We start from the raw sequence: 72,089 nt of genomic DNA on the forward strand, positions 1-72,089 counted from the left end.
CAGATCTGATATGATGCAGGTGTTAGTTTTGGGGATGAGAATTGAGTGATTCCATATTTTTTTTAGCCTGAGACATGTTGAACATGACCTCCAGGTCAAAGAGAAAGATTACACTAATACCATCCCAATCCTGGCCCGCCTCCGTAAACCGGAGTCTCATGGACTCGGCAGCTCTTTAACCCACATTCAGCTTTTCCAGGCATATAAATAAATAAATACACATCTGAACATTTCAACACAGCTCACGGTGCAAAGCATTACTGTCCAGTGGCAGTAAGTTCTTATTTTCTTGGGGGAAACATGATTTGGAGCAAATGTTGCAAATATGCATTTTAAAATAATTTAAAGTTCGTTGTTCATCCACACATACAATAAACAAATTGCATAATACTAATTGTGACTGATTAGATTTGTCATTTTAAGATTTGGTAAAAATTAAAATAATAAAAAATCACAGCCAAACCAACCAAAAAAAAAAAAAAAAAAAAAAGGAACTACACAGCAAACCACCACCACATTTAGGATGGAGGCTGCTCCCCTCTAGGTGGGGCTATTTCACTTCACACTTTTATTATTTATCCACATGTGGCTGATATGTTCTGTAAATCTTTAATAGTTATGAAGATAATACAGTAGTTACTTTAAGTGTCTTCACTCTGAGACACTGACGCTTCCTCCTGGTTTGGTCCTGTTGATTTATTCTGGTCATCAGACGGTTTTCTGCTGGTTTTTGTGGTGAGTTTGTTAAAGTTTGATCTGGCCCACAACCCTAACACTCCTCCTCCCTCTTGTTCCTCCCCCCCCCCCCCCCCCCCCCCCAGTGTGCCTTAACTGACAGAGTGACGTCAGAACACGGCGCCATTTTGGTTCCAACTGCGCTGAAATACTGACAAAATCATTTAACCACATACAGAAACACATCCAGGTACAGGTTCTGTCAAAATAAATATAAAAATAGTTAAGCTATCACATTTACATAAATTTACAATTTATGATGATTTATTTCATTAATTTAAAGCCTGATTTATGCAGCTGCAGCTCTGTAACTCTGTGTCATACAATGACGTATGTGACAGTTTTAAAGTTCTCCATCTCTGGATTTTGCTCTATTCTGGATTAATTTGACCCTCAACAAGCTTTTCTTTCTATCATCATCACCTCCAAATCAAAGGTAAGCTGAACAGTTTCCTCTTTTATCGACTTTGTGCTGTAAATGTGGACTTTTCTGATCCATTTTTTAATCAGCGTGCACACTGTAAAAACTATGATAATATGATGGCAGACGAAGGAGTTAAAGAAGAAAAGTGTCAAATCACAGCCTTTTGTGTTTGATTTACCAGGTGCACGTCAGGCTTCAGGTTAGAGTCTGAACACGGTGTGAAAAAAAATAAACGGTCAGTCTTTTAATCACGGAAATGACTCTGGTCCCACTTTACTCAAATCAGCAAGTGTCAGAGCTGAACTTTAATTTGTACCTCTGTTACTGTGCACATCCAGACTGTTCAGGATTTTTAATGGAAATACATTGTGATCGGACGGGACATTTTATCCGATGTGAGTGAAAAATCCACTGTATAAAAACCGTTACATACGGTGTTTATTACATGGAAAACAATACAAAAACACTTGGTTTAAATCATGACTGCTCAGGAGAGTTTAAAAACAGTTAAGCTATCAAATTTACAATTTATGATGATTTATTTAGTTGCACTTTAATCAGTTCTTTCAGTGTACAAATTAGGTAAATTTTTTTCAATATTACTTTTGGTAACAGAGTTCTTGTCAGGCTTCATGTTTCAACATTGCATTTTATTATTTCTTGTTCAGCAATAAATGCAATTACTAAATGCAATACAGCAAATCTATAATATACAATGCAAAGAACTTCACACATGTAGGTTGAGCCAACATATTAATTGATTAGGCAAATAATAATAAGAATAATAAAGAAGAGGCAAAAATGATAACTCAGGTAGGTCAAAATTTCCTCTGAAATATTTTTTCTGCCAAATGTATTTGATCCATTACCCAAATGTAATCTGCATGCGCACTGCAAAAAAACTATTAAAATATGATGGGAGATGAAGGATTAAAAGCAGCAAAGTGTCAAATCACAGCCTTTTGTGTTTGATTTAACAGGTGCACGTCAGGCTGCAGGTCCGAGTCTGAACACAGTGTGGAAAAAAGTAAGAGTCAGACTTTTAATCACAGAAATGACTCCGGCCCCACATGCAAGGAGTTTTAATGGAAGTACATTGCAATCAGACAGGACATTTTATTCGACCTTTAACAAGATTCCTGACAGCGAGGAGCTGCTCAGCCATCACATGACGTTCAGATTATTTAGACAAAATTCAGATTGACGATTGACGATCTTTAAACATCTTCAAGTCTTTGTTAAAAACCCATTTGTTTGCTCTGGCTTTCGACTCAAGCCAGCTGATTCCTGATTTGGTTATGATTATCATCTTAGCCATTTTGTTCATGTTGTGTTTTTCATTATTGCTATTTTTTTGGGGTGTGTGCAGTACTTTAGGCAGTTTTTCTGTATTAAATGTGCTATACAAATAAATTTGACATTGATATTGACATTGACGTGAATGAAAAATCTGCTGTACAAAATCAGTTGTATACAGTGTTTATGACATGGAAAACAATACAAAAACTTTGGGACTTTTTTTGTCCAGTGACTGTGAATATCTTACTGAACATGGGACTGAACAATAAATTGACCTCTCAAAGCTTTGATGTCGCTTCCATCCCACACGCTGACTTTATTTTCCCAAATGTTTCTTCCTTTTGGATCTGAAGGGAATCTGTACATCTTGAAGCCCTTGTTGTGTCTATTTGTGCCTCCAAACGCACAACAACCCGTCATTTTCAGCCAATAAATAAATTAAATAGCTGGATTTACATAGACACATTAACAGGAAACGCTATTTTGAACCCAAGATGGCACCAGGAGTCATGTGACCAATTTTTTTTGATTGGTCATGTTGCCACTCTCTCAAATAGGCACACTGCTATTCTCCTCCCCCTCCTCCCCTCTCTCTCTCCTCCTCCCTCCCTGTTGTTCCTCTCTCTCCTCCTCCCCTCTCTCTCTCTCCTCCTCCCCTCCCTGTTGTTCCTCTCTCTCCTCCTCCCCTCTCTCTCTCTCCTCCTCCCCTCCCTGTTGTTCCTCTCTCTCCTCCTCCCCTCTCTCTCTCTCCTCCTCCCCTCCCTGTTGTTCCTCTCTCTCCTCCTCCCCTCTCTCTCCTCCTCTCCTCCTCCCCTCCCTCTTGTTTTCCTTCCTCTGGTCTCTTTCCATCACACCAGGTTTGTGGTTCCGTCCCGTCCAGTGTCCACCTGCCTCCGGCTGGATGCTGTCGTCCTGCTCACAGACAGAGGAGTGGCTCTGGTGAGACAAACTCTCTTTACAGCACAAACATTTTTTTTCAGTAAACAGGTTTTATAATCTGATACGAACGATGGTTGTCTGAATTTTGTCTGAATAATCTGAATGTGTTTGAATAATCTGAATTTTGCTATAATAATCTGAACGTCCTGTGATGCCTGAGCAGCTCCTCGCTGTCAGGAATCTTGTTCAATTGTCGGCTGGTTTGAAACAAAATCTGTGTTAAAATTCCAGAGTCAAATATTTCAGAGATGATTTTAACTTCACTTGTCATTTTAACACTGATCTGAACTTTACCAATGTTGAAGTTAGTCAGATTTGATGACATCAGTGCAGTTTAACTCTCAGAAGGTGTTGTTTTAACTCTGCCTATGCACTATGAGTTGTCAGTGGTGTTGATATTGTTGCGTCATAACCAGAAGGTTGTGGGTTCAAACTGAAGCCTTTGTTCCTCTCTGGTATTTGCATATCAACACACAAACCTTTTTAAATCAGTGTTAAAATATTCTTTGTGGCTTGTAAAATTACACTGCAGAGAGTTAAAATCTGAACTCTGGCAAAGTGTTGGATTTTTTCCACTACTGGAAGAGTGTTAATTCATCTCTGAAATGTTTGGAGGTATATAAACTTTGACAAAAGTGTTCAATCACCTCTGGACTTTCTCTTTGGTTTATTCAAAAGCTAAAACACTCTGAACAAACACTAAAAAAATGAGGTGTTACATATAGTGTCCGATAATCCAGTTCTGTCAACTGGTTCCACGAAACCTTCTGTAAATGGGAAAAGCCAAATGTTACAAATTGTTGCAGCAGACTTTTCCCACAACTAGACTGACTAAATATAACGTTTCATTTTTTAGGGTTTATGCATCAAAATGACATGATCTTCTGTTAAGTCAACATGATCTCTGATTCTGAGGACAAAGGTTTTACAAAGTACAGTTCCTGTTCCATGGTACTAGTAGTAGTAGTTGTACTGGGTTAGAGGTGTGGACTGACCACCTGGTAAATGTGTCAGTCATCATTCAGCGGCTGAAGTTAGCACAGAGCTCAGTGTTGTGGTGAGATGGAACAGAACCCTCTGTGGGCTTTGTGAAGATGATCTTCTTGCCGTCTTTAACAGTCACGTCTTCCCTCTGTTGGTTCCAGAGTGCTGCAGAGTGATGAAGGAGTCGGTGCTTCTCCTCATCCTGTTGGTGGAGGTGTCTTCCAGATCCCACAGCAGCCGGTGTGAGTCCGGCTGCGAGTGCCGAGGTGGTCTGAAGATCACCATCTGCTCAAAGGCTCTCCTCGCCCAGCTGCCAGTCCGAATCCCCACCACCACCGAGCTCCTAGACCTGTCCGACAACCGCATCAGTGCCATCCCACAGCGCTCATTCAGGAAGAACTTCAAGCTGAGGGTTCTACTGCTGCAAAACAACAACATCACCTTGTTGGAGTCTGGTTGCTTCTCACAGCTGGAGGTCCTACAGAGGCTGGACCTGAGCTCGAACCAGATCTCTACCCTGAGTGAGGGCTTTTCTATCGGCCTGGCAGTCCTGAGGGAGCTGCAGCTGGCCCACAATCACCTGATGATGCTGGACAGTCAAAGCTTCCAGCACCTGGATGGTCTCCAGAGGCTCAACCTGAGCAGTAACTCCATCCACACCATCCAGATCAGGACATTTGCTTCAATGAGCACTCTGCGGCAGCTCCATCTGAAGGACAATCAGCTGACATCACTGAAAAGCGGGATCTTCTCCATGCTACGATCCCTGGAAGTCCTCAACCTGGGGAACAACCAGATCAGGGAGACTGAGCCGGGTGTCTTCAAGCCCCTTGCCAGCTTGACGTTGCTCAATCTGGCCAACAACAGGTTCTCCTCCCTCTACTTCAAGACATTCCTCAGCATCCACAGTTACAGCGCCCACATCCTGCTGGAGGGGAACCCCTGGAACTGCGACTGCGACCTGCAGAGAGTTTTCTGGAAGCTGCGGACCATCCAGAGGCTCTTTCTCGACGACTACTACAACTTGACCTGCAAGGCACCAGCCGACCTGAAGGACTACCCACTGATAGAAGTGGACGCAGAGCTGTGCGTCGCAGAGACCGTCACCGTGCTCATCATCACCATCACCGTGGTGATAACCGTGGTGGCCGCCATGCTGATGGGAGAGAGGAAGAGGAAGAAGAGGAAGAAACATAAACACTGGACGCAGTACGGGGAACTGTCTGACGACTCGGACTACTGAGCATGCCAACCGCCACCACTGTCTGTTCACATTCATCTTCATGCACACTTGAACCCACAATGGTCCAAAAGACAAAACAACAAACAAAAAACCCAAACACCCCCCCAACACACACACACCCACACACACACATACAACCACACACACACACACACTGGACTTTCTCATAATTCTGAGAGGCAACTGTCACACCACCTGTTGAGGATTAAATCCCACAAGAAAATCTGGATCCCGCATGTACTTAAAGAGCTTTTGGATTTTCTGGATGATGTCAGATTTATATTTTTTGTTTTGAGAGAAAGAGAGAGAGATTTCCCATCTGCTTCTCAAAGACTCTAAAATCAGTTTGAATTATGCTGATGTACGACAACATAAAAATTATTTCTATTTTTTAAATGTAATGGAACAAACACATTTTTTTTTTTCCCTGTGCTTTGGTCTGCATTTGCTCCAGATCACAACTGACCGCAAAACACAATCCAGAGGGATTTAGAAAAATTTAAAATATTTCACACTGATGATCCAATTTGAGAATTTGTCACATTTGTAATAAAATTAAACCAGTGTTTTAATTTCCCTGCATGAAGTCAAGTGTGTAAAATAATTAATCAGTTTGTGTCCTGTTAAGACAACCTGTTTTTGATATTATTTTTCAAAGTAAAAAAAAAAAAATATATATATAAAGAGGTTAATAATGAGTTCTCATTTATTTACCTCTTTAATGACGACACAGTCTAACACTGCCCCCTGCAGGCAATTATGATCATTATGATGTTCCGCATTATTTGGTCTTTAATTAAATTGAAGCGTCAGATTTCTGATAGTTTATGTTTACAGTTTTTGCTGCTTTTTTTTTTACACACATTTTGCAAAATTTGGCTCACTGTGTCAAAACTCTACACATAAGCAAGAAAACACTTGTCAAACTCACAGCTCTGATGAAACCTGACAATCAAAACCTAACAATCTCTTCTAAAAAGGTCATTCTGTCAACAAAATGATTCACACATGCACCATTTTGAAACACTTTTAAATCAACAGCAACACACTTATGTGTTTTACACAAAACACTGAAGTCAATATATTTTTAGTTACTTTTCGTCAAACAAGAGCTGAAAGTTACAGTAGTTAACAACAAAAGTGTCATTTCCCTGTTTTTATTTATTTTACAAAGAAATAGAAATGTCTTACAAATACCTAAAGAAAGACAGAGTACTGTACAGTTCAAATTCAAAACACAAATCAAGACAATGAAAACAAGTGTTTCCAGTACTGTAGTTTATATACATAGTACCAGTAACATCAGAGTGATACTGCACTCGACAGTACTATCCACTGTGTGGGGGGCTGAGGTTTGAGTGGACAGTTTGTCCACACGCTAAAAAAAATGAACCGCTGTCTCAGAAGAAATGATATCGCAATTTGCATAGATTTTCTTAAGTTATTTTACTGTAACTTCACCATGTAAAGTTATTTCAACTTAAATAACTAGAGAAGTCTTGTGGCATTATGAATGAACTTAAATAAAAGAAAAAATATATGCAAATTGTTCCATCAATGTTTCTCATTGAGACAGCACCTTTTTTTAGAGTGCAGCTTCCCTCAGTGTGAGGCCGAGGTTGATCACATGGTCCACCAAAGTTGCTTGAATTTCATTTGAACCATTTCTCCTTCTTGCTCTTCTGTGTCCTTGTCCACATATCTCTTTGTCTTCTTCCTCTGTCTCTGGGTCTTACCGCCTCTGTGACTGCAGATTTGACTAAATGTCTTACCTGAGCTCTATTTGTAGAGTCAAAGGTCAGACTGATTGGTGGTGAGTTTTCTGTGCGAGTGTTTCTGTGCGAGTGTTTTCAGATATAATTTCCAATTACCAGATGTGTTTTGCATTTTTATTAGTGTTTTCCAGTGATAACAAGATATTTTATCTTTGAGTTTAGTGTTTACTGTAGGAAACTGTAATGTTTTGCAAGAACTGTGTTGAAGAATTGCAAGTAAAGTGCAAAGCAGAAAATGTGTTTAAGGTTTTGTCACATTGTGTTTTACCTGTTGTTACAAGAACAGTTGGATTTGAAGTTTTAGTCTAAGCATTCGCTTTTTGTGTGTAAGCAGTTGGCAAAAACTGTAATAACACATCACATACCAAATGTATGTATGGAAGCCCGTTTGTGCCACTTGAAGAAAATTGCGAGATAGTATCTCGCAATTCTGACTTATTATCTCACAATTCTGAGATACTATCTTGCAATTCTGACTTATTATCTCACAATTCTGACTTATCTCACAATTCTGAGATACTATCTCGCAATTCTGAGTTACTATCTTGCAATTCTGAGTTACTATCTTGCAATTCTGACTTATTATCTCACAATTCTGAGATACTATCTTGCAATTCTGAGTTACTATCTTGCAATTCTGAGTTACTATCTTGCAATTCTGAGTTACTATCTTGCAATTCTGACTTATTATCTCACAATTCTGAGATACTATCTCGCAATTCTGACTTACTATCTCGCAATTCTGAGTTACTATCTTGCAATTCTGACTTATCTCACAACTCTGACTTATTATCTCACAATTCTGAGTTACTATCTTGCAATTCTGACTTATTATCTCACAATTCTGAGATACTATCTCGCAATTCTGACTTATTATCTTGCAATTCTGAGTTACTATCTTGCAATTCTGAGATACTTTACGTTACAAAATGCATTGCCCCCTACCCCACATGGTCATTCCATGGAGTTGATCATTGAAAGCTATTTTCGGCGTGGTTTCACAAACAGTGAGATTCGGACGCTATTACATGAGGAGCATGACATTGAAATAAGCCTCCAAACTTTACAAAGAACTTTGGCAAGGAACCATCTCTGGCGCAGGCGAAATAATACTATCTTAGACTTGTGACATACTATCTCGCAATTAATCAAAAAAAACTTTTTTTTTCAAGTGCCACAAATGGGCTTCCATAATCATGTGGGGTAGGGGGCAATGCATTTCATAACATAAAGTATCTCAGAATTGCAAAATAGTAACTCAGAATTGTGAGATAATAAGTCAGAATTGCGAAATAGTATCTCAGAATTGCAAGATAAGTCAGAATTGTGAGATAGTAACTCAGAATTGTGAGATAATAAGTCAGAATTGTGAGATAACTCAGAATAGAAGGAGAGAGCATATTTCACCCATATTGGCCTCTCTTCATTGGCTTCCTGTTAATTCTAGAATAGAATTTAAAATTGTTCTTCTTACTTATAAGGTTTTGAATAATCAGGTCCCATCTTATCTTAGGGACCTCATAGTACCATATCACCCCAATAGAGTGCTTCGCTCTCAGACTGCAGGCTTACTTGTAGTTCCTAGGGTTTGTAAGAGTAGAATGGGAGGCAGAGCCTTCAGCTTTCAGGCTCCTCTCCTGTGGAACCAGCTCCCAATTCAGATCAGGGAGACAGACACCCTCTCTACTTTTAAGATTAGGCTTAAAACTTTCCTTTTTGCTAAAGCTTATAGTTAGGGCTGGATCAGGTGACCCTGAACCATCCCTTAGTTATGCTGCTATAGACTTAGACTGCTGGGGGGTTCCCATGATGCACTGAGTGTTTCTTTCTCTTTTTGCTCTGTATGCACCACTCTGCATTTAATCATTAGTGATTGATCTCTGCTCCCCTCCTCAGCATGTCTTTTTCCTGGTTCTCTCCCTCAGCCCCAACCAGTCCCAGCAGAAGACTGCCCCTCCCTGAGCCTGGTTCTGCTGGAGGTTTCTTCCTGTTAAAAGGGAGTTTTTCCTTCCCACTGTCGCCAAGTGCTTGCTTACAGGGGGTCGTTTTGACCGTTGGGGTTTTTACATAATTATTGTATGGCCTTGTCTTACAATATAAAGCGCCTTGGGGCAACTGTTTGTTGTGATTTGGCGCTATATAAATAAAATTGTTTGATTGATTGATTGATAATCAGCATCTTGATATGGCACACCTGTGAGGTGGGATGGATTATCTCAGCAAAGGAGAAGTGCTCACTATCACAGATTTAGACTGGTTTGTGAACAATATTTGAGGGAAATGGTGATATTGTGTATGTGGAAAAAGTTTTAGATCTTTGAGTTCATCATACAAAATGGGAGCAAAACCAAAAGTGTTGCGTTTATATTTTTGTTGAGTGTAAATAAAATTGATTTGATTTGAATTGTGAGATAAGTCAGAATTGCGAGATAGTAACTCAAAATTGTGAGATAAGTCAGAATTGCGACATAGTAACTCAGAATTGCGAGATAGTAACTCAGAATTGTGAGATAATAAGTCAGAATTGCGAGATAGTAACTCAGAATTGTGAGATAATGTCAGATTTGTGAGATAAGTCAGAATTGTGAGATAATGTCAGATTTGTGAGATAAGTCAGAATTGTGAGATAGTAACTCAGAATTGTGAGATAATAAGTCAGAATTGCGAGATAGTAACTCAGAATTGTGAGATAATAAGTCAGGAATGCGAGATAGTAACTCAGAATTGTGAGATAAGGCAGAATTGCGAGATAGTAACTCAGAATTGTGAGATAAGGCAGAATTGTGAGATAAGTCTGAATTGCGAGATAGTAACTCAGAATTGTGAGATAATAAGTCAGAATTGCGAGATAGTAACTCAGAATTGTGAGATAAGAAGTCAGAATTGCGAGATAGTAACTCAGAATTGTGAGATAAGAAGTCAGAATTGTGAGATAATAAGTCAGAATTGCGAGATAGTAACTCAGAATTGCGAGATAATAAGTCAGAATTGCGAGATAGTAACTCAGAATTGCGAGATAAGTCAGAATTGCGAGATAGTAACTCAGAATTGTGAGATAAGTCAGAATTGCGAGATAGTAACTCGGAATTGTGAGATAAGTCTGAACTGTGAGATAAGAAGTCAGAATTGCGAGATAGTAACTCGGAATTGTAAGATAATAAGTCAGAATTGCGAGATAGTAACTTGGAATTGTAAGATAATAAGTCAGAATTGCGAGATACTATTTCGCAATTAATCAAAAAACCTTTTTTTCAAGTGGCACAAACGGGCTTCCATCAAAAAACCTTTTTTCAAGTGGCACAAAGTGGCACAAACGGGCTTCCATAGTCGACAACTCATTCGGACATAAAAATAAACAGCGGACCACGGTACCGTGTTTTACAAAATAAAACCAGGACGCGCTGTAAGAATAAGGGCTTTTATTTTGAAACGAACGTCCGGGTGGAGCTTTTTTTGGGTGACTTGATGCTGGTGGCGTGTGGGTCTTGCGCACAGGTGGAGCGTCGGTCTGTCGACTTCCTGTTTTCCTTCATATTATGACTTTATTTTAAATATATTCTGTAACATATTAAGCTATAAACGGGGATTTTAAACACTTTCCAATTGTCAGAAGTTACAATTCTGAGAGTTTGATGAGAGAAATGCGCGCGCGCGGAGAGAACATAAAGTGTGTTTTTGTACTTTAATGGGAGCTGTGACCTGAAAAGGTGAGAAAATCCGTTCATTTAAAATATTCTTATTTTGTTCCGCTTTTAATGTCTTTATTTGGTTTAATAGAGTTATAAAAATTAAGCTAAACGTTTTCATTCAATTCTTCCGGCTGGAAGCGGATTTCACGTATCTTTGGAAAGAAACACAATTTAACATGAACATATTCTGTTTTTATTATTAAACTCCGTGAATTAGCACATTTTTTTGGATAAAACTGTCTTCACTATTGTTCAGAATGACGGCCGATTTCCGCGTTGACAGCAGGTGACTGATAAAGTTAACAGGCTAGTTAACAGGTTACCGTCAGTGATCAACCTATAGTCAATAACAGGTTAGTACCATCAGTGATCAACCTATAGTTAACAACAGGTTACCGTCAGTGATCAACCTATAGTTAACAACAGGTTACCATCAATGACTGACCTTACTGTCAGTAACAGTTAACAACAGGTTACCATCAGTGATCAACCTATAGTCAACAACAGGTTACCGTCAGTGATCAACCTATAGTTAACAACAGGTTACCGTCAGTGATCAACCTATAGTTAACAACAGGTTACCATCAATGACTGACCTTACTGTCAGTAACAGTTAACAACAGGTTACCATCAGTGATCAACCTATAGTCAACAACAGGTTACCGTCAGTGATCAACCTATAGTTAACAACAGGTTACCGTCAGTGATCAACCTATAGTCAACAACAGGTTACCGTCAGTGATCAACCTATAGTTAACAACAGGTTACCATCAATGACTGACCTTACTGTCAGTAACAGATAGTTAACAACAGGTTACCATCAATGACTGACCTTACTGTCAGTAACAGATAGTTAACAACAGGTTACCATCAGTGATCAACCTATAGTCAACAACAGGTTACCGTCAGTGATCAACCTATAGTTAACAACAGGTTACCATCAATGACTGACCTTACTGTCAGTAACAGATAGTTAACAACAGGTTACTGTCAGTGATAGTTACATTGGGTTACCATTAGTGGTCAACCTATAGTCAACAACCAGTTATTGTCAGTGATCAACCTATAGTTAACAACAGGTTACCGTCAGTGATCAACCTATAGTTAACAACAGGTTACCATCAATGACTGACCTTACTGTCAGTAACAGATAGTTAACAACAGGTTACCATCAGTGATCAACCTATAGTCAACAACAGGTTACCGTCAGTGATCAACCTATAGTTAACAACAGGTTACCATCAATGACTGACCTTACTGTCAGTAACAGATAGTTAACAACAGGTTACTGTCAGTGATAGTTACATTGGGTTACCATTAGTGGTCAACCTATAGTCAACAACCAGTTATTGTCAGTGATCAACCTATAGTTAACAACAGGTTACCATCAGTGATCAACCTATAGTCAACAACAGGTTACCGTCAGTGATCAACCTATAGTTAACAACAGGTTACCATCAATGACTGACCTTACTGTCAGTAACAGATAGTTAACAACAGGTTACTGTCAGTGATAGTTACATTGGGTTACCATTAGTGGTCAACCTATAGTCAACAACCAGTTATTGTCAGTGATCAACCTATAGTTAACAACAGGTTACCATCAATGACTGACCTCACTGTCAGTAACAGATAATTAACAACAGGTTACTGTCAGTGATAGTTACATTGGGTTACCATTAGTGGTCAACCTATAGTCAACAACCAGTTATTGTCAGTGGCTGACTGACAGTTAACAACACGTTACTGTAGTAACCGAGTGACGATTAACAGGTTACGGTCAACAGGTTACATTGACTGATCATGAATAACAGGTAAACTGTCAGTGACTGACTGATAGTTAATAACAGGTTGCTGTCAGTGGCTGATAGTTAACAAGTTATCCTCAGTAACTGATAGTTCACAACAGGTTACTGTCAATAACACAGTTAATAACAGGTTGCTGTCAGTGACAGACTGATAGTTAACAGGTTAATGTCAGTGACGGACTGGTAGTTAATAACAGGTTACGGTCAGTGACAGACTGATAGTTAACAGGTTAATGTCAGTGACGGACTGGTAGTTAATAACAGGCTACTGTTAGTGACCAACTGGATGTTAGTAACAGGTTACGGTCAGTGACAGGCTGATAGTTAACAGGCTAATGTCAGTGGCGGACTGGTAGTTAATAACAGGCTACTGTTAGTGACCAACTGGTAGTTAATAACAGGTTACAGTCAGTGACAGACTGATAGTTACCAACAGGTTACCATCAGTGATCGGCCTATAGTCAACAACAGGTTAGTACCCTCAGTGATCAACCTATAGTCAACAACAGGTTACCATCAGTGATCAACCTATAGTTAACAACAGGTTACCATCAATGACTGACCTTACTGTCAGTAACAGATAGTTAACAACAGGTTACTGTCAGTGATAGTTACATTGGGGTACCGTTAGTGGTCAACCTGTAGTCAACAACCAGTTATTGTCAGTGATCAACCTATAGTTAACAACAGGTTACCATCAATGACTGACCTCACTGTCAGTAACAGATAGTTAACAACAGGTTACTGTCAGTGATAGTTACATTGGGTTACCATTAGTGGTCAACCTATAGTCAACAACCAGTTATTGTCAGTGGCTGACTGACAGTTAACAACATGTTACTGTAGTAACCGAGTAACGGTTAACAGGTTACGGTCAATGGCCATCTGATAGTTAACAACAGGTTACCATCAGTGACCAGCCTATAGTTAACAGGTTACTGTCAATGACTGACCTTACTGTCAGTGACAGATAGTTAACAACAGGTTACTGTCAGTGATAGTTAACATTGAGTTACCATTAGTGGTCAACCTATAGTCAAACCAGTTATTGTCAGTGGCTGACTGACAGTTAACAACACATTACTGTCAGCAACCGAGTGACGATTAACAGGTTACGGTCAATGGCCGAGTGACAGTTAACAACAGGTTACATTGAGTGACTGATCATGAATAACAGGTAAACTGTCAGTGACTGACTGATAGTTAATAACAGGTTGCTGTCAGTGGCTGATAGTTAACAAGTTATCCTCAGTAACTGATAGTTCACAACAGGTTACTGTCAATAACACAGTTAATAACAGGTTGCTGTCAGTGACAGACTGATAGTTAACAGGTTAATGTCAGTGTCGGACTGGTAGTTAATAACAGGTTACGGTCAGTGACAGACTGATAGTTAACAGGTTAATGTCAGTGACGGACTGGTAGTTAATAACAGGCTACTGTTAGTGACCAACTGGACGTTAGTAACAGGTTACGGTCAGTGACAGGTTGATAGTTAACAACATGTTATCATCAGTGACTGACCTATAGTTAACAACAGGTTACTGTCAATGACTGACTTATAGTTAACAGGTTATTATCAGTGAATGATAGTTAGCAAAAGGTTACCATCAGTGACATAGTTAACAACAGATTACTGTCATTGACCAATCTACAGTTAACAACAGGTGAGAATTAAAACAGGTTACCATCAGTGATCGATCTATAGTCAACAACAGGTTATTGTCAGTTGCTGACTGATAGTTAGCAACAGGTTACTGTCAGTTACCCACGATAGCTAGCAACAGATTACCGTCAGTGACCGACTGATGGTTAACAACACGTTACTGTCAGTACCCGAGTGACGGTTAACAGGTTACAGTCAGTGGCCGACTGATAGTTAAAAACAGGTTACTTTGAGTGACTGATCATGAATAACAGGTAAACTGTCAGTGACTAGCTGATAGTTAATAACAGGCTGCTGTCAGTGACAGACTGATAGTTAACAAGTTAATGTCAACTACCCAGCAATAGTTGACAACAGGTTACAGTTTTTTTTCGCTTGTACCGTTGCTCCCGTTATGCCTGACCTTCTCATTCTGGTCTTCCAGATATGGCAGCTGACGACAAGGTTGCCATCCTGACAGACGATGAGGAGGAGCAGAAAAAGAAGTATGTATTGGCTGAGTCATTCAACAGTCTGTCGTTGGAGGTGTGTGACCATCGGGGGGTCATGCCTACCTTGGCCACACCCCCTGAACAGCCTCCCGTCACACAGTCTGACACCGTCAACTGCTGTGCGCGGATGTGCCTTCACATCAACCAACACCTCCTGGTCTCTAAAATCTTCTACTTCTTCTTCTACGCGGCCTACGGCTCGCTGCACCCTCTGCTGGCGGTTTACTACAAGCAGCTTGGCATGTCAGCCAGCCGCAGCGGGTTGCTTGTCGGCATCCGCTACTTCATAGAGTTTTGCAGCGCCCCCTTCTGGGGTGTGGTAGCTGACCGCTTCAAGAAGGGGAAGGCTGTGCTGCTGTTTTCTGTGCTTTGCTGGCTGGTCTTTAACTTCGGGATTGGGTTCGTCCCACCGGCTGAGATGACGTGCCAGCATACTGGGGTTGGAGGTGCAACTCCGCTGCCACCGCTGACGGCACTTCCACCTGATAACCAAACCTTTTTGAGCAACTTGACCGAACGCAGAAGAAGTCGCCGGAGCTTCTCATATTTCCCCGTTCATCTTAATGTTGATAAAGTTCACTACAGGCACAAACGAAGTACCAACGCCACCATGACTTTGGGTCCCCACAAGCTGAACAATGCCTCTGCAACACTGGCTACCTATAAGCTGAAGAACGCCACCGCCAACCATACCACCCTACCACCCACGACTCGTACCACCACCTCAACTACTCCAGGTAAACCCACAGGAGACCAGATCATCTACAACCAGGACCAGGTGGAGAACATCTTCCTGATGATCCTGCTGGTCATCATCGTGGGCGAGTTCTTCAGTGCTCCTGCAGTGACTATCGTGGACACGGCCACGCTGCAGTACCTGGGTCAAGCCCGAGATCGTTACGGCCTGCAGAGGATGTGGGGATCGCTGGGCTGGGGCCTGGCCATGCTTCTCGTGGGCATCTGGATTGACCATACTCGAATCAATGTGGTGATTGACAGCCTGGGCTGCATCCTGCCTGACTACCACAACTACCAGATTGCCTTTATCGTCTTTGGCGTGCTGATGGGCATCGCCTTCATCGTGGCTACTCAGTTCTACTTTGAAAAACCAGAAGACCGGCAGCAGGACCTTCCAGAGGGGGTGGAGGAAGTGACTAACAGTTCTGCAGCAGTGCCGAAGATGGACTCCTCTGATCAGACGTCCGCCGGCCCAGAGGTTGTTCTGGATTTCCACTACAGTGACCTCCTGAAGCTGCTGTGCAGTGTGCGGTACAGCTCGGTTCTGTTCGTGGCCTGGTTCATGGGCTTTGGCTACGGCTTTGTGTTCAGCTTCCTGTACTGGCACTTGGAGGACCTGAACGGGACCACCACCCTGTTTGGGGTCTGTTCTGTTCTCAGCCACATCTCTGAGCTGGTCGCCTACTTCACCAGCCACAAGTTCATTGAGCTGGTCGGACACGTCAGGTAATCTGGACTCAGTCTTTCTGGGCTTAACAGTTCTGCAGATTCTGGACCATAAATCCAAGCAGTTGGTTATCTGGTTGTTGGATTGATACAGACTATAGATATTTTTCATCAATTCATCAATTCATCATCAATTTTATTTATATAGCGCCAAATCACAGCAACAGTTGCCCCAAGGCGCTTTATATTGTAAGGCAAAAGCCATACAATAATCACAGAAAAACCCCAATGGTCAAACGACCCCCTATGAGCAAGCACTTGGCGACAGTGGGAAGGGAAAAACTCCCTTTTAACAGAAGAAACCTCCAGCAGAACCAGGCTCAGGGAGGGGCAGTCTTCTGCTGGGACTGGTTGGGGCTGAGGGAGAGAACCAGGAAAAAGACATGCTGTGGAGGGGAGCAGAGATCAATCACTAATGATTAAATGCAGAGTGGTGCATACAGAGCAAAAAGAGAAAGAAACACTCAGTGCATCATGGGAACCCCCCAGCAGTCTAAGTCTATAGCAGCATAACCAAGGGATGGTTCAGGGTCACCTGATCCAGCCCTAACTATAAGCTTTAGCAAAAAGGAAAGTTTTAAGCCTAATCTTAAAAGTAGAGAGGGTGTCTGTCTCCCTGATCTGAATTGGGAGCTGGTTCCACAGGAGAGGAGCCTGAAAGCTGAAGTGACAATCCTTCAAAATTATGACAGATTTTACTTCAGTCTCCACTAATTTGTGTGCAGGACACAATTATTAAAAAAAACAAAAAAACACTTTTGTTGGATGAAATAAAACTGCAGTATATAACATAAATCTAATGCACAAGAAAATAAACCAGTAGAGATAATTTTGTCTAAATAAGCAGCCATGTGTCAGATTCCTGAAAAGTGGGCATGTTGTTTTCTCGTAGGGTGGCAGACCTTACCACCCAGAATTTACTAGGTATTTATCCCTAGAGTTATGTATGGTGGCCATCCCAGGTGGCAGCTGTAGCCTGGTAGGCATCAGTGAAGAGTAACACACAGGTTAACATTAAAAATATCTTCAGTCATATTGAAAAGTAAAACCAGATTATTTATCTGATCATAAAGATCCCAAAAAGGTATAGTTTGGACTATCTGTGACTGAATGTTCTGGAGTTATCAGGGTATGTAATGTCATAACAGATCCAACTCATCCTGGACACTTGCTGTTTGAACGATTGCCCTTGAACAAAACCCCAACAAATAGATTAAAAATAGTTTTTATCCCAAAGCAATAATCACACTCAGTGCCTTAGAAACTCGGCTTCTGTGTGTAATATCCAGTGTGGTCGTGTGGGACTGGCTGAATGTAAAACATTGAGTACACACATACACCAGTACTGCAATACTGACATTTTATTCTATGCTTTTATACAGTACATTTACACTGTTTTTTTTTATTCATTTTGTAGCAACAAGGGATGTGTGTAATTTCACTATATTAAGTGTACAATGACAATAAAGACACATAAATGAATTGAACTGAAAAACAGCAAAAATAGGGACAAAGTTCTGTTTCAGTTTGCACATTGGTCAAAAGTTAAAGTTGCTTCAATTTTGGTAAAAAGCGATGCAACTTATTGAGTTAATATGGTTATAAAAAGGAGTAGTTTGCACTATCTGTTATGGTTAGTTATCATAATTGTGTAGCATATGTGTTGACCTTGTTTGACCACCAAACAGTCGACTCTGTCACAAGTATTCCATTTATTAATCTCATGAAGTCAACCGATAATATCCACAAACTCCAGAACATTCAGTCACAGACGGTCCAAAGTCTACAATTTTGGACCATTTCAAGTCAGATCAGTTACATCAAAGATACTTTATTGTCTCTGCAGAGACATTTTGATGTGCAAAAGTACAAAAATAACAAAGACAAAAAACCCCACAAAAACCAGCCCTAGGCACTCGTGTGAGTGGAGTCATCTGCACCGCTTCAAAACGCCACGTTTCACAACATTAAAGAAAAGAAAGTGTAATAACTTCCCAAATCCTCAACAAAATGTAGTCGTTTTTATGTAAAAATGTTTCTTGCTCCAAAACACATTTTTCAGGGCTTCTGCAGAATCGGTTCTGGAAAAAAACAAAAACAAAAAAACAACCATTTCCTGCTGTCCAGCCTTTTTTTAATTTAAAAGTTTCTCTTCTATGTGAGACTTAACCATCTGATCGCACATCATCCTGCACACGCAGGTTTGATTGATGTTCATTTCACCTCCTCTCTGGAGTTTCATCAGTTGTGAAAATTTCAAAGGAAAATGTGTTTTACGGATGTACTTTTGATGACCTTGACCTTTGACCAATCAGCTCCAGGAGGGAATATTCTGACCAAGTTTTTAAAGATCTGTTGACCTGTTTCAGAGTTATTTTGTGAACAGCCGCTCGAGCAACAGCGTTAACCTGCAGCACGCCAACGTGCACGTTAACGCAAACCAGTTCTTAATGTTTTGTGTAATGCTGCAAACAAATCGACAACAATAACACAAAACATCTGGAGACTCACTGCAGCCCCTGCTGAGTGTGTGTGTGTGTGTGTGTGTGTGTGTGTGCGTGTGTGACAGCTGAGCAGTGAGCTGGTCTCTCTGGAACAGTGACGTCACTGATGCTTAGTGACATCTGAGAGGCCGGTGTTGGATTTCAGCCACGGCGTCCTCGAGCTGCACACAGACACACGACACAAGATAATGATTAATCAATACTAATAAAAGCCCGTCTGTCTGAGCGCTTCTGAGATGCAGGAAACTGATCTGACAAATCCTTCAGGAAAACAAACGGCTGCAGAATCTCATCTGAAAGTTATTTTATTGTTAATGTCAAAGAGGTTTTATTTTGTTTTGTCTGGTTTCACTTCCAGCGTTTGTTGATGGGAAAGCACTCGAACCCGTTACATTCTGGGTCAGATACAGGCAAATAGTTTGGTTTTCATTCCTGAACTCATTTTTTCTTTATCCAGATTCCATTTTGACTCTATAATCTTTCTCAGTTCTGTAATATTTCTAATAATATAAAATTGGTGACATAGAAATAGTATTTCTACATAGCTGTGTCTGTAAGTAAATACCACAAAAAAACAACAGACAGCAAACTTTTGAGTCCTTATGTCTATCAAGGTCCAAAAAACTGTGTTTGCAAAAAAAGTCTTTTTTTAAAACTTGGTTGATAGTTAAAAATGTGCAGAATCTGTTTTATCATTTTATTTTACTTTTTGAAACTGTTTTTGTTACAAATATTACTGCATAATAAAAATAATGTGATATTTCAGGATCCCTATCTGTGGTTTGGTTTATAATTCAGAGATACAATGATCCTGATGATCTAAAATAAAACAGTAATTAAACTTTAGCAAAGCAGATAAATGTCATCTGTTTCAGCAGATATTAACTCCTGTGTGTTGTTACAGTGCTGCCAAAAACACTTGTGTACCCTCGAGTGTGATTAAAAATGATAATTCAGGCTGCTTTATATTAAAATGATGCCCTTTAAACTCACAGTGAAAACTAAACAGAAAACTTCACAACAGAATCACCATATCTTGTGGTGTCAGTACTGCAACCCGTTCAAGCCTTCTTGGTTGAACTCAGATAAAACTGAAGTTATTGTACTTGGCCCCACAAATCTTAGAAACATGGTGTCTAACCAGATCCTTACTCTGGATGGCATTTCCCTGACCTCTAGTAATACTGTGAGAAATCTTGGAGTCATTTTTGATCAGGATATGTCATTCAATGCACATATTAAACAAATATGTAGGACTGCTTTTTTGCATTTGCACAATATCTCTAAAATTAGAAAGGTCTTGTCTCAGAGTGATGCTGAAAAACTAATTCATGCATTTATTTCCTCTAGGCTGGACTATTGTAATTCATTATTATCAGGTTGTCCTAAAAGTTCCCTGAAAAGCCTTCAGTTAATTCAAAATGCTGCAGCTAGAGTACTGACAGAGACTAGAAGGAGAGAGCATATCTCACCCATATTGGCCTCTCGTCATTGGCTTCCTGTTAATTCTAGAATAGAATTTAAAATTCTTCTTCTTACTTGTAAGGTTTTGAATAATCAGGTCCCATCTTATCTTAGGGACCTCATAGTACCATATCACCCCAATAGAGCGCTTCGCTCTCAGACTGCAGGCTTACTTGTAGTTCCTAGGATTTGTAAGAGTAGAATGGGAGGCAGAGCCTTCAGCTTTCAGGCTCCTCTCCTGTGGAACCAGCTCCCAATTCAGATCAGGGAGACAGACACCCTCTGTACTTTTAAGATTAGGCTTAAAACTTTCCTTTTTGCTAAAGCTTATAGTTAGGGCTGGATCAGATGACCCTGAACCATCCCTTAGTTATGCTGCTATAGACTTAGACTGCTGGGGGGTTCCCATGATGCACTGAGTGTTTCTTTCTCTTTTTGCTCTGTATGCACCACTCTGCATTTAATCATTAGTGATTGATCTCTGCTCCCCTCCACAGCATGTCTTTTTCCTGGTTCTCTCCCTCAGCCCCAACCAGTCCCAGCAGAAGACTGCCCCTCCCTGAGCCTGGTTCTGCTGGAGGTTTCTTCCTGTTAAAAGGGAGTTTTTCCTTCCCACTGTCGCCAAGTGCTTGCTCACAGGGGGTCGTTTTGACCGTTGGGGTTTTTCCGTAATTATTGTATGGCCTTGTCTTACAATATAAAGCGCCTTGGGGCAACTGTTTGTTGTGATTTGGTGCTATATAAATAAAGTTGATTTGATTTGATTTGATTTGATTTGGTTGGCTTCATGTAGGTCTTGCTGGGTGACATTTGGGCCCAGTTGGCATTAAAGCCCGACTGATATGGATTTTTTGAGGCCAATGCCGATAACGATATTTGGATGAAAAAAAATGCAGATAATCGATAAATCGGCTAATTCGGCGATAGTTGATAAATCAGCGGGTATTATTATTATTTTTTTAAATGAATAAAATGTTCTTTTTTGGACCCTTAATAAAAAAGGTGTGAGCTAAAAGCTGAAATACGATTGACAAGTTATTTACAATTTAGTAAAGCTTGGTCCCAGCCGTCGTATACGACGGCGTCGGCCCCAGAGGTTTAATGGCGAATGGCAGTAATTCCCAGAACCCTTCCGGATGACCAGTGAATCTGAATGTTTCGACCTCTTCGCAGTAGACGAACGTTTTTCATGCTAGAAATAAGGTCTACACAACGTGGGCTTAATAAAAAGTGTGACCGACGCAATGAAGCACATTTGACACATTACTACATAAACTGGGTTAATCAAACTGAGTTGAACTGAAACGGGAGAAATGTGGGGTGAATGTAATCGCAAAGTTATTACAAACAAGATCCTTATAAACTTACTTGTATGCTTTTGTCAGCCGATCAGTGCAGTGTGACGGCGAACTACGGGGGGCCAGTGATGAACACATTTAAGCAGGGTGTAAGCAGCTCTCAGTTGAATGGAGTCAGAGCTCCATCTACTGGACAAATGGTGCAAGGACATTTTACATTGCCGACACAAACATTATTTCAGTAACTGTTCTGTTTATGAAAAATTATCGGCGTTCTATGGGCAAAATTTCGGCTGATAGTGAGTACTTTGAAAAGGGCTTATATCGGCCGATAATATTGGCCGGCTGATAATATCGGCCGGCCGATATATCGGTCGGGCTCTAGTTGGCATTCATGGAGAATTTGTTGCATGGTTTGGTTCGGGTGGCCACACGTTTCCTTCTGGGCAAGTGAGTACCATGAGGTAGGGACAGAGTGTCCAGAGTTTACAACAATCTGGACAACATGACATAAATAAAATAAAAATCTAAAAGTCAAAACGATGTAACGTGTCCACAAACAGCACTTACATTGATTATTAAGAAACGTGGTCAGTACAGCAGGGTAAATCTGTCTGCAGGAGCCGGGTCTCAACAACTCAGTGACTCGTGAGGGAAGCTGCCGAGATGCCCGGACAGCTCTGTGGGAGTTACAGGCTTCTGTGGCTGTGACTGGAGGAACTTTGCACAGTGAAACTTTTGTCTGTTGTGTTCACCAGTTAAACAGCTTTAGGGTGGAACAGAGAAGGATTTTCTTTAAAAGATGTAAAAGTCCAGCTCTAGTTTGCCAGAAGGCACATGGGTGATGCGAGCCTAGATTTGATCTGTTTTGTGTGAAAATCCTTCTCTGTGTAGCTCTGCCATGAAGCTGTGGCTTTAACAGCAGCTGCAGAAGCTCGTCGTTGCGGCTGTTTGTTTGTTTTGGTTGAGTTGTACTTAATGATGTCTTTAATTATGCACAGCATCGTTTAGACTTTTATGTATTTATTTTGTTTATGTCGTATTGGAGAGATTCATTTTCACTGTGAATTTAAAGGGCGGCAGTCTGAGTTTATTTTATTTCATTCAGTTTGGTGTAAGTGTCTGTAAATGTTTTGGCAGCACTTTATTCTAAAGATATTTTCCTGCATGATTGTCATTGATTTGTGCTGTTAAAATGGCAGATATTCTAAAATGTTTGAAAGTAACGATTTATGATTTTTATTCTTTATTTTTGTGATTTGTTCTCATAATAACTGATGTTTCCGTGAAGTTTTGTTTAAATAAAAAAAAAAAAAAATCATAGTAATGGAACAGAAGTGGCGCTAAAGTTGATCAGAACCGTCTCTGGTAATCATGTGACTAAACAAAATGTGTTTATGTTTAAAGAAATGAAGAACTTTGCTGTGACCTGTGATTGTTTTTTTTTCTTCTTCTCCTCTCAGGGTGCTGTACATCGGCTTAGCTTGCAACACGGCGCGTTACCTGTACATCTCGTACCTGCAGAACGCCTGGACCGTCCTGCCCATGGAAATCCTGCAAGGTAACCTCTGAGCCTGTGTGTCTGCAGGGAACCGAGGGGAAGCTAGGACCCAGAGAACTGCGCAGGAACCCGCATTGTTTGTCCAACAGGCCGTTTATCAGTCCATCGGTTTCCTGACAGATGGCGACCGTGAAGCAGGATCTGCTGGTTTGAGGGCGGGGCAGCACTCCTGAAGGCTCAGAATGTAGCACCATTGTGTTTGTACTGGATGGACGTTATCACACCCATCAACGCATCAGGAAGTGTTTTGATTTAATGATGTCTTTGTTCCCTTTAAGCCCGTCAGCCAATCACAGCCGGGTGTAAGCGGTTACTGCTGTGTTTTTCCTTCTTATCGATCACATGACGCATGTTCCTCCTACAGAACTTCAGTACTGAAGCAGAAAAGCACTGGGATGAAATGTTTCCACCAAGGACGAGCACGCTGACGTTAATGACATCATCATTGCACCTGTCGATTGTCCTCTTTCTAATAACGCAGAATGTAGATTTGATTGAATCTGGTTCTGATCCCGATCCAGAAACAGATTTCCGTATATTGACATCTGTTGTGTGATGTGTCCAAGTTTAATCCAGATCAGTGAATTATTTAAGAAATTGACTGAAGCAGGTAAACGGCACCCGCGAGCATGGAGATGGTAGCAGCTACAGCTCGAGCACCGTGCACATAGAGCACAAACCTCCACCAAGACGAGTTACCAATTCTACAAAATCTTACCTTTGAAAAAATTTTCAAGGTCAAAGTCCTGTTCGAAGTGACTTTTCATAAGATACATTAGATGTGATCAAATGACAGGAGGATGTGGTTTAGTTCATGTACTTGAATCAAAGTTTTTTGTGGTGTTGTCACATTTTTGCTTTTTTTTTTTCAACTTTTTCAGTTTCTGAATTCTTTTTCAGATAATTTTCACAAAACACTGGTTTTCTCCGCTGTGCACAGTTTGTTGTTGTTTTTTGGCACTTGGTTTCCGACTGATAACTGGAAGACAAACAGGCATAAAACTGGAACTTCAATCCAATTTTGGTGGTCTCGGTAAATCCAGAACAGAAAAATGAGAGTGACTGAGGCACTTTTGATTGAGAAATAATGTAAAATATACATTAAATGGACTTTTCAGTATTAAATTTAAATGTCTACAAAATCCACAATCTGGATCAGATCCTGATCAAATTTTTTCAGTCAATAAAGGATACCATCCTACAAAACACTTGCAGATATGAAAGAAATTTGTTCTTAATTGACAGAGTTATGAATTAATGAAAATTCGTTCAGTGTTAAAAGACAGATTTTTCTCATTTTTATCCGAGGCCATAATATGGCCATTGTATGTTGTGAAGACTTTGCGTCCATCTGTCCGTGCTCAGCATAAGTCCAGTCCTGTTACTGCCATGGTCTTCAAATTGACAGGGAACATTCTTGGGACACAGACCTTGGACAAGTTCAAAGATGGCTAACCTGAACCTATTCTAAGAGGTCAAAAGGTCACATTCTTTCTACACACTCTTTCATTGACTGCATGCTCATATGTCACAGGGTATTTCAGCATTGCATTATATTCCAAGATTTTTCCTGACTTTGACCTTTGACCTTGAAAATTGAGTCACTTCTTGCCTATCAGGATATGAATCTTGAGTAAAAATTTCATAACAATATATGAAGAAGTGTGGGTTGTTCACAAACAAACAGGGATGAAAACATAACTTCTGTCCAACTTCTTTATGGAGCTAAAAATCAGACATTTGGCCCCAGTGACCTTGACCTTCACCTAATTAATTAACCTCACCTGGATAATTCCACAACCCGCCTCCATATTTGTGCTGTTGGAGTTTGGGCCCAATAGGGCAGCGCCGTCTCATTTGGGGGCGGGTGCTAAAGGGTTAAAATATGACGCATATGAGGTAATTTCTCTACTTCCGGGTTACAAACCACGGCATTTTCAATGGGTTTTTGGGCAAATTACATGCAAACAAAGTGAAAATGCAAAGAAAAAGTGACGATGCGGTGGGAAAGTGGACATCTGTTGCGGTTTGTTTCTGATCCAGAGCTCAAACGTGTCAAATCGGTTTTGCAGGCGAGAGAACGGAGGTACTCTGGTTAGCTGTGTAGGCTAACACTTACCGACACAATGTCTCCCACTCGCTTCATCTTTTCTTCTCCACTGGAAACCCCCAAAAAACTTTTTGCGTTTGCTTCGGTGATTGCAGTGGAAAACAAAACAGTACACCATTTATCTGTGTGAAGTTATGCTGTGTCTGTATTAAATGGAGGCCCCCGTAAGTGGTCAAGTCCCGTGATATCACGGAGGGTTCAAAGGAGACTGTGGCCTCCTAGTGCTTTTGGCAATTTAGCTGCACATTTGGATGTATGGACGCCGCTCGTGACTGTGTTTCCCGCTGATGTCAGTGGAGCAGCAGATAATTAAAAGTAAACACAGTAGCAGTTTGTGCGTCCGCCTTGAGGAAACGGTGACACCCTGTAAGATAAACAAGTGAAAACCCGTTTAGCGCCTGATTCTATGGTGACAGTGGAACACACCTGAATTTCCAGACTGACTGTGCCAATGACATCACCGTGTGTGAGACACTGCCGCAGCCTGGGGCGCTGCCTGGGCATGGCCTCATGCTGTCTGTTATTCTGTATGATGTTCATCCGTGTGAGCTCCAGGTGTGACCGTAGTCTGTCCCTGTGTCTCTTTTAGGTGTTACCCATGCCTCAGTTTGGGCAGCCTGCATTTCCTTTCTGAGCGCCGCCGTCCCTCCCGCTCTGAGGACTTCAGCACAGGGGATCCTCCAGGGTCTGCACCTTGGTCTGGGGCGTGGCTGTGGGGCCATGGTGGGAGGAGTCTTTGTCAACTTCTTTGGTACAGCTTTTTTTGTCTAATTGTCAACAAGACAACTAAAAAAATATGGAGCTGATTGTTTTTTAAAAATTGTAAACAAACAGCAGTAGCTTCAATGTCCAGCAGACCTAGGCTTTGGTGTCCACCACACTTACAGTGCATCCAGAAAGTACTCACAGCATTTTACTCTATCCACATTTTGTTATGTTACAACCTTATTCCAAAACAGATGAAATAATTCTAAATTATTAAATAATATTAATAATTCAAAATTCTACTCACAACACCCCATAATAACAACATGAGAAAAGTTTTTTTTTCTCCATCTCTGTTTGGTTTCTTTCTGCCTCCATACATGACAGGCTTCAACCAAGTGTCAGGTCTGCATAAAAACTCACTGGAGCCAGTCCATCCAGGACTTATGTGTGTCCAGGAACAAGAAGTGAGCTGGTAACATCTCTGCAGACCCCTCCCACCCTGGACACACCCTGTTTAAACTCCTCCCCTCTGGTTGATGTTACAGAGCTCTGTATGTCAGAACAACCAGACACAGGAACAGTTTCTTTCCACAGACCATCACACTGATGAACAACTTAACCTGCCAAAAACCTCACTCATTCATATACTTCATGTACAGTTTAACTTCAATCTCTGTCTGTTTCTCCTTTGCACATATTCTTTTTATTGCACATTTTCACTGTGAATTATTCAGTGTTTAGTGTATATTCATACATGCCGTACAGAGAGAGTGCAGCTCAAACCGAAGCCAGATTCCTTGTATTCTGTGGATACATGGCAAATAAAAGCTTTTCTGATTCTGAAAAAAAAAATGAATTTCATGCATTTTGGAATAAGGTTGTAACATAACAAAATGTGGAAAAAGTGAAGCACTGTGAAGACTTTCTTGATGCTCTGTGGGCTTTGATATCCAGCAGACATAAGGCTGATTTATGCATTTCTGTCTCTGCAGTTCCGTAGAAACACAGAGCAATCAGAAAATAATATGGCATACGGTGGTGGTTTTATATTTTCTGCCCCTTACTGTCCAATACACAGTTAAGAACTTAAGGCCAAAACGTAATATGAACATTTCAGTCAAAAAGAATAATAATTTTACTGACATATTTTGCCCCCTGGTGGTGGCTGCTTACAGGTGCAGCAGAGACGTTCAGAGGGATCGGAATGGCGTCACTCGTCATTCTGCTCGTCTTCGCCTTCATTCAGTGTCTCTCTGAGGGAAACGGTGAGAAAACAGTTGAGCTCCTGTTCAAGTCAGTGTTCAAACACAGCGACATCTAATGGTTAAAGTGAGTCACTGCAACAGTGTGGGCTGGAAACACGAAGGAACACTTTATAAATGTAACAAAATCAACTGAAGAAAAAGCATTAAAATGACCAAAATATAATGAAAGCACATTGTTCCCATTAACTGATTACTGTTTGTACCATTTTTTAGATTATTTTTTATATGCCCCTCTTGTCATTTTCAAACAGATTATTATGCTAATAGTTATTATTTTTATGTCAGAAAAAAAAATGTCCTTCAAACTTTCTTAAACATTATGAAAAAAACTTTAAATGACCTTTTTTGACCAAACAGCTGCTCGAAATCTATAAAGATATTCACTTTGTTTTTAATAACGTTCAAAACAATGTATCTCAAATTTAGTCTGTTTCTGTTATTTCTAATATGCATATGTCGAGAGAAGCTCTTCAGCATCTCACCATGTCACTGAGGTCATTCAGACTGTTTATTGAGCAAATGCTTCAGGGGAGCATTAGCATGGCTAAAACCTTTCAGTTTCTGCCCCCCCCCCCCCATACCCCCCTAATTACAGCCCTCTTAACCCCCTGCTGCTTTAAGCATTTTTTAATGTAGATGTAAATTAATATTTAAACTTTTTGGATATTTGACAGTAGTGCTGTACAATATGGCCAAATTATTGTATCTCAATATTGTCATATCAATATGATATATGATATGACTATGATTTGACACAAAGTGCAGCAACAGTGAAAATTAAACATTCTTAAACAAAACAGTAATAATACCACACTCATTTTGCACTCATCATAAGGTTAGGATACTGTGCCCTCCAAAAGTATAGGAACACTTGGAATTTCACACATTTTAATTTGTTTATGCCACTTCAAATACAAGAAATACAAAAAATATAAAGAATAAAAAATTCTACAATTATTTACCTCCCTGGGAACCATCACCTTATTGTGGTGGAGAGTTTTGTGTGCCGCTATGAACCTGAGAGCTGTGTTGTCCGGAGCCTTTGTGCTCCAGGTAGGGTCTCCCATGGCAAATTGATCTCAGGTGAGGGGCCAGACTAAGAATGGTTCATAAGACACCATGACAAAATGAGGCAGAGGAAATGTGCCCCCATCTGGAGCCAGGTCTGGATGTAGGGCACGTCAGCGAGCACCTGGTGGCTGGGCTTGCCACAGAACCCAGTCAGGCACAGCCCAAAAAGGCAATGTGGACCTTCCATCTCCACCCTGTGGGCTCACCACCCGCAGGGAGAACCGCTGGTGTTGGGTACGCTGTCCCACGGGTGGCAGTGAAAGTTGAGGGCCTCAGGGGACCAGACCTGGGTGGCAGGGGCTAGCTCTGGGGGTGTGGAACGTCACCTCGCTGTGGGGGAAGGAGCCGGAGCTTGTGCGGGAGGTGGAGCGATACCAGTTAGATCTGATGGGCCTCGTCTCCACGCACAGCCTCGGTTCCGGAACCACTCTCCTTGATAGGGGTTGGACCTTATTCTTCTCTGGAGTTGCCCAGGGTGTGAGGCGCTGGGCGGGTGTGGGGATACTCACAAGTCCCCGGCTGAGCGCTGCTATGTTGGAGTTTACCCCGGTAGAGGAGAGGGTCGCCTTCCTGCGCCTTCGGGTGGGACTCTGACTGTTGTTTGTGCGTATGCACCGACAGCAGTTTGGAGTATTAGGCCTTCTTGGTGTCCCTGAATGGAGTCCTGTATGGGGCTATGGTGGGGGACTCCATTGTTCTGCTGGGGGACTTCAGTGCACACGTGGGCAGTGACAGAGACACCTGAAGAGGAGTGATTGGGAGGAACGGCCTCCCTGGTCTAAACTCAAATGGTCGTTTGTTATTGGACTTCTGTGCTAGTCACGGACTGTCCATAATGAACACCATGTTCGAAACATAAGGATGCTCAAAGTGTACATGGTACCAGAGTACCCTAAGCTGAAGATCGATGATCAATTTTGTGATTGTATCATCTGATCTGTTCTGGACACTTGGGTAAAGACAGGGGCAGAGCTGTCACCTGATCACCATCTGGTGGTGAGTTGGATCAGAGGGTGGGGGAGGACTTTGGACAGACCTGATAAGCCCAAACAGGTAGTGCAGGTGAACTGGGAATGTCTGGAGGATCCCACTGTCTGACACATCTTCAACTCACACCTCCGGCACAGCTTTTCTAGCATCCCTGTGGAGGTTGGGGGCATTGAACCAGAATGAGCAATGTTCAAAGCTTCCATTGCTGAAGCTGCAGCGGGGAGCTGTGGCCTGAAGGTCTTACATGCCTCAAGGGGTGGCAACGCTCGAACACCGTGGTGGACACCAGTGGTCAGGGAAGCCAAACAAGGCGTCCTTCCGGGATATGTTGTCTCGGAGGACTCCGGAGGGAGTTGCAAGGTACCAACAGGCCCGAACTGCAGCAGCCTCTGCTGTAGGGTCTGCAGCAGGTGTGGGAGGAGATCACAGCAACCATAGAGAAGGACTTTCGGTCGGCACCAAGGTGCTTCTGGCGGACCGTGAGGCACCTCAGGAGGGGAAAATGGGGAACCATCCAAGCTGTCTACAGTAAGGATGGGAGTCTGTTGACCTCAACTGAAGATGTAATCCGGCGCTGGAAGGAACACTTTGTGGAACTCCTGCATCAGACTGGAGCACCCTCTATAGTAGGGGCAGAGCTGGAAGCTGATGGAGGATTTTCATCAATTTCCCTGGTGGAAGTCACTGAGGTAGTCAAACAACTCTGCAGTGGCAAGGCCCCAGGGGTTGATGAGATCCGTCCAGAAATACTGAATGCTCTGGGTGCGGAGGGATTGTCTTGGATGAGACAACATTGCGTTGAGGTCTGGGACAATGCCTAAGGAGTGGCAAACTGGGGTGGTGGTCCCCATATTTAAAAAGGGGGACCAGAGAGTGTGTGCCAACTGCAGGGGCATCACACTACTCAGCCTCCCTGGTAAAGTCTACTCCAGGGTGCTGGAAAGGAGGGTCGGCTGATAGTCGAACCTCTGATTGAAGAGGAACAATGCGGGTTCTGTCCTGATCATGGAACAACTGATCAGCTCTTCACTCTCACAGGGATCCTGGAGGGTGTCTGGGAGTATGCCCATCCAGTCTACATGTGTTTTGTGGACTTGGAGAAGGCGTATGATCGGGTACCCCGGGAGATACTGTGGGAGTATGGATTGAGAGGGTCCCTTCTCAGGGCCATCCAATCGCTGTACTCACAAAGCGAGAGCTGTGTTCGGGTGCTCGGCAGTAAGTCGGACTCATTTCCAGTGGAGTTGGCCTCTGCCAGGGCTGCACCTGGTCACCAATCCTATTTGTGATATATTCATGGACAGGATATCGAGGCTTAGTCGGGGGGAGGAGGGCTTCCAGTTTCGTGGGCTCAGGGTTTCATCACTGCTTTTTGCAGATGATGTAGTCCTGTTGGCTTCATTTGCTGGTGACCTCCAACACTCACTGGATCAGTTCGCAACCGAATGTAAAGCAGCTGGGATGAGGATCAGCACCTCTAAATCTGAGGCTATAGTTCTCAGCAGGAAACCGATGGATTGCCTCCTCCGGGTAGGAAATACGGTCTTGCCCCATGTGAAGTAGTTCAAGTACCTCGGGGTCTTGCTCATGGGTGAGGGGACAATAGACCGTGAGATTGGCCGGAGAATCGGCGCAGCAGGGACAGTGTTGCATTTGCTCTACTGTACTGTTGTGACGAAAAGGGAGCTGGGCCAAAAGTTGAAGCTCTCGATCTACTGGTCAGTCTTCGTTCCTACTCTCACCTATGGTCATGAGAGTTGGGTCATGAACGAAAGAACTAGATCGCGGGTACAAGCCGCTGTAATGGGCTTCCTTAGGAGGGTGGCTGGTGTCTCCCTTAGAGATAGGTTGAGAAGTTCGGTCATCCTTGGGAAGCTCAGAGTAGAGCCACTGTTCCTTCGTGTTGAAAGGAGCCAGCTGAGGTTGTTCGGGCATCTGGTAAGGATGCCTCCTGAGTGCCTTCCTATGCAGGTGTTCCAGGTACATCCACCTGGGAGGAGACCCCGAGGAAGACCCAGGACTAGGTGGAGAGATTATATCTCCACACTGGCCTGGGAACACCTCGGGATCCCCCAGTCAGAGGTGGTCAATGTGGCCCTGGAAAGGGAAGTGTGGGGTCCCCTGCTAGAACTTTGCCCCCGCAACCCGATCTCAGATAAGTGGTTGAAGATGAGTGATGAGTGAGTCAAAATTATCTTACTCAAACTGAAAGCAAATCTCTAAAACTTGATAAAACCTGTAAATAATAATCAGTTTTATTGCCAGTTTTCTTCAGACAAGTCAGGGGATGGAAACATGAACATTTCCAAGCCACTGAATATATCTTGGACTTTATTTCCATCAATTATGAAGAAATGCAAAAATTTCTTTCATCTCAAATGTACTTTCTGGTAAATTATAGCTGAACTTTCAGGTCTTCTTTTTAAGAAAATCCTCCTCCACACCACTTCATCAGGAAGCTGAATTTTATATTTTTAATTAATTTATATTAAGTTGTAGACATTTTCTTTCAGTTTGAGTTTAAGGAAGATAACTTTAGATTTATTATTTTTTTTATAATTGAAATGGCATAAACAAATTCAAATATGTGAAATGCCAAGTGTTCCAATACTTTTGAGTACAGTTGAGAAACACTCCGTGACATGTGTATTTTTAAGTGAAATGTATCATTCTGGTGTCACTCAGAGAGCAAAATTAAGAGGTTAAGGTGGACTAGAATTTTTTGTGGTGCACAGCACCAACTACTGGACAGGAGGAACCTAGCAGTCAGTGTGACTCACTAATATGAAAATGCAGCTCTTTTCAACCAGACGTGTGGTGCCGTGACATGTCAATTATCTGTGTCCAATCAGATTTCAGGGGAGTCCAGTGCAACCCCGGCCTCCGCTCTAGCTCCACCCATGTCAGCAAGTGTTCAACACTTGACATTTCCTGTTTCATGGTGGACTCAAAATTTGGCACTTCCTGTTTCACTGTGAACTTGCCACTGAGTTCCCACAAGATTCCATGGGATCTCATCTGTCAGTCCAGGAAGTGGTTGACATTTGTCATTTCCTGTTTCACTGTGGACTCACAATTTGGCACTTCCTGTTTGGTACCCCCTGTACCATGAGCGAGCTCGTATTATAAATAAATTTGCTGTTTAAAACCATTAAAACTAATTTGAAGTCACTCAAAAGCAACTTAAACTAGTTTTAAACTAGTATTTTACCATCAGTTTAGAGCTGTTTAAATCCAGTAGAAAATGAATATGGGATTCATCAGGTTTAATTTTTCTATTTTTTTGGGGGGGGGCTCAGTTTAAAACTACTTTATCTCAAACTATAAAACACATTTGAGAATCTGACAAATGTCAATTTTTTTTCTTTAGTATATAAATCTTTTTTTTTTAATAAAATATTTGATGTTAGATATTCTGTTGATAAATTGTTTAATTGTCTCCAATCTCCAAATTTTATCTTCACCATTTTGTCAGTGTTATCTGATATTCCTGTCAAACTGATCTGTCTCAGAGGATAAAATGCTGGCAGAGAACATTCCGGTACCGTCCAGCCTGGTTCCCATTGCCACCATCGAACTGGTGGACAGCCACCCAGCCGCCGGCAGCCCAGTGCTGACCCGCCAGGCCGCCGACAAACCCATCAGGAAGACGAAGCACCAGCAGGAGCAGGAGGATATTTCTCGACCCGCCTGGGTGCTCTCTGGTGCCCCCTGGGTTACGATAGCCTTTGCCATTGTTCAGGTCTGGGAACTGCTGCAGATGAGGAAGGGCGGTGGCCCCCCAACAGAGACCCAACCCCTGCAGGTAATCGTGTGTGTTCACAGCTTAAAACTGCACAGCAACATTCATTCAAGCGCGATCCTTCAGTCACACCAACTATACTGCTTATTTATCTCCAAATTTTAACAACGTGCATTTGTGTAGGGTTCAAATCCCTGTCAGAGTCCTTAAAGTAATAACATGGAAACCTGATGAAAAGTCAGTGACGGGAACAAAATATTAACAATCTTCAGGTACCAGGTCAAATGAGAAGAGGTACCAGACGATACCCTCAGAAGGTCTGCTTGTGGATTTTATCTCTGTCCTGCCTGCCCGGTGAGCTCATATGTCATCCTGGAGATGCCTGGATACAGGACTAATCAGGCCAAAGACCTGGATCCCGCATGGAGAACATCGCTGGAATCCACAATCAGGGAGTCTGGAAGAGAAGTTCAACAACTTGCAGAGGTGCCAGAAAGTAGAAGAACAGAGAGATTTCTGTCTGTTACGCTGTGGGACAAAGTGTCCACGATGGACGCAGAAGCTCCACCAGGATTTGTATGTAGAAGAGAGAAACTCTGAGTTCAAAGAAAGCTGAACGTCTCCTGCAGTGAGGTGAAACATTAGACGGACGTTCTTTAGCTTTTGAAGTAGTGAACTCACTTTTTTGTGTGTGATGGTCGGCACCGCAGTGTCAACACGCCAGCTGCAGCGCCGCCCACAGGAAGTCACAGCATCACCAGACTTCCTGTGCGCTCTCTTGGTAAGATGCCAGTGAAACCCGTGTTCTTGTTAGAGCTGCACTTTTTCCAGATACAGCTGACATCATGCTAGCGTCAGTATGCTAATTATGTTAGCATGCTTTAGCTTTAACAGCCTCATGTCTGACTTGATGAATTGGTGTTCGTGAAAGTCGAGGACGAAGATGAAATATCTTTCTGTGTCTGTGTGAAAAGTTTGACTAATGAGAACTTTTTCCTCTGACGGCCGCCACCGCACGCTGCAGAAACATGAGACAGTTAAAGGTGAGTGGAATAAAGGCTTGCTGCATTTTGTCTGTATGCTGGTGCATGTGGTGGAACCGGTGTCCCATGTCTTAACCGCCCATGCGTGTGCTGTGACAAACATGCATGTCTGCCTTAAATACTCTCAGTGATAGCACCCTGACCCCGCCCCCTGACACTGCCTCATGGAAACAACATCGCAAACCATGACACAGGCTTCATGGAACGATGAGTGTCTAATAATTAGTTTCAAACTCAATTTGTCTAAAGGTCACATTTGTTGTATTCATGTTTATTATTCAACATGTCAGTATAGATCATTCCTGTATTTAAGGCTTGCAACACATAAAAAAAGTCTGGCCGGGGCAATTAATGACAAAAAAAGAACATATTTCAAACAGGCGATTGTGATCATAATTTGGTACAAAGGCTAAGTCTTTGAGGAGCAAAGATGGACAGAGGATCTCCAAGAAAATTAAATTTCAGTTTCAATTAATTTTCATTTATATAGCGCCAAATCACAACAGAGTTGCCTCAAAGTGCTTCACACAGGTAAGGTCTAACCTTACCAACCCTCAGAGCAACAGTGGTAAGGAAAAACTCCCTCTGAGGAAGAAACCTCAAGCAGACCAGACTCAAAGGGGTGACCCTCTGCTTGGGCCATGATACAAACACAAATTACAGAACAATTCACAGAACAATTCACGGACGAATATACAAGAAATGCTATTGGCGCACAGAACAGGAGGATCGCCAACATGAATACAACTCCCATCTCTGGATGGAGCTGCACCTTAAACAGAGAGAAAAAAAACAGAATCAGGCATCAGAAAGACAAAAAATACTGTATAATTTGTCAGCATTAAACAACAAGAAAAACAGAAATACTAAGGTGATCGCCAGCCACTAGCCCTAAACTTCACTAAAAGACCCAGAATTTAGGTAAAGTTGAGGCCGCGGGCCACTCCAATTACTAATAAAATGATTTAAAAGAGTAAAAAGCATAAAACAAAACTGTACCAGTATGCTAGACATATATAAGAAAAAATAAGTGCGTCTTAAGTCTGGACTTGAAAATCTCCACAGAATCTGACTGTTTTATTGACGCAGGGAGATCATTCCACAGAACAGGGGTGATAAGAGAAAGCTCTGTGACCCGCAGACTTCTTATTCACCTTAGGGACACAAAGTAGTCCTGCACCCTGAGAACATAAAGCCCGGGCCGGTACGTAAGGTTTAATTAGGTTAGCTAGGTAGGGAGGTGCCAGTCCATGAATAATTTTATAGGTTAGTAGCAGAACCTTAAAATCTGATCTCACTGGGACAGAAGCCAGTGAAGAGACGCCAAAATGGGTGTAATGTGGTCAAACTTTCTGCTTCGTTTCAAAAGTCTGGCTGCAGCATTTTGAACCAATTGGAGAGCCCTAATGCTAGACTGCGGTAAACCAGAAAATAGAACACTGCAGTAGTCCAATCTAGAAGAGATAAATGCATGGATCAGGGTCTCGGCATCAGCCATAGACAGGATGGGACGAATCTTCGCTATATTTTGCAGGTGGAAGAAAGCAGTCCTTGTAATATCTCTAATGTGGAGGTCAAAGGACAACGAAGGATTCAAAATTACCCCAAGGTTCCTCACTTTGTCAGTGTGATGTATGACACACGAGCCGAGGCTGAGCGTTAACTGGTCAAATTGATGCCGATGTCTCACTGGACAAAGAACCATCATTTCAGTCTTATCAGAGTTTAAAAGTAGGAAGTTTGTAGACATCCAACTTCTCACTGCTGCATGGCAATCTTCTAAGGATTTTATGTGAACGAGATTACCAGCAGTTATCGGCATGTATAACTGAATATCATCTGCATAGCAGTGAAATTTAATCCCAAAATGCCGCAATATATGCCCAAGGGGTGCTATATAAAGGGAGAAAAGCAGGGCCTAAAACAGACCCCTGTGGAACCCCAAATTTCATGTCACTAAGGTTAGAGGTAGTGTTACTGTATAAAACACAGTGAGAACGACTGGTCAAGTATGATGTAAACCATACAAGGGCACTCCCAGTAATCCCAAAATGATTTTCCAGCCTATCAAGTAGAATATGATGATCCACTGTATCAAATGCAGCACTGACATCTAACAGCAACAGAACCGTAGTGGTGTCTGAATCCATTGTAAGCAGAAGATCATTCACCACTTTAGTGAGTGCCGACTCTGTGGAATGATATTTTCTAAAAGCAGACTGTAGTGGCTCAAAGAGATTATTCTCGGTAAGATAGTCTACGAGCTGCCGTGACACCACTTTTTCCAGAATTTTAGAGAAAAATGATAGATTTGATATCGGCCGATAGTTTGTCAATACACTAGGGTCAAGATTAGGTTTCTTAATAATGGTTTAATCACTGCAGATTTGAAACATTTAGGAACAGATCCAGAAGTTAAAGAAAGATTATTATAAAAATAAAAATAATAAAAATATTTAAAAATGTTCCTCAAAGAAACATTAGAAGGGATTTACATACTTCTCCTTCAGCAGTGCAGAATATCATTAAACAATTCAAGGAATTTGGAAGAATTTTAGTGCATAAAGGCCACAAACCTAAACTGAACACTCACAATCTCCTCAGACGGCACTGCATCAGGAACTGTCATTCATCAATACCTGATATAACCACACAGGTGAGGGATTACATTATGACAGTCCAGAGTTACAGTCACAAAGTGTTTACTGTGCAGAAATGAATCCTGATGTTAACCTCATCCACAAGCATGCTCGACGTCTCCGGGCTCAGAGGCATCTGGGCAGCTTTTTCTGATTTTTGTGTGTGTGTGTGTGTGTGTGTGTGTGTGCGTGTGTCTGGCGGTGTTGAGAAACTTGTCACGTTAATGCTGAGAAGTGGTGATGTGTTTGGTGTCCTCACACCTTCTTGTCTTTGATTCTTTTTTGATTGCCTCTGAACCGACAGCATTGTTTGTACTTCCTGTTGCTAGGTACTTAATGGGCGGGTGGTGGCTGAAGACCAGGCGTCGATGTCATCGCACACAAACAGCGCTGAGGGCGGTGCTCATCCACCAGCATTCACACCCACAGAACTCAGCACCACACAGGCGGAACCCACAGACTCAAACACTGGTAGAAACCAAACGGACCCAGACAGAGGTGGACCTGTGGAGAACCCGGCCTTCACACCAGAACATGCCGACTGATTGTGCTTTTAGGAACCATTTTCATTTATGGACAATGCAAGAAAAAAAACAAAAAACAACAAACCACCATCGCGACACAAATCTGTCTCAACAGGTTCCTTCATGAGCAGTTTATTACAGCTGAACGACTCCGTTTATGAAGTTACTGCCTTAAAAAAGAATGCACCAGGACGTTGGAACATCTGGGGAAAAATGGTTTTGTTGATGGATGTTTTTTGCAGTCAGAGATGATTTCAGTGTTTAGATGCAATGCGTGCAGTTGGATTTGAGCGGCTGTGTGGCCTCAGGATTTCACAGGTGAGGAAATCAAACGCACCTCAGCTGGAAAATCCTACAAATTCAAACACGGCGTCTGCGATTCCTTCATTAAATCAGCAGCAAAATCAGAACAGATACGCAACAGTCAGCGTCAACAGTTCAGTTCCATTCTGACAGAAAAAGCACAAAAATAAATATGTACGTTGTATGAAGTCGTTATTATGACAGCTTTTGCTGTTTACATCCGTTTCTTGTCTCGCATGTTTTCCCAAACTGTCTTTAGTCCGGGCATCTGAACCCTGCTCCACGAGCGCACCTCATCCCGCACGTTTTCCAACTCCTGACTCCACCCATTACTAATTAACTCAAGTGTGCTCAGCCAATCAAGAGCTGAGAAACCATCAGGTGTGAGTCGAGCAGGTGGACACGGAAACCAGGCAGGACAGTCCAAGACCCGGGTCAGAGAACCTGCTTTAGTCCTGCTATCAATGAATGTTACGGATTTAAGATTCACACATTTAAATGTTTCATAATTTAAAGCCTTCTTAAGTATAATGATTTTTTTGGGGGGGTGGGGGGGTATGATGGTCTAGTGGTTAAGCGTTGGGCTTGAGACCAGAAGATCCTCGGTTCAAATCCCAGCCTGACTGGAAAATCACTAAATCACAAAATCACTAAGGGCCCTTCGGCAAGGTCTTTAATCCCCTAGTTGCGCCCAGTGTGTAGTGAGCACCTTGTATGGCAGCACCCTGACATCGGAGTGAATGTGAGGCATTATTGTAAAGCATTTTGAGAATCTGATGCAGATGGAAAAGTGCAATATAAATGCAGTTCATTTATTTATTTTTGTTAATTTACTGTACTTTAGATAATCAGTGTTTTTCTTTGGTGACCAATCACGTTTCTTTTTTCTATTTTCTAATTTCAGTGTTTATATATATATATATATATATATATATATATATATATATATATATATATATATATATAATTTGAATGTGTGCGCACTAGCATGAAATCACAAATCATATATATATAATTTCCTTTTACTGTATCTGCAAACAGGAACATTCATAACCCAACTGGAAAAAATAAAACATAACTTTAATTATTATTTATTTATTAATTATTTCTTGTAATTAGAATTCTGGCAGCTGCATTTTGAACCTTTTTGAAGGATTTTTTTTCTTTAAAGCTGTTTGAGGTACAGTGGCTTCAGCTCAAAGCAAGAAATGCTTCTTGATGGAAGTTTTTCTAATATACAACCTATAAAGTGGGATCAAAAGTAAAGAGTTCAAACAACTGTGCAGATGTTATAACTGAACTTATTCTGCATTTTCCAACAGGACCAACTGCAGAAGGCTCTGGTTTTTTTGTTTGTTTGTTTTTTGTAGATAAACATAAGAACTTGTGTGATATCGGTTTTTCATTGTAACCAAACCAGTTTCTTTGCTCCTTATCATGGAGAGATTATTTGCACTGATAGTAACGGAGTTGAGTGTTGTCAGTGTGACATAAATTCTTTGAATACTTTTGTTACAGTTTGGACAGCAGGCACAAAATGAAGAGAAAATATTACAGGACCAATCACAGATCCCTTCATCTTCTTTGTGTTTCGGCTGTTCCCGTTAGGGGTCACCACAGCAGATCAATCGTTTCCATCTCACCCTGTCCTCTGTATCTTCCTCTGTCACACCAACCACCTGCATGTCCTCCCTCAGCACATCCATGAACCTCCTCTTTGGTCTCCCTCTTCTCCTCCTGCCTGGTGGCTCCATCCTCAGCATCCTTCTCCCTATATACCCTGTGTCCCTCCTCTGCACATGTCCAAACTATCTCAATCTCGCCTCTCTGACTTTGTCTCCAAACCGTGATCCCTGTGGTGCACCATATTTAAAAGTGAATGTCAAAGCGTCTTTGCATTCAGTGCAACATAGTACATGATGGTGTGGGTTTTTCTGACTGAATGTTTGAGTTGTCTGCAGTATTTAATGTTGTCATTCATTTATTGAAACATTTGTGTCCCGTTCTTCCACCTGATAGAAATCAGAACACAGCACAGTTGCCATTACTAGTTTCCACCTGATACAGTGTTCATGTTGTAAAATTAAGTGTAGTCTGGCACTTTGTTGGTCCATCACAGACCAACAAAAACCTGAGCTACGTAAAGTCAGCCATAGAGGTTTTCTGCTGTTTGTCCAGTGTACACTGGCGGGTTCATGATGTGCGTACTCTGTACACACAGGGCCATACATCGAATTACAGTGACACTGACTTGAAAACAAACATTAAAAGTAAACGCTAGTAGATGATGCGCTTGGACTGTGTGTGTCAAGATAGGGCCCTTAGCATCAGAAGTGACTTGTTCGGAGCGATGTCAGTATTTGTGACATTAATTATCGGCTGTTCGATTTCCATCACGCATCATAACATCCACAAAGTTCCGGCCGTGCAGTTTAGAGACGAAGGACTGAGATCTTCTGTGTTTTCGTGCAGTTGTCAGAGAGTGAAGACGTGCCTGTTTAAAGACGTCTGACCTTCAGGTCTCAGCGAGCCCTTTTATAACCTCATCCACAACATTACTCACTTCATCACAATTGTTACAACCTTGATTTTAACCTTTTTGTGCTGAAGGCCTTTTATGGTGTATTTTCCTCTTTTCATACCAAATCGTTTGCAGTATTTACACGTCTGAGGAAACTTAACATCAGTCGCTGTGAAATCTGTCAGATTTTTTTAATGTGTTTGTTGTGAAGGTTCCTGGTACCCCTGTAGACCCGAGTGACTGTCATCTCCAACAAACTGATTCAATTAAATATTAATGGTTATGTCCACGCGTAATCTGTATAATCTGAGTTTTACTGTACATTGAAGTCTTTTTGCTTGTTTTACTCAACCTGAGGATCATTTTGCATTTTTCTACCTTTCATGTTATAAGTCTGAATATTTATTTACTTACAAATGATCAGAAACCCATTTAGTGACTATTTGAAAAAAATAATATTTGTCATTTTAACGCACAAATGCCAAACATTCTTTGTTGGCAGCTTCTCCAGTGTGCATGTGTGTTGTGTTTTAAATCCTTGTAAATTTAATATTTTTGGTTTGTGGACTGTTGGTTGGACAAAAGGAACTATTTGAGGATGTCACTTTGGATATTGTGATGTGCATTATTATTATTATTATTATTATTCCATTCTCTGACCTTTAATGAACTGCTTTTTCTTTCTTTCTTTCTTTTTTTTTTTTTTTTTTTTTTGGGGGGCAGTTTTTTTTTTTTTTTCAAATCATTTGAAAAGGAAAATTAGCTTCAGAAAAAATGTTGCATTTCAGCAGAAACGTAATGAGAATTAAGATATAAATTATTTTGGACAAATGCTCAAAAATGTCCTCAAATATCTGTAGTTTGACCAATGGCTAATTAATTTAAAACAAATTCATTTAAAACTTATGTGGATCTGGGCACCGATCTCACTCACTCACTCACACACACCTCACTGGCAAAGGTTGATGGCAGATATAATGGTCTAACATCAGCCACTTGATGGCAGTAGCGCTCTAAGAATGTCAGTGGATTTGTTTTGTGTGTGTGTGTGTGTGTAGGGTTATTGAGGTCGTGGTGTGCCTGCTGCTGATGGGTGTGTGTGTGGGAGGACAGTAATAGGCTTCCTCAAAAACTAGACTATGAGCTGACATAAGAAAAAAAAATATAATAATAATAATAAAATGAAAGCGTGTTGGTGCACTCGGGCTGTCTGGTGTCCGTGGGGGAATGTAATCAGCCTCTGTGCCGGCTGCTGTTGTTTCTGATTTTTCTGTCTTTTTAATAATCAAACTTGTGTTTGTTTGTTTGTTTTTTTTTGTGAGCTGCTGAACAGTGAGGTGCTGACACTGACTGGAAAAACTCCAGTAACATCATCACCGGCCTCTGGCTCGTGGGCACTTTGGCTAATAAACACATTCAGTTCCTTTGTTGTTGCGCGGCTCAGACCTGTGACCTTTGACTCTGTGAAAAGATAAAAACAAAATGACTGTATTTTCTCTATTTAAGGACAACAACCTTCAAACTACAAAGGTCTTTGAGTGTTTGTTCATCATTCTTGGCGACATCATTTAGAAACAATAATAGGGATTTTTTTTAAAGTTCCAGAGTACATGCAAATTACCTGCTTCATTTTCAGAAACTTTTGTTAAAAGTTTAAAAAATAATCTTCCCTTCAGACTACAGACAAACACTGGGTTCCCTCCTCTGTCAGCTGGTGGCAATAAAGGTCAAAAGGTCACTTTCTACCATCAACTGAACTTCATTGTCTTTTTTTTTTTTTTTTTGGCTCCATTTTTAAAAAAAACTTGCAGTTTGTTTTTGTTTTGGTTTTTTTACGTTGAATTAACTGACCTGCCACTTTAAAGTCATTCAGATAATATCTAATAAATGACACAGTCACATTGTTAACAGACCGTAATGGGCCCATTTTGTTAAGTGCCCCAGTTGTCAATTAAAAATAAAAAGCTTGGACCTCGTGCTAAATGGTCTCCTGGCTGCCCCGTGACATTCATTATCTCCTTTGTGCTGAGGTGGATTACTGAATCTCTAGAACAGGGGCGGATCTAGATTTGGGGTGGGGGGGGGGGGGGGTAACAACTCCAACCCAGACAATTTCAAAAATCTCTTTTTCCCTGCATTCTAAGGCAATCTGGGAAGAGGAATGCTGACTTTATAGTTAGTGTTTTTAAAACACGATATTTACTGAGGACGGTGACTTCAGTTGGTTGAGCTGTACACAGCAGGAACATATTCTGCACACAGCAGTGTTCATAAATCAGCCGTTATTTCTTCAAGACCTTTCTCATGCTTTATCACACCTTTGGACAGCAGTTCAAGCAATGGGTCGTGGCCCCCTCAGCCACCCTCTAGATGTGCCACTGTGGAGGAGAGGAATCAGATCTTTTCAATCAGATTTTAAGGTTCTGCTACTAACCTATAAAATTATTCATGGACTGGCACCTCCCTACCTAGCTGACCTAATTAAACCTTACGTACCGGCCCGGGCTTTACGTTCTCAGGGTGCAGGACTACTTTGTGTCCCTAAGGTGAATAAGAAGTCTGCGGGTCACAGAGCTTTCTCTTATCGTGTCCCTGTTCTGTGGAATGATCTCCCTGCGTCAATAAAACAGTCAGATTCTGTGGAGACTTTCAAGTCCAGACTTAAGACGCACTTATTTTTACTCTTTTAATTCATTTTATTAGTAATTGGAGCGGGCTGCGGCCTCAACTTTACCTAAATTCTGGGTCTTTTAGTGAAACTTAGGGCTAGTGGCCGGCGACCACCTTAGTATTTCTTCTGTTTTTCTTGTTGTTTAATGCTGACAAATTATACAGTATTTTTTGTCTTTCTGATGCCTGATTCTGTTTTTTCTCTGTTTAAGGTGCAGCTCCATCCAGAGATGGGAGATGTATTCGTGTTGGCGACCCTCCTGTCCTGTGTGCCAATAGCATTTCCTGTATATTCGTCTGTGAATTGTTCTGTAATTTATGTTTGTATCATGGCCCAAGCAGAGGGTCACCCCTTTGAGTCTGGTCTGCTTGAGGTTTCTTCCTCAGAGGGAGTTTTTCCTTATCACTGTTGCTCTGGGGGGTTGGTAAGGTTAGACCTTACCTGTGTGAAGCGCTTTGAGGCAACTCTGTTGTGATTTGGCGCTATATAAATGAAAATAAATTGAAATTGAAAATTCAGTCGGCCATACCAAAATCCGAAATGGGCGAAACGGAGCGAAATGGGGACCGCTAATCACAAAATGGGGGCAAAAAGCAATGAAATGGAGCAGAGGGAACCAGACCGACTCCAAATAATTACTTTTATTTAATTGTTTGGCTTTTGTTTTTTTGAGATGCACTCAGTATATGTAGTAGGGGCAGGTGCGCCATCTGGAATTCGAGATATGAAACTTCAGTCAATGGGTCAGTCTGCTCCATTTCGCTAAGTTTTACCCCCATTTGATTATTATCAGTCCCCATTTCGTCCTATTTCGCAAAAAAAATAAATAAATAAATAAAAGTACTTAACTGAATCATATTTAATCATATTTGGAGTCAGTCTGCTGCATTTTGTTACATTTTACCCCCGTTTTGTGATTAGTAGACTCCATTTCGTCCATTTCGTATTTTAGTATAGCCGCTTTTCAGTGACCTCGGTATGGTTGTTTGTGTCTGAGAACTCTGGACTGTCCACACCGCCAGTTTGCTCCTGATGACACCTTGAAGGATTCATGATATTCTGGTGGTTTGTACCAACAAAAGGTCTCCATTCTATCAAACCCACTTCTCAGTCTTCTGGACATTGATTCAGTGACTTTTTCTCGCTTTTTTCATGCCATAAAAACAAAATAATGTGTAAACAATTTATAGCCTTGACATTTAGTGGACACTTTTTTCTTTTAGTTTTTGTGTAATTTGCTTTATCTTATTTGTACTTTAGCCACATTAGCTTATGCAGCTACAACAGAAAGAGTAGCCTATAGAATGCAGTTTATGTGTAGCAAGGTGAAGTTCAGATTGGAAAGATGTTCCTGCTAGCTTGGTTAGCGGGGAATTCTCCTTTGTCTGACCTGGTAGAGTGTTGTTCTGCAGTTCAAGCAGTCCGGTGGTCGAATCCCACCGCCATCCCGGCCACAAAGATAGGTCCTCCAGTCACAAATGTTTCCTTTATTTTGGTCGCGTTAATGTAGTTTGTCTTATCTTGTTTGGACTTCAGCCATATTAGCCTAAGTTAATATGGCTAAACAGAAATATTAATTGTCATGGGTGGAGGCAATAACGTGACGACCATGTAGGATGTACGGACTAGAACTGCCGGTTTATTCTGAACGTGACCCTATGACATCATACGTAAAAGCAACTACGGTGGCCCACACATTCACATATCATCACATCTCCCCCTTTTAAGTTGAAGACACCCCATTAACTACCCAAGACAGAACAGGTACAATTTCATATAAACTAGGATTTTGGGGTAGACTGCCCGCCACCCACAGCAACGTAGGGATTTATTCTGCCCTCAATAGTTGCTGTTCCTATTACTCAAAACAGTTCAAAGAGTCATTTGGTGTTTAACTTCGGCAACAGCCATGCATGTCCATGTCCATCGTCCCGTGCTATGGCTGAAGAATGCATCGTTCATTATAACACATAATAACTCATAACTGTCGGTATGAAAATTGTTAAACCTCATCAATAACATATGAATACTGTCAGTTGATAATAAAACTTAAAATAGCAAATCATGTTGTTATTTCGCACTACATCTAATACATTTCCCCCCCATTTTATTTTTATTTTCCAAAACACATTCCCTCTTTTTTCAAAGTGTTATAACAAAGCAGGCCTAACTAAGTGTCTCTATACCTGCATGGATGTCTGACCTCACGGCCCCTGGAAGTCACCTGTACCCCTGTGCTGGTGTATGCGGGGTTGCATGCCCCGCAGCTTGGTCTGGGGCCCTCTGGTCTGGTGGCTTGTCACTGCGCGCTGGACTGGCTGCAGGTGAAGGTCTACCTGGCGGCGGTGTTGGTACCTCAACTGGTGGCTCTCGTTGGTCAGATGAATCTGAAGACTCTGGCCCGGCTTGTAGAGGAGGCCCGGCTTGTAAATGTTGCCGATTGCAACGCAGCACTGCACTGTGATCTGTCTTCACCAGGTACGACCGGGGCTCGTTGCACCAGCCAATGACTTTGGCTGGAGTTTTCCACCCCTTCTCCCCTTGATAACAATCACCTAGTACTTGTAGCGCTGTCCCTTGTATGGACTTAAGGCAAGGAACCTGCCCACAGTTTGCACCTCACCTCCTGGGCTGGTAATGAGGGGTTTTGGCCCAGTCCTGATCAACCGTGGACGTTGCAGTAGTTTATTGAAAGCAGTCTGTGACATTACTGTAATGTCTGCACTGGAGTCTATTTTAAATTCTACAGGACTGCCATTCACATCCAGCTCTACTAGCCACTCATTGTCGGGGTCAGACTGTGCAATCACGTCTGGCGTCGCCTCACGTACAGCGCCAACAAAAAAATGCATCCTCACTGTATTCACTGTCGGACGCAACATTCACTTCTTTTAGTGCTCTACTTTGACAGACAGCCTCGAAGTGCCCTATTTTGTTTCAATTTCTGCATCTCCTATTCTTAGCTGGGCAAGGGCGTGCGTTTCCATGCTGGCCATTACATTGTGAACAGGCAAACTGCTGCGACTCACCCCTGTCTCTCTTTGCCCACTGCAGTCTGTCCTTCCCGCCATTTCTTCCATTGGATTGCAGTCTCCCTTGTCCTTGCCTCATAGCATCCACTGAACAGTCCGCACTCAAGCACACATTTTGTTGTTTTATTTGTTCATTTTGATGAGCTATTTGGATGGCTTTCTCAAGAGACAGTTCTGGCTCCAACTGCAACTTTTCTGACACGTCCATGTCCGAGATGCCAATCACAAGTCTATCCCTTATTTGCTCGTCCTTGTTAGCTCCAAACTCACAGTACTGTGCTAGCTCGTACAGGCTTCAGATAAAGACTTCCACGGGCTCGTCAGGCTTTTGCACTCACTTATGAAAGCATGCCCGTTCATGTATTACATTTCTTTTTGGCACGAAATGCTCGTGGAACTTTTGTATCACAATGTCATAATTCATTTCAGGGCTTACTTCATCGTTCTCCTCCTCATCCTTGGCATTTTCGATCCGGTCGTACGCGAACGACTCGTAGATACCCTCGGCTTCCCTCCCCATAGCATAGAGAAGCGTGTTCACCAGAACTTCCCCGCTGTCCTGGTCCAGTTTCGTTGCCACTCAATAGCGATCGAAACAACGGCGCCACATCGGCCATTCCACCGGGCGGGTGAAGTCGAACTTTTCTGGAGGTCCTAATTATGCCATTCTCACGGTCACTTCTGACACCATGTCATGGGCGGAGGCAATAACGTGACTACCATGTAGGTTGTACTGAATAGAACTGCCTGCTTATTCTGAACGTGACCCTATGACATCATACGTAAAAGCAACTACGGTGGCCCACACATTCACATATCATCACATTAATCTACAACAGCAAGATAAAACTAGCTTATATAATATAGTGTATGATTCCTTTATATTTGTCATGTTAGCGTAGCGCAGTCAGTGTAGTTTGTTTGGACTTTAGCCACATTAGTACAATCAAAAGCTAGCTTATATAATGTAGTTTATGTTTCCTTTATGTTAGTCATGTTAATGTAGTTTGCCTTAGTTTGTTTGGACTTTAGGGGAGGTGATGGTCTAGTGGTTAAGGTGTTGGGCTTGAGTCCAGAAGATCATGGGTTCAAATCCCTGCCTGACTGGAAAATCACTAAGGGCCCTTGGGCAAGGCCTTTAATCCTCTATTGCCCCTCGTTGTGTAGTGAGCACCTTGTATGGCAGCAGCCTGACACTGGGGTGAATGTGACGCTTTGAGCATCTGATGCAGATGGAAAAGCGCTATATAAATGCAGTCCATTTACCTTTTTTACCATTTGTGGCTAAACAGAAACATAAATCTACAAAAGCAAGCTACAACTAGTTTATATTATATTTATGTTTCCTTTATATTTGTCATGTTAGCGTAGTTTGCCTTAGCTTGTTTGGACTTTAGCCACATTAGCTTATGCAGCTACAATCGAAAGCTAAAACTAGTTTATATAATGTAGTTTGTTTCCTTTATTTTGGTCATATTAGCCCATGCTTATCTTTTTTCTATGTGTTCGAATTGAACGTGTCATAGCTGTGAATTGTTTGCAGGTTTCCTTTAGTGCTCTTCGTGTTCAGGTAATCCAGCTACTTCCCTTGTATTGGCATCCGTTTTACACTGGAACCCATGTCTTCTTGGTAGTAGTTCCAGTGATGGTCAGAATGAATTCTTCCTGATGTTTGGTCAGCAGAACTGGACCCCAGTGTCCCGGTGTTTTGCCGGGTCTCTCATGGGGAGGAGCTTACTATCAGTTCTTCATCATATATTTTGTAGATAATTTTGTTAGTCTCTATCATGTCCTCTGAGTCTTCGTCACTCTTGCATTGGCAGTCCTTGTTGTCTGGTCGGTCTTAGCTTCAGTGCCCTGAGCATGGTCACAATCTGGGTTTGTTGCGCTGAATATTTTCAGCATGTTGATGTCCATCTTTGTGTTGAGTCCCAAAGAGGTTTCATTACCAAATCTGGTTTGACAAACGCTTTGCAAAGCAGAAGAACCATCTCATTGTCCAGGGAGTCAAAGGTTCTGAGGATCCTCATGCTGCTTTTTGCTATGTCTACTTTCTGCGTCATTTGTGGTCTGCAAGTGTGGTTGGTCTGTGTTACATCTTTTTCTTCTGTGGTCTGGGCGAAGTTTGATGTCTTTGGTGTTTGTTTGTGTTTCATCTGGGTGCAACGTTTGGAGGTTGTTTAGATCTTACTGTGTCTGAATTCAGTTCAGAACATTTGTGATTCTTCTAAATAGTTTGGTGTCATCTGCAAAGATGTAGACTGTTTAACCTACTACATCAGGATCATGTTTTGCTAGCTTGTTATCTGGATAGTATTTAGTACAGGTTGCATTCATGTTCCTGGTCCTTGGCCTTTAAGGCCAAGAAAGGCCTGGGATGATCTTATGGACTCATGAAGTTAATGAATATACATGCTTGATGATGTCCAGGTCTGGTGCGTCCTGTCTTATTGTATTGGTTGCGAGACTTGAATGTTAACCAATGGCATAAGGTGACGACTAGATATCTTTGGTACTAGGCCTCCTTGAAGGATCCTAACGGAACTCTGGAATAGGGTTGGGTATCGAGAACCGGTTCATTTCGGGTATCGTTAAGAAATGATTCGATCCACCAACATCAATAGCCTTTTTGCTTAACAATTCCCTTATTGGTTCTTCAGAGCAGCCATTGTTTTTGAGGGTGTTTGTCAGGAAAATGATCATTTCTCTACGTTGATTGTAGACCCTGCAGCGGCTCTGTAATCAACCGCTTCTGCAGCGTGACACTGATTTGAAGCTTGAACAAATGAAGCAGTGCTTCAATCCGCTGGCTCATTGGTTCTTTCATTTGCTGCTCTTCAGAAGTGACAAGTCCACTTCTTAACCCCTCTCAAAGCCATTAAAATATGTCAGTAGCGAGTTACTGTTGTGTGGATTAAAGTCACTAACTGGGACTCTTGTCTTGTTGCAGTCAAGAAATGAGAATCGTCCTCCGTTCTGTCGCACAGAACTGAACTGAGGACACTCATGATTGGGTATAAAAGGAGCATCCCCAAAAGGCTCAGCCATTCACAAGGAAAGATGGGGTGAGGATCACCACTTTATGAACAACTGCATGAAAAAAATAGTCCAACAGTTTAAGAACAATGTTTCTCAATGTTCAATTGCAAGGAATTTAGGGATTCCATCATCTACAGTCCATAATATAATCAGAAGATTCAGAGAATCTGGAGAACTTTCTACACGTAAGTGGCAAGGCCGAAAACCAACATTGAATGCCCGTGACCTTCGATCCATCAGGCGGCACTGCATTAAAAACCAACAACATTGTGTAAAGGATCTTACTGCATGGGCTCAGGAAAACTTCAGAAAACCATTGTCAGTTAACACAGTTTGCCGCTACATCTACAAGTGCAAGTTAAAACTCTACCATGCAAAGTGAAAGCCAAACATCAACAACATCCAGAAACACCGCCGCCTTCTCTGGGCCCGAGCTCATTTGAAATGGACAGACGCAAAGTGGAAAAGTGTTTCAAATTGTTTTGTGAAATCATGGACATTGTGTCCTCTGGAAAAAAGATAAAAAAAAGACCATCCAGATTGTTACCAGCACAAAGTTCAAAAGCCAGCATCTGTGATGGTATGGGGGTGTGTTAGTGCCCATGGCATGGGCAACTTACACATCTGTGATGGTACCATCAATGCTGAAAGGTAGATCCAGGTTTTGGAGCAACACATGTTGCCATCCAAGCAATGTCTTTTTCAGGGACGTCCCTGCTTATTTCAGCAAGACAATGCCAAGACACATTCAGCACGTGTTACAACAGCGTGGCTTTGTAGTAAAAGAGTGCAGGTACTAGACTGGCCTGCATTATGAAGCGCAGAATACAACAACGGAGACCCCGGACTGTTGAACAACTGAAGTTGTACATCAAGCAAGAATGGGAAAGAATTCCACCTACAAAGCTTCAACAATTAGTGTCCTCAGTTCCCAAACGCTTATTGAGTGTTGTTAGAAGGAAAGGTGATGTAACACAGTGGTAAACATACCACTGTCCCAGATTTTTTGAAACCTGTTGCAGGCATCCATTTCAAAATGAGCAAATATTTGCACAAAAACAACAAAGTTTATCAGTTTGAACATTAAATATCTTGTCTTTGTGGTGTATTCAATTGAATATAGGTTCTGTTTTTATTTACATTTTACACAGCGTCCCAATCTCATTGGAATTGGGGTTGTACAATCGACTAAAACATTTTTTCCTCCCAAAATGAGATGTCCTGCATTCTTTATGAATTACATCCTGACGTGCAGCACAGCCAGCTGCAAGAGCTCAGCTCAGAGGTATGGAAAGACATTCATGCCAATAATATCTGACAATAACTACAGATTTTGTTTATTTCTATTTATGTCCAGAGATCAAGGATCCAGTGACCAATTTCATATTTATTTACTTTAAGACTCAATAAAATGTTGTTGACATAGAAAACCTGTACAACCTACTTATAGTTCATAGAAAATTCACAAAAGGTATTGATAAGGGACTTGATAATGAATCGGATCGATATGCGGAATCGATAATGGTATTGATATCGATTAAAATCTTATCAATACCCTTCCCTACTTTGGAATGACGTGTCAAAGGAATGTTTACTGTGGGAGACTAAGATGAGGATTATCACTTGCATTGCGGGGTAACAACAGCTACAACATTTTGGCCATGTTCTGTGCTTCTCCGGACCACCTGGGCAAGGACACGATCACAATTCACCTGGTCAAGGACACGCCCATGATTCACCTGGTCAAGGACACGCCCATGATTCACCTGGTCAAGGACACAACCACAATTCACCTGGCCAAGGACACGTCCATGATTCATCTGGTCAAGGACATGCCCATGATTCACCTGGTCAAGGACACATCCATGATTCATCTGATCAAGGACATGCCCATGATTCACCTGGTCAAGGACACATCCATGATTCATCTGGTCAAGGACATGCCCATGATTCATCTGGTCAAGGACACGCCCATGATTTACCTGGTCAAGGACACGTCCATGATTCACCTGGTCAAGGACATGTCCATGATTCATCTGGTCAAGGACACGCCCATGATTCACCCGGTCAAGGACACGTCCATGATTCACCCGGTCAAGGACACGTCCATGATTCATCTGGTCAAGGACATGCCCATGATTCACCTGGTCAAGGACACGTCCATGATTCATCTGGTCAAGGACACGACCGCAATTCACCTGGTCAAGGACATGCCCATGATTCACCTGGTCAAGGACATGACCACAATTCACCTGGTCAAGAACACGTCCATGATTCATCTGGTCAAGGACACGGCCACAATTCACCTGGTCAAAGACATGCCCATGATTCACCTGTTCAAGGACACAGCCGCAATTCACCTGGTCAAGGACACGTCTATGATTCATCTGGTCAAGGACATGCCCATGATTCACCTGGTCAAGGACACGTCCGTGATTCACCTGGTCAAGGACACGTCCATGATTTATCTGGTCAAGGACACGACGGCAATTCACCTGGTCAAGGACACGTCCATGATTCACCTGGTCAAGGACACGACTGCAATTCACCTGGTCAAGGACACAACTGCAATTCACCTGGTCAAGGACACGTCCATGATTCACCTGGTCAAGGACATGCCCATGATTCACCTGGTCAAGGACATGCCCATGATTCACCTGGTCAAGAACACGTCCATGATTCATCTGGTCAAGGACACACCCATGATTTGGCTGCAGCAGAGAGGTGGTTACTTTTGAGAGGCTGAGACAGGTTTCTACCAGGACCCAAGTTGATGGATGTGGTGACAGCGCATGCTCCCTGACTTGACCTGATCTGACTAGCATCTTGTGCTGATCGTACTTGCTGGCTCAAAACTAACAGTAAACCAGACGGGCTCAGTGCAGCTCACTGTTTCTAAGTCGATGTGAAACCATTAAACAAATCCGTCGACACGTCATGATGCACTGTTAAGACTTAGCTCTTTTTAACTGGTCTTGACAGGAACACTCTGCAGTTTCTCAGTTTTCTGGAGGTATAATGTGATGAACTTAAACTCAGGGTTTGGGGATTGGGACCCCCACCCTTGTGTGTGCAGAGGAGAATCAGTGCCGTAGTAGTGAGGACAAAGTTCAACCGAGTGAGAGACATGAGAGCTGACAGCTGTCGCGTCTCATCCAGCATCGCCCGAAGGACTGTGTTCAAACACACCTCTTCACACTCACGTGGTCAAAGTGCACTTTTGAAAAGTACCTTATCACCTTTTAGCTTTGGTATCAGGTTTGAATTCCTCAGGAGGGTAGAAATGCTGTTCTCCTGGTGTTGCAGTCTTTGCTGCCACCTGGGAGGCGAGTCCCATCGCTAAGGACTGGAAGAAAGGATCTGTTGTCCCACTCTAGAAAGAAAAGGAACAGGACAGGTGATTGGCTGGATGGCAGTGACTAGAGGGGTATTACTGTACTCCCTGTGCTGGGAAAGCTGCTTGGAGGGATTATTCTCAACAGGATGTGGAGCAGATAAGTGTAACAGTTGTTCATTTCTGGAAACAAGAACCAAATTTAGCACAAATACTCCTTAGACATTACTCTTTTGTAAAAGCACGTTAAGCTAAGTCCAGGCACCCAACTGTAAGTTGATTTTTGTTCTTATTTCCACCAAAACATAACTTCTCAAATTAACAAACAGTCAAGACCTTGCTGCACATTTGAGCTGCTTTTGTCACCATCTAGTGGGTGATGTGAGCATTTCAGGGCTTGTGTATATTTTTCCTACTTGAAACCGAAAAATCAGTAAAAAATTCATTTATAAATGACAGAAATGCATGATTTTTTTTATTTCAGAGTTTTCTAGTTCTTGAGTTTTAGGAAGCTTTTGTCGTACAGATGGACAGACAACAGTTTCTCTTGACAAGCACAACTTATGGCTGGGAATAATCATGACTATTTATATCGGCCTTTCCCAGAATCAAAGTTCTAAACAAAATAAACTCTAATAATAAAAGAAAAAAAAATGCCAATAAATAAAAAGTATATGACAACAATGCACAAAAATCCCAAATTAAACAGCTGATTATAAACTCCAGCGAGACTTACATATTTACATATGGGATTTTTCCTCTTCAGGAGGCATTTTTTAACAGGTGCAACTTTTACTCCAGAAATTACAGTAGGTCAAGATCATTGGGGTCAAAGGTCAGATTTCCACTGTGCAACAAATTCTGTTGTTTACCATAAAATTATATCCTAAAGGTGACCACATTCTAACTGATGCTATATCGATATTCTAACTGCATGCTGACATAATCGTGCCCACAAGTACCAATAAATAACTGTTCATCTTCCCGGTGGGGGGGGGGGGTGTACTTATTTACTCTGAGTCACATAAAAATGACCCACTGATGCTTCATTTTTCTGTTTGTCACCTTTTTTTGGAGTTTGAAGGTCACTGAGATCAAAAGAAGTGTCCTTTGGAAGATTCTAATGAATTGTTTTTCAATAAATGTGAACATTAAAGATGTTTGTGTGATGTGCTGAGACCTTCGTCCAGACACGTAGTACTGTTTGAGGTAGTTGTAGTAGGAAGTGTTCTCTGCAGTACTGCTGAGTACTCTGTAACACAGACTTTTATTATACTGCATCACAACTGCAGGACAACAGGGAGACTTTTTGTCCGGTTTGCGATCAATCGCTCCATAGATGACGCCCACCAAAGCCGGCTCTCTGTGGGCGAGCGGGAGCCCAGCAGGCCGGCCCGGCCCGGCCCGGCCCCGCCTCACCCTCCTCCAGCCCCCGCAGCCTGCAGGAGCAGCACAGCAGGAGAGCTGCAGATCGGAGCTTTCAGCCGAGCGCCGCTGTCATAAAGACGCCAAAGCAATCAAAGCTTTTATTGTCCGTTGTAGTAAACTGAGATGAGCCGGCAGTTTTGGGGGGAAAGATGTCGGGGAAAAATAGTAAATTTTGGCTTAAACCTCTGAAAAATGAATTAAAATAAATAAATAAATGCAATAAACATCTTTTTCTAATTGCTTCATATGTCTGTGTAGATCAGGGGATCTGAAACTGCTGGCCTCAACAGATTTCTGCAACCCGCTGGAAGTGCTTCCGGTTTTACATGCTATGTTACACATCACTGAACGCCACCCACACGCCATCTACACGCCTTCTGTGTGTGTGCTGTTTAGGCTGGAAAATTCATGATTAAAAAACTTTTTATTTTACATTTAAAATGAAGATTCTTTTTTCAAATTATAGCTCATTATTAAAGGGGATTTAGAATGAGAAGAGCAGAGTGAACACAAATTTGTATAATTTCCACCTTAAGCTTGCCAATAAGAAGTATTCACACTAATTAATTAGTTGAATTAATTTGAACTAAAAAATAAGTTTTAAAAAACTTAATAAAAATGTAAACAGAGCTCCAGAAAGTGACCACAACTTATTCAAATATTAAAAATAAATTTTTGTGTAATCTTGTGATTTCATTAAGAGTTAGTCTAGCAAAGTGGGCGGGGCTAAGAGGGAGTCACATGTCTTGCCTGATTGTTTTGATCATGTGGAGAAAATCACCTGAAAATGGACGTAATATTAATTTTCTTGTAAAAACACTGCACGGGGGCGCCGTGTCACCCGCTAAACATATATTAGCATGAAATGTATGTTTGCAAACAAGTTCAGCAAGTCTGTTTTCTGGGCATATACATGCTAACTAGCAAAGAAGGCAGAAGTGGAACTCCACCTAAGACCAGAAATGTGAACTTGAACCCAAACCCATCAAACAAGTACTGTGACTCTCAGACCGTAATGTGGCACTCAGTTATCTTAGTCTCTACCCGGTCTGCAGAACTGAGTAAGTTTATTTATTTAATTACCTCCGCCAGGGATGTAATTAAATCGGCGTTTATTTATTTATTTGTCTGTCTGTCTGTTAGCAGGATTACTTCGAACTACTGCATGGATTTTGACAAAATTTGCACCAGATAGACATTAGTGCATGGAACATCCCACTGGATTTTGGAGGTGATCCAGATCCCGATTGGCTGTCGTCAGAAATCTCAGATTGCTCTTGTTTGTTGATGAGTTTACTCTTCAGCCGCCTTTATTTTCACATTTTATTATTTTATTTCCAGTGCACTAAGCTAAGAAGTCAGTTAAAGTCCTGTGAGCAGGAACCTCTTTTTGTGTTGGTAGTTCTTCTGTTGTGTTGTGGAGATTTGCAGTGCATCTATACTTTTGTGCATGTTGTGTGAATTTGCAACAGACCTGCCAACGTAATCAGTTGTTACAAGTGTTGCAGTTTGTGTTCTTTACCTCCACCAGCGAAGTTGAAGGAGGTTATGTTTTCACCCCTGTGTGTCTGTGAACAGCCTGTAACCCACAATTTTTCATATATCGTGATGATATTATTACAGAGGATTCATATCTAACTAATTCAATTTTCAAGGTCATAGATCAAAGGTCAAAGTCAGGAAAAATCTCAGAAACCTGGAAAAATCCCCATCTTTAATGCTGAACACTCATCACTCATCTTCAACCACTTCTCCGAGTTGGGGTCGCGGGGCAGCAGCTCCAGCAGGGGACCCCAGAGTTCCCTTTCATGGGCAACATTAACCACCTCTGACTGGGGGATCCCGAGGCGTTCTCAGGCCAGTGTGGAGATATAATCTCTCCACCTAGTCCATCGGGCTCTCCACGGATGATCGAACTTCACTGAACAAATTTTCAAAACTTCATAACTCTGTCAAAAAAGACTGAATTTCTTTCATATTTGAAAGTGTTATTTAGGACAGTATCCTACATGCTATGCTATCGTCTGACAAAGTTTGATCAGGATCTGATTCAAATTACAGAGTTTGTGGCCATTCAAATTGAACATTGAAAACCCCATTTCATGTATATTTTACATTATATCTCAATCAGACGTGGCCCATTCACTCTCATATTTGAATGTGAGGTGCAGACTGACACTCACTATCACCTGACAACGTTTGATTCAGATCTGAGCCAGATTGTGGATTTTGTGGACATCTGAATTTAATATTGAAAAGTCCATTTGGTGCACATTTTGTATTATATCTCAATCCAAAGTGCCTCAGTCACTCTCACTTGTCTGTTATGTATTTACCTACACCACCAAAATTGGATGGAGGTTCCAATTTTATGCCTGTTTGTCTTCCGGTTATCAGGTGGAATCCAAACACGCAAAAGCAAAGACAGATTGTGCATAGCAGAGAAAACCAAAGAATTCAGAAAGTGAAAAAGTAAAAAAAAAACAAAAAAAAAAAAAAACCTGACAACACCACAAAAAAAAAAAAAAAAATCAAGTGCATGAACTAAATACATCCTCCTGGCACTTATAAAAACAGGACTTTGACCTTGAAATTTTTTTTCCAAGATAAAAATTTGTGGAATTGGAAACTAGTGTTGACGGAGATTTGTTCTCTAGTTATAATTGTGTTTTCTAAATGCTGGTGTTGTCTTAATTTGAAAGTGTTGTGGCCTCTCATGGCCACCATACAACAGGGTTAAAAAACACAGAATTCTGTTTGTGGAAGGTTAAAGTTGGTCTTTGTAGCGTCTTAAATAAGAACGCAAGTCTGATTAGAAGTCCAATTTTGGGTTCTGATGAATAAATGTTGATTTTTGTTGTTGTTGGTGCACAGTGGACACATTAGTGAGGCTGTGTCTGCATTCATGTCAGTGTGCACGTGCGCATGCTGCAGAGATGTGGGCAGGCCGGTGTGGGTACTTGTGTGTGAGGAGCCCTAAGTTGCAGAGGTTTTTTTCTAATTGAGTCAGGGACTTATGCTGGAGCGGTAGGCGTGTGAGTGGGGGGAGGGGAGACTAATCCCAAAATGCTGTTGTTTTTCATGCCTGCTGGCTCCAGATCAAAAACTTAACAGCAATAATCATGCAAAATGTGTGGCGGCACTTCAAAGCCTGCCTCAACTTTGCTCACGCCCATGCAGAGCACATTGTTTCATCATTTCTGCTGCTGCTGCAGAACAGGAGCTTTGACGGCGATCTGATAGGTGACCTTTCTGCAGAAGCCCCAAATTAACACACTTAACGGATTAATCATGAAAAGTGCAAAGTTGAGGTGTTTGTGTCACACACGCACGCCTGGCGGAGGCCGGCTGGTTTCCCTCTGACTGCAACGTGTGGTTGCAGCTCAGGCAGATAGCAGCCACGGCAGACGTCAGCAGCACTCTCAGGGTGAGGATGGCGTGGGCGCTGAGGGTCGCTGAGGCCCCGACGTGGCCAAAATGGGCAAATCCCCTCCACGTCAGCCCACGGCCTGTCAGCAGGCAGCTAACGGCCTCCCACTGAAGATTTAAAGGTGCAGGCTGCAGCAGTTTGGTTTTTTAATCACACTGACTGATTTCTGAGTGCAGAAGAACCGAGAGCCCACTCTGCAAACACGTACTGGCATTTTACTGTCAATCACTAGAGGCGGGCGGATCGATCCTAATATCGATGATATCGATACCAATGCTGGTATTGATATTGAATGATCCTCATGTAAAAAGATCAATACTCAAGCTTTTTTCTCTCCCGCACACACTGACAGCTGCGCACGCAGATTCATCTAAGTCTACTCTCTGTCTGTCACACAACACAGTGCAGTGCATCCTTGTATTGTGGTTTGTCAGCCCTCTACCTCAGGAGATTTTGTTTTAAATTGTGTTGAGTGATATTTTTTTAAACAAATATGTTGATTGTGATAATAAAGTATTTTGTTGTCACGTACAATGTTTGGAAAAATTCTATCCTAGGTCTTTTGGATCCTTTGGATCTTTGAAGTTTAAATATGAAAACGTATCGGTATCGATATTGGCGATACATGGCCTGTATTTACTTGGTATCGGATTGATACCAAAATTCCCGGTATCGCCCACCTCTATCAGTCACATCAAATTAAAGAACATGTTTTTAAAAGTTATACCAATCAATCAAAAACATGTGGTACAATCTTTGTATTTCATAGAAATCATGTTCTGTTGGAGCTTAATTTTTTTAAAGTGTTTTTAAATAAAGAAGTGTGGCGCACATTCAACATGTAATGGACATTGTGGACATAATTCACCATACCAAGTGCCGTCACCTGTGGTTAGAGTTTGTTCACCGTTTTGCATAGTATGCTGAGAGGTGCGAAGGGCATACCAAAATGTCTCGGCCCTGTTGATGTTTTCCGTCAGGACCCCTGTGTGGTTAATGGGCGGGGCCGAGCTGTTCTCTAAAGTCTGTGTGTTGTGTGAACCAAAGGAGAAATAAATGACACCCCGATGTGCTGTCAACATGGGAAATTATTGCTCCTTCTTTCATCTATCACAATTTCCACAGTGGTGACCCCAACGTCTGACTTTTGAATATTTTTGAAGGACATTCCGACGAGCTCATGACAGTGAACATTGTGTCTTTGAAGCTCCCTGAGTTTTGGGAGTTGTTGGCTTCAGCTTGATTCACGCAAAAAGGGGCACAGTTGCGGGAGATCACCGCGGACAACACAAAGTACTCTTATGTCATGCCGGCCCTCAACTGTTCCACAGCGACAAGACTGTTTAATCTCCTACAAAATCCCCCTGCAGTGAATAAATACGCAGCTCTCAAGGCTCACCTTTTAAAGTCATTTGAACTGTCTGATGCTGAGAGAGCCAGCAGGCTTTTTCTCTGCACAGCTTAAGGAACAGCAAACCCTCTGAGCTTATGGACAGAATGTTACAGTTCCTAGAGGAGCACAGGCCTGATTTCCTCTTCACCCACATCTTTTTGTGTCAACTTCCCCCTCAGGTGTGTGTAGCTTTGGCCAACACCACCATCACTGACTGCCGTGTATTGGCAGAGGAAGTGGTCAAGTTTTTTCTAGCTGCTCAACACCATGGCTGCTGCGGCACTCATCCCTGCCCACACTGCCACGCCCATCCCACACCTTTCACACACCTGTGTCGCTCCCAGGTGATGCAACTTTCATGGCAACAGCACTTATTTCACCTCGGCAGCGTTCTGAGCCTGGCTCCTGTTTCTACCATCCTATATTTGAAGCCAGAGCCAAGCGTTGCCGCTCACGTTACACTTTCAGCAGACAAGGGAAACTTCGGGGCCGGCGCTCAGGAGTGGCCATGAGTGTCGGCCACACCGACAGGCTACTGTTCATCCAAGATAACGTCTCCAGCTGTCATTTCCTGTGTAACACTGGCACACAGAGGAGCACAATGCCCGCTTCCAGACTGGACGTCATAGTGGATGGGCTTGCCCCCTTGCAACCGCCAATGGCAGCCCCATACGCACTTATGGAACTTGAGATGTTGACTTGTGTTTTGGTGGCCAGAGGTTGACCTGGGACTTCATCACGACTAAAGTCGCTGTCCCCCTCCTGGGCGTGGATTTTTTGTGTGCTTATGGACTACTGGTGGGTGTCCAAAATCACCACCTTTTGTTCATACAGCTGCACCCTCAGTGGTGTGGACTCCATCAGACTGTCGCATGCTGTTGCATGCTGACATGTTTCACCACCTGCTCGGTGAATTTCCTGCCTTCACACAGCCAACATTTTCATCCTCTGCCGCCAAGCACGGAGTAGAGCACCATGTCACCACCACAGGCCCCTGGTGTAGTCCTGGGCAGTGTTGCCAACTCCTCCATAAGAAAAGTAGCTATTATCTGTCCTAAAAATCACTAAAAGTCACTAAATGACATCATGATCTAATTTGCATATTATTTGCATAGTATGATGTCGTCACAGATGCTGCAGGAACAAAAAAAGTTGTGGGAGAGACCACTGAATACATTATCAACTTTTTAATATTGTTTAGTAAATTCCATATTCATACATGTAGAGTCTGGAAAAGGAATCTACACGGACGTCTGGCTGAATTTGAACAATATATAAGCAGTATTAAGCTTATAGACTCTCCCAGATGTCATAAAACTGTCACACTCTATAAGGTATTTTTAAAGAGAATTAATTCTAAAGAAATCTTTTACTTTTGTGATTGTAAAGTGAGTAAAAACACCTTAATAATATTGAACTGCAAATAAACTTGATTGTTGGTTTGTTTATTAATTTTGCCATTAAAAGTGTCTGTCACTTCTCAAAACAACATAACTTCTCAAGGCCAGGGAGCCTCAAAGTCTGGAGACTAATTAATCACAGCGCAGCAAATGAGGTAAAAGCTGATTGAGTCTGAGTCAGATTGGACATTCAATGTGGGAACACCCACGGAGGCATCGCGTATGCGTGTTTGAACATGGCGGATTGTGGATTTCCCTCTGCTCAGGGCTCCGTGGCTTTGCAGCAGCAGCGGAGGTGGGGAGACCCGTTGCCACTCGGTGACAACAGAGGCTAGATCTGAGTCGCCAAACATGACAAAAGTCTCCAGTGATGCCGGGAAAAGTAGCTACATTTGTCGCTAGTCACTTTTGAGAAAATAAGTCGTCAAGAGGGTTTTTTCTCATTTAGTGAGAAATTTCCAAGTTGGCAACACTGCTCCTGGGTGAGGTGTCTCGACCCAGGCAATCTCGTCATTGCCAACCTGTGTTCGACAACATGGAACAACTTGGCATTATCTGTCACTCTAACAACCCATGAGTGTTGCCCCTTCACATGGTTCCCAGCGGCAGGTGGTACCCTTGTGGTGATTACCGCCGACTTAATGATGCTACACCAGACTGCTACCCAGTACCTCACATCCAGGATTTTTCAGCACACTTGCCGTTTATGGTCATCTACTCAAAGGTGGATCTTGTCCATGGATAGTACTAAGTGCCTTCCACCCGCTGGATGTCCCCAAAATAGCAGTGATCACCCCATTTGGACTGCTTGAGTTCTTGAGAAAGCCACCCCACCCAGTCTTTCCAGCGCCTCATGGACTTTGTGCTACATGACCCGCCTTTCTTGTTTGTATACCTGGATAGCATCCTAATGGCCAGTTCCTGCCAAACAGAACACCTGTCCCACCTGCGGATACTGTTTGGACATCTCAGCCTGCATGGGCTGATCATCAACCCAGCTAAGTGCCAGTTTGGTTTGACCACCATGGACTTCCGGGGACACAGAGTCACCAAGGACGGGGCTGTGCCACTCCAGTCTAAGGTAAACGTGGTCTTAACTTTTCCACGGCCGGTCACAGTATGGGCCCTGCAGGAGTTTTTGGGAATGGTGAACTTTTACCACCACTTCATTCCCTAAGCCGCCGTAGGTATGCACCCCCTATATGAGGCCCTGAAGGGGAAAGTGCTCAAGCACCTGCTGGATTGGTCCGCTGAGAGAGAGAGAGCATTTATGGATGCCAAACCTGCCTTAGCTGCTGCGAAGATGCTGGCTCATCCATCGCCGGAGGCCCCCATAGCCACTACCATGGATGCATCAGTATATGCTGTGGGTGCAGTGCATGAGCAGTGGGTGAATGGTGCCTGGCCAGAGAGTGCATGTGTAGCAGTTTTGACCGGGAGCTGCTTGCCCTTCACCTAGCCATTCAACACTTTCACACATAGTAGAGAAGCTTGAATCTTCGACTGGACTGGGTTGCTTGACACGAGGACGTTTCGCTTCAAATCGCAGAAGCTTCCTCAGCTAAAATTCTTGCTCTGGTGGTCTGAATTCTGTCTTGACTCTTGTAGAGAAGAATAATCAAGAAGTCACAAAAGCTGGAGTTTTAAACCTAACCAGACCCCTCCTACCGAGAGGCAGACTGCTATAGGCTAGTGACTAAACAATAGCTGTAATTAGCACCTATTGTGCTCTAGTTAGCACCCTCCTAATGACAGGGCAGCTGTCCCTCCTCATGATGGGACGGACCCTCTCATGATGGCTGCCTTGACGACTCTCCTGATACGTGAATGACTCATTACCATGAACAAAAGACTGAAACTGCTTTGACCTTTCACACACTGCTGGAAGGCCGGTGGTTTACAGCTTTTGTTGATCACAAACCGCTGACTTTTGCCATGATTAAGTGTCTGAACCCTGGTCTGCCCAGCAACATAGACAACTCTCTTATATCTCAGAGTTCACCACAGACATACAACATGTTGCGGGCAAGACGAACTTTGTCGCAGACCGCCTCTCTCGAGCTTTTATAGCCACTGTCCACCTCGGGCTGGACTACACCCTCATGGTGGCTGAGCAGACCACCGACCCAGAGGTGCAGTCATTCAGGTCTGCTGCCACTGGACTGTAATCAGCAGACGTCGCTTTTGGTGAGGGTGGCACCAGGCTGCTCTGCGACATCTCCACAGGACAGCCATGGCCCATTGTCCTCACTGCATGGAAGAGACGTGTTTTTGATACTGTGCATGGCCTTTCCCACCCAAGACCGTCACAAAAGTTGGTGGCAGCCAGATTTGTGTGGCATGGGCTCAAGAAGGATGTGATTGACTGAATGGACTCTTGTGGCGAGTGTCGGTGCTCCAGAATTCACCACCAATCCAAAGCTCCCCAAGCTCACTTTCCCATAAATGAGTGGAGATTCGATTACATTAATGTTGACCTCGTGGGCCCCCTACCCTCATCCCATGGTTCCACACACCTCCTTAAAATGGTGGATAGGACCGCCCGGTGGGTGGAGGCTGTTCCGTTTACTGCCGCAACAATGGCTGAGATGGCCCGGGCATTCATCGGCACCTGGGTCACTCCAGGTGACTCCTTTACTCCATCTGACCTCTCTTCTGACAGGGGCTCACAGTTTACATCCGATCTCTGGATTGCAATTGCAGACAGCCTGGGTGTGAAGCTCCACTGGACCACAACATGTCACCCCAAGCTAATGTGAGAGCATTTTCATCACTCTATGAAGGTTTCTCTGTGGGCCAGCTTAACAGATGGCAGTGGGGTGGACAGACCGCCCCTAAAGAGAACTTCCAATCCTCATTGGCAGAGTTGGTCTATGGCCAACCACTGTGGGTCCCAGGAAATTTCATTCCTGACACCACCACCCCGTGGTTGGCTGCCCACCAACGGAGTGTGCTTCAGGACAAGATTAGGCTTTTCGTGCCTTTGCCTACTTCACAGCACGGCCTTCTGTCTTCCTACACTCCCTCACGCCTGCAGTCAGTGGATTACGTCTTCATTCGCCATGATGCTCAAAGGGGACCGCTGCAGCCTCCCTATGATGGCCTGTTTCACGTATTGAAGTTGGGAGACAAAAACTTTGTGGTCGGCATAGGTGGTAAAGCCAAGCACATTTCAGTGGACTGCTTCAAGCCAGCCCACCCAGATCTGGACAGACCCACAGAGCTTGCCCGTCCTCCTCTTTGGAGGCACCCTTCTACTCGATCAAGACCCCCATGGGTGATGCCTGCGGTCCCCTTACGCTACAGTGCCACTCACGCTCTGGTACGGAGGAGTCGTTGCAGACAGATTGTTCGCCCACCCACTGAATGACATTTATTCTTTTTGCTTATGGTGAATTCTGGGGAGGGGGGTGGCGTATGTGGCGGGCATTCAACATGTAATGGACATTGTAGACATAATTCACCATACCAAGTATCATCACCTGTGGTTAGAGTGTGTTCCCTGTTTTCCATGTGATAACACGCCAGGAGGTGTGAAGCTCATATCAAAGTGTTTGGCCCCTTTGATATTTTCCCGTCAGGACCCCTGCATGGTTAATGGGCGGGGCTGAGCTGTTCTATAAAGTATGTGTGTTGTGTGAACCAAAGAAAAATAAATGACACACCGATGCGTTATCAAAATGGGAAATTGTTGCTCCTTCTTTCATCCATCGTCATTTTTCACTGAAGTGACATTTTGTTTTACATCATTAACACATAAAATATGTACAGATTTGGTCAGGTGTGTTTCAGTACTCACCCAGTTTGGCTTGTATGTGTTATTACTGTTTTATGACATGAAATAATAATTAAAAAACTAAAATAAATGAATTTAAAAAAATCATACAATTCAAATGTCTTTACACAAAACTTAAAAAAAATTAAATAAAATAAATGTTGCAGTATGAAATAAAAATATCACAAAAGTCACAGGTTTTGTATGTGCACGCCTCTTTTACCTAATAGAATTAAACCTTTATTATTTTTGCAGTCATTAAACTTTAGAATAGTCAGTCAGATGGAAAAAAATGTTAAAAGAATAAAATTTCATTAATTCTCTTCAAATTTGTTGTCTGTTTTGTTGTTAAAGTTGATTACATTGTGTTGATTTGCAACAGTGTTTCCAAGTCACAACTTTTAAGTGAATCTACCTTCAGCTGATTAATATCTTTGTTTTGATTTCATTGAGCTCACGTTTGAGAGATTTGTGGCTGGAACGTTTCTGATGTCACTAAAATAAAATTAAAGGAGTAGAAAGTCCCAGCGTGCACGTTTTCTCACAGGACGCCTTGAGCTGTAAAGTTTCTCACAGTGCAGCTTGTGTCTGTGTGTCACATCACCTCGGCCTACGCACATAACGCCCACACGCGTCCTCGCCCAAAATGCCCACGCGGCTTAATGCAGCAGACTTCACCCCGATACACACAGCTCGCCCACGTGGCGCACACACGTGTTCACTCAGACATAAGCCGCTCAGACATCCCACACTGTGCACAATGTCACCCAGCCTGCAGTACTACTACTGTACAAATACTGCATCGTACTGCAGACATGTCCTGGAGGACTAACACTGCATCGTACCAGACACGCAACATACAGTACTACTGCTGTACAAATACTGCATCGTACTGCAGACACGTCCTGGAGGACTAATACTGCATCGTACCAGAGACACAACATACAGTACTACTACTGTACATATACTGCATTGTGCTGCAGACACGTCCTGGAGGACTAACACTGCATCGTACCAGACACGCAACATACAGTACTACTGCTGTACAAATACTGCATTGTACTGCAGACACATCCTGGAGGACTAATACTGCATCGTACCAGAGACACAACATATAGTACTACTACTGTACATATACTGCATTGTACTGCAGACACATCCTGGAGGACTAATACTGCATCGTACCAGAGACACAACATATAGTACTACTACTGTACATATACTGCATTGTACTGCAGACACATCCTGGTGGACTAATACTGCATTGTACCAGAGACACAACCTACTCTACAAAAACTACATAATACCACAAACATGTCCTATAAGACTCATACTGCATTGTGCCAGAGACACATCTCACAGTATTAATACTGCCTCATACTGTAGACATGGCCTGCAGTACTAATACTGCATACTACTGCAGACACATCCCACAGTAAAGTGCATCCAGAAAGTATTCACAGCGCTTCACTTTTTCCACATTTTGTTATGTTACAGTCTTATTCCAAAATGGAGTTAATTCATTTTTCTCCCTCAAAATTCTTCTCACAACACCCAATAAGGACAATGTGAAAATAAGTTTTTTTGAGGAATGGGCCAAACTGATAGGTGCACCAAGCTTGTGACATCATATTGCTGCCAAAGGTGCATCAACAATGTATTGCGCAAAGCCTGTCAATACTTATGTACATTTGATTTCTTAGTTTTTTTTTTTTTCATTTTTAATAAATTTGTAAAAAAAAAAAAATGTTGTCATTATGGGGTGTTGTGTGTAGAACTTTGAGGGAAAAAATGAATTTACTCCATTTTGGAATAAGACCGTAACAACAAAATGTGGAAAAAGTGAAGCGCTTTAATACTTTATGGATGCATAAAGTATTCATAAAGTATGGATGCCAAAATAAAACACGTTCACTGTTAAGAAGAATAACTGTCATGACTATTTATATCGGACTTTCTCAAGAATCAATGCACTAAATGGGGTAAAATCTAATAATGAAAGAATAAATACCAAAATGTACCCAGCAATGCACAGAAATCCCAAATCAAAGAGCTGATAATACAGAAAAAGGTGTGATTTATACTCCAGTGCGACTTATATATGGGTTTTTCCTCTTCAAGAGGTGTTTTTTAACAGGTGTGAGTTATACTCCGGAAACTACGGCAGTGTAGTTTGTATTCTGTTGCAGGAAAAACCTGAAGAGCTGAACACATTCCATTCACAGGTCACATGAGTGTGAGAGCTAACCCAGCAACGCTAGAAGGGCTACTTAGCACTTAGCAGCTCAAACACGGTCAAACTATGATTGCTTGATAGCAGATAATATTCTTCTAATGTATGGGTACTGAATTTATCAAATGTGTCACTTAAGCAATTTGTGTGTCATGAATTAGTGCACCACATCTTAACTTGTAAGAGATTACAACCTTGCTGGCTCCTACCATTCTGTTCATTACATGGTTGCATTAATGTCACCAAAAACCCCCATGTGGCCACAAGAGAAGCTGCGGTCATAAACTGCTGGCTCATTGACCTCATCCGGCCCCTGGGGTTCCAGTTTGACACCCTGTTGTGGATGGTTTAAACAGAGAATGAGCTTTTATTATTTTGGTGAGGCCGCTGAGAGGAGCAGGAAGGATTTCCGAGGTTATCTGATGAAGTTGAGAAACGTTTCCACAAACTCAAAGATCCTCACGTCCTCCAAAACCTGAAACTAAATGAGACCAGAGTCATGGAGGTTTTACACGGCAGCAGCAGTCTCTTTTCATGTCGTCCTGTCAATCATCCCCTGACTGTAGGCGTCTTCACTCCCAAACTCGAACCCGCCACGCAGTCGCTACTTCCCGTTTGGCAAAGAGCCTCGCCGTATTTCACTTTTCAGGAGATGCCTGCTCCTTTCATTTCTGCAGCACCTCCTCTCTTCTCCTTATTTTCTCCCTGCAACTTTTTCTTCTGCCTTCTCCCCCCCTCTGGAGTGGAAACACATTTCAATGACACGCCCACGCCTGGGCCTGTCAGCCCCGCGCCCTGTCAGCGCTCCCACGCCGCTCTGCTCCCCGTCTCCATCTCCTCCCAACAACCCACATCCTCTGCACTTTGCAGTCTTAAAAAAAGCAGCTCTTTTCATCCAACTTCCTCTTTTGGAGGGGGGAATAAAGGCAGGCGGAACAACGGCGTGACAAGATTCAGTCTCCAGGCGGTGCTAGCGCTCGCCGTGGAGTGTCCCGGTTCATTCGACGAGGGTTACGGACTGAAAAGTCACACCAAAAAGCACAAGTTAAGAACTAAAAGCCCTCCTGTGCCCTGCAGCGTGGCTCCGTAAGACACCCGCTGCGTCTCCAAACAGGTTTCTAAGATGCGGTAACGTGCGGTTGCTAGCTTAGTGTTGACTTTCAAGGCTAACTGTGGACAGAAGGTCGCTGAAACAGACATAACTGCAGTCTGATAGTTTTTTGCTGCTGTGTCACGTGAATACAGGAGTATCTGTAGTAGTAACGCAAGTAGTAGTAGTAGTAGCAGTAGCAGTAGCAGTAGTAGTAGCAGTAGTAGTAGCAGTAGTAGTAGTGTCAATAGCCTTTGATCAGGTCTAGGAATGTGCACTGGCACTGTGTATCACTGCGTCCCCCACATCACGGAACTGCCTTGGATCCTGGATGTCAACCAAGCACACAGATGACCAGTTCATCCCCACCTTGGCCACATGAAATGTGGGCGTGTCCTTGACTGTCTCCAGCCAATGGGGTCCTCAACACTGCAGCACCTGTAACACTGCAGCAGCATTAGTAGTGCAGGACATGTCAGCAGTATGATGCAGTATTTGTACTATAGGATGTGTCTGCAGTACAATGCAGTATTAGTACAGTGCATCCAGAAAGTATTCACAGCACTTCACTTTTCCCACATTTTCTTGTTACAGCCTTATTCCAAAATGGAGTAAATTCATACTTTTTCCTCAAAATTCTACTCATACCCCATAATGACAATGTGATTTTTTTAAAAGATTTTTTGTAAATTTATTAAACATGAAAAACTATGAAATCACATGTACATAAGTATTCACCGTCTTTGTCATGAAGCTCAAAGTTGAGCTCAGGTGCCTCCTGTTTCCACTGATCATCCTTGAGATGTTTCTACAGCTTAACAAGAGTCCACCTGGGGTACATTCAGTTGATTGGACATGATTTGTAAAGACACACATCTGTCTACATATAAGGTCCCACAGTTGACAGTCAGAGCACAAACCAAGCATGAAGTAAAAGGAATTGTCTGTAGACCTCTGAGACAGGATTGTCTTGAGTCTCCAATCTGGGGAAGGGAACAGAAACATTTCTGCTGCTTTGAAGGTCCCAATGAGCACAGTGACCTCCATCATCTACAAATGGAAGAAGTTCAGCTCCTCCAGAACTCTTCCTAGAGATGGGCGCCCGTCTAAACTGAGCGATCGGGGGAGAAGGATCTTAGTCTGGGAGGTGCCCGAGAACCCGATGGTCACTCTGTCAGAGCTCCAGCATTCCTCTGTGGAGAGAGGAGAACCTTCCAGAAGGACAACCATCTCTGCAGCAATCCACCAGTCAGGCCTGTATGATAGAGTGTCCAGACAGAAGCCACTCCTTAGTAAAAGGCACATGGCAGCCCACCTGGAGTTTGACAAAAGGCACCTGAAGGACTCTCAGACCAGGAGAAACAAAATTCTCTGGTCTGATGAGACAAAGGTTGAACTCTTTGGTGTCATGTTTGGAGAAAACCAGGCACCATCCCTACAGTGAAGCATGGTGGTGGCAGCATCACGCTGTGGGGATGTTTTTCAGCGGCAGGAACTGGGAGACTAGTCAGGATTGAGGGAAAGATGAATGCAGCAATGTACAGAGACATCCTGGATGAAAACCTGCTCCAGAGCACTCTTGACCTCAGACTGGGGTGAAGGTTCATCTTTCAGCAGGACAATGACCCTAAACACACAGCCAAGATATCAAAGGAGTGGCTTCAGGACAACTCTGTGAATGTCCTTGAGTGGCCCAGTCAGAGCCCAGACCTGAATCTGACTGAACATCTCTGGAGAGATCTGAAAATGTCTGTGCACCGACGCTCCCCATCCAACCTGATGGAGCTTGAGAGGTGCTGCAAAGAGGAATGGACCAAACTGCACAAAGATAGGTGCACCAAGCTGGTGGCATCATATTCAAGAAGACTTGAGACTGGAGTTGCTGCCAAAGGTGCATCAACAAAGTACTGAGCAAAGGCTGTGAACACTTATGGACATGTGATTTTTTTTTAAAAGTTTTTATCATTAAAAACTTTGCAAAAATTTCTAAAAACCTTTTTTCATATTGTCATTATGGGGTGCTGTGAGTAGAATTTTGAAGAAAAAAAATGAATTTCCTCCTTTTTGTAATAAGGCTGTAACATAACAAATTGTGGAAAAAAATGAAGCGCTGTGAATACTTTCGGGGTTCACTGTAAATAAACCTTCAGGTTCCGCTCTGCTCTGAAAATGCTTTTTTTCTTCTTTAAAGGATGGATGTGGCGCGGACGTGACCTATCTGACAGACTGCAGCTCCGATTCAGATTCAGATTCAGATTCAGAAAACTTTATTAATCCCAGAGGGCAATTCGTTTGCAGCATTCCAGAACAGTTCTCGCATATGCACAACATACTACCATCCATTTCAATTACAAGTGGAACTCTGGTGGAACAATAAAAGTTATACAACATTTAAAAAAAACCCAGTCCCCTTAGAGTTCATCAATTTAATAGCAGAAGGCACAAAGGAATTTGAGAAACGATTAGTTTTCCGAGCTGGAACATAAAAACGACACCCTGAAGGCATCAAGATGAATTCTGGAGTCAGAGGATGGAGCGGCTGAGTCAGGAGACACTTTGCTTTACTCAGCACTTGTTGCTCCCACAGCGACTGCAAGTCTCTCAATTTAACACCTGTGATTTTAGAACAGGTTTTGACAATGCCCTGCAGTTTGTTTTTGTTCTTCACAGACAGGGATTGAAACCAGCAGATAAAAGAAAACGTCAATAAAAGAACAATAAAAATTGGTTAAAATAGTTTTACTCACATTAAAAGAGTTCAGCTTCCTCAGAAGGTAAGTTCTTTGCTGCCCTTTTTTAACAGTGCTATCAGTGTTCAGGTCAAACTTCAATTTATCATCAATCACAGTGCCCAGGTACTTGTAGCTACTGACAATCTCTACATTTTCCCCGCTAATGACACTAACACTGTGAGGTGAAGCACGTCTAAAATCAATCACCATGTCTTTGGTTTTTAAAACATTCAGATCAAGGTAATTGCTCTCGCACCACTCCAAGTTCTCCAAGTTGCCACTTCAGAAATTGGCCACTGATCACGTTTGCTACCATAAAGTGATGTTAGATATATTTGTGTGTTTATCTATTATTTTGTTATTTTGTTTTCTTTATTTGTTTTGGTATTAATTAATTACTTTACTGTATTCTTAGTTTGATATACTTTTAGTCTGTTATTTGTTTAAATGTGCATGTCGAAACGGGAGATTCAAGTTAAAATATAAATCATATGTCCCATTATCATGTGGGTTATAGGCAGGGGGCGGGATCTCTCCTGAATGCCCACGGGGACCAATAAGGGAAGGATTTTACGAAATAAGGTCCGCCTTTGTCATGCTCCTGCTCCTCCATGCAGGGGGTAAAGTAGAAAGACCAGAACCCTGGGCTGGACTCACGTCCGGGTGTGGAAGGCTGGATTCCATGGACCCAAAGTGACATGGGGCCGCATACTTTGAGCAGATGGAATCAGTGAAATCACCTGGTGGAGTGGGTGGAGCAAAGAAAGCCTGCACCCTCTTGGGCCTTTCTGGAATCAGTTTGAGACCTCTGGCCTGGAGTGTTCATCAACTGTATGTACAAAGTTTGGTGCACATTAGAGTCATGCCCTAAGATTAGTTCAATAAAGTAAGTTTTACATATGCTGCATTTTGCATAACAATAAAAAAAAAGAAAAATAAGAAATGAGCGTGGTCTAGTATAAGATTCAGCACACTTCACTAAATGAGAGGATATATGACTTTTGATCGTGCGATGTACACTGGGGGTTTTCAGCAAAAACACAGTTTTCTTTATTATAGTGCCACCTGCAGGTGGATGGATGTAAATTTTGGTATGTTAGTAACGTGCCACTCTGAATCATCATTCAAAATTTCACTTTGATAGCTTGCATGTGTGAGTCACACTTGCAAGCCAGCAGGCCACACCCTCTTTTATTAAACATGATGTACCTTATTTTCCATAGTATAAATCACACTGGAGTATAAGTCGCACACTTGAAGAGGAAAACCCATATATAAGTCACACCTGTAAAAGTTGCACCTTTTTTTTCTTTATCAGCTCTTTAATTTGGGATTTTTGTACACTTGTGAAGGGTACTTCTTATTATTGGCATTTATTTATTTTTTTATTATTAGAGTTAATTTTGTTTAGTGGTTTGATTCCTGTGAAAGTCCAATATATATATATAGACATACTCAACAAAAATATAAACGCAACACTTTTGGTTTTGCTCCCATTTTGTATGAGATGAACTCAAAGATCTAAAACTTTTTCCACATACACAATATCACCATTTCCCTCAAATATTGTTCACAAACCAGTCTAAATCTGTGATAGTGAGCACTTCTCCTTTGCTGAGATAATCCATCCCACCTCACAGGTGTGCCGTATCAAGATGCTGATTAGACACCATGATTAGTGCACAGGTGTGCCTTAGACTGCCCACAATAAAAGGCCACTCTGAAAGGTGCAGTTTTATCACACAGCACAACGCCACAGATGTCGCAAGATTTGAGGGAGCGTGCAGTTGGCATGCTGACAGCAGGAATGTCAACCAGAGCTGTTGCTCGTGTATTGAATGTTCATTTCTCTACCATAAGCCGTCTCCAAAGGCGTTTCAGAGGATTTGGCAGTACATCCAACCAGCCTCACAACCGCAGACCACGTGTAACCACACCAGCCCAGGACCTCCACATCCAGCATGTTCACCTCCAAGATTGCCTGAGACCAGCCACTCAGACAGCTGCTGAAACAATCGGTTTGCATAACCAAAGAATTTCTGCACAAACTGTCAGAAACCGTCTCAGGGAAGCTCATCTGCATGCTCGTCGTCCTCATCGGGGTCTCGACCTGACTCCAGTTTGTCGTCGTAACCGACTTGAGTGGGCAAATGCTCACATTCGCAGGCGTTTGGCACGTTGGAGAGGTGTTCTCTTCACGGATGAATCCCGGTTCACACTGTTCAGGGCAGATAGCAGACAGCGTGCGTGGCGTCGTGTGGGTGAGCGGTTT

At 42.5% G+C, this 72,089-nt stretch overlaps 2 protein-coding genes and 1 long non-coding RNA gene across 8 annotated transcripts; 2 read left to right on the forward strand and 1 right to left on the reverse strand.

Moving 5' to 3' along the window:
• The first annotated feature begins 3,306 nt into the window (after positions 1 to 3,306).
• On the forward strand, positions 3,307 to 6,345 carry LOC117520890 (leucine-rich repeat-containing protein 15-like). Its single transcript, XM_034182232.1, is given in 3 exon segments — positions 3,307 to 3,397; positions 4,543 to 5,576; positions 5,578 to 6,345. Coding segments are annotated over 2 exon segments (1,119 nt in total). The 5' UTR covers positions 3,307 to 3,397; positions 4,543 to 4,556; the 3' UTR covers positions 5,677 to 6,345.
• A 4,526-nt stretch (positions 6,346 to 10,871) lies between these two features.
• Positions 10,872 to 38,391, forward strand: mfsd6a (major facilitator superfamily domain containing 6a). Of its 6 annotated transcripts, none has more exons than XR_004562918.1 (8): positions 10,872 to 11,106; positions 14,987 to 16,517; positions 23,247 to 23,344; positions 26,044 to 26,205; positions 27,338 to 27,427; positions 33,001 to 33,293; positions 33,503 to 34,273; positions 37,242 to 37,369. XR_004562918.1 is itself a non-coding variant. In XM_034179155.1 (8 exons), the coding sequence occupies exons 2-8, from the start codon at positions 14,989 to 14,991 to the stop codon at positions 37,455 to 37,457; spliced, it is 2,352 nt and encodes a 783-aa protein (XP_034035046.1). In that variant the 5' UTR covers positions 10,872 to 11,106; positions 14,987 to 14,988; the 3' UTR covers positions 37,458 to 38,391. The 6 variants fall into 6 exon arrangements, 5 of the variants coding, with proteins under 5 accessions (XP_034035046.1, XP_034035066.1, XP_034035039.1 ...); XM_034179155.1 differs by lacking the exon at positions 33,503 to 34,273 and having other exon boundaries at positions 14,987 to 15,690; positions 15,727 to 16,517; positions 37,242 to 38,391; XM_034179175.1 differs by having other exon boundaries at positions 34,255 to 34,273; positions 37,242 to 37,351.
• LOC117518120 lies at positions 26,593 to 50,207 on the reverse strand. Its single transcript, XR_004562919.1, has 3 exons — positions 50,192 to 50,207; positions 42,772 to 42,774; positions 26,593 to 26,835 (listed from the first exon to the last, which is right to left on the reverse strand). It is a non-coding gene; the product is annotated as an uncharacterized LOC117518120 (long non-coding RNA).
• Positions 50,208 to 72,089: the final 21,882 nt, after the last annotated feature.

The sequence above is a fragment of the Thalassophryne amazonica genome, chromosome 1 (genome assembly GCF_902500255.1).
Source record: "Thalassophryne amazonica chromosome 1, fThaAma1.1, whole genome shotgun sequence".
NCBI lineage: Eukaryota > Metazoa > Chordata > Actinopteri > Batrachoidiformes > Batrachoididae > Thalassophryne > Thalassophryne amazonica.

Excerpts from the sequence above, each read along its gene's own strand:
- mfsd6a (XM_034179148.1), top strand. The coding sequence starts at position 14,989 with ATGGCAGCTGACGACAAGGTTGCCATCCTGACAGACGATGAGGAGGAG. Across the intron at positions 23,345-26,043 it reads GCCCATGGAAATCCTGCAAG|GTGTTACCCATGCCTCAGTT; the intron begins GTAACCTCTGAG and ends TGTCTCTTTTAG. Across the intron at positions 33,294-37,241 it reads CAGAGACCCAACCCCTGCAG|GTACTTAATGGGCGGGTGGT; the intron begins GTAATCGTGTGT and ends TCCTGTTGCTAG.